Genomic DNA, 53,895 nt, shown 5'->3' with positions numbered 1-53,895 from the left:
ATGATGGGAGCATAGGCTAGACCTGTATGCAGGAAACTTAAAAACAAACAAAAAATTATCCCTGCTGAAAAAAACAAAAAACAGCCTGGCCACACTTGTCTCCCAGCATGACAAGCCCCTCTAAAACCAGCTAACAGACCAGCCTGATCAAGCTGAAAGATCAAGACCAGCAAACCAGCTTGTGCTGGTTTAAGCTGCCTTTTTTTTTTTTTTTTAAGCAGGAATGGGCGTTTAGTGTTGGCCCATGTCCATGAAACTTGCAAACGAATATTTGAGAAGATATTATACTTTATTTTGAACAATTCATTCCACTGGTGAGTTTTTTTACATTACCAATCAGTTTTAAATGTAATTGGTTGTTTCCTTGTAGTGTTGTGTTTTTTACCAGAAAAGGGAAATTTTCCAGTGACTAGACCCTTGCAGCACTCTATTCAAGTGTGTGTCTATAAATCTGCCTCTCATTAAAGCGATAGTTCATTCAAAAATGACTCACCCTCATGCCGTCACAGATGTGTATGACTTTCTTGTTTCTGCTGAACACAAACAAAGCTCTGTAGGTTCATACAATGCAAGTGCATGGTGGCCAGAATTTTGAAGGTCCAAAAAGCACATAAAGGCAGCATAAAAGTAATCCATATGACTCCAGTTGTTAAATCCATATCTTTAGAAGCTATATGATAGGTGATGATGAGAAACAGATCAATATTTAAGTTCCTTTTTACTATAAATCTCTACTTTCCCTTTCACCTCCACATTCTTCTTTTGTTTTTGTCAATTCAAATTCTTTGTGCATATCGCCACCTACTGGGCAGGGAGGAGAATTTATGGTAAAAAAAAATGACTTAAATAGTTTCTCACCCACACCTATCATATTGCTTCTGAAGATACGAATTCCCTGCTGAAAAGACCAGCATTGCTGGTCACCAGGGGGCCGGTTGCACCAGCTATACGTATGTTACAACTTAGCCTAGTTGTGGCATAAATGGGCACTAAGTCACAATTTACACACTATTAAATATTTGAGCATTGCACCATTAAATTTAGGTAGGATGTAACCCTATAAACTAACTCCTCCGGCCAGGAGTAATGGATGGAATAAAAAAGCAGACTCATTTAATGACATCAATGAGTTCATGTTTTGTGTGACAGGCTTCAATCCTTTCGACATCTATGATGGTGTTGGCATTTACACTCGTTTACATTTACGAGAGAGAAAAAAACGTAGTTGTAAGCGGCTCTTCAACATGGAGCCATGTTTTTAGGATGCGTCGCCCGGTGTCAAGTTTCAACACATTCAAAATATATATATATAGGATATTAAAATGAATAAATGTCTATTTTTCCAGCCTGTTGTAATAGTATTTATTTATCACCCCTTATTTATTTTAGATACAGTTCCTATTTATTGTTATTTACATAATATACTATTTATCAAATGTACTTTTATTATTTTTAATTGGGGATATAATGTATGACAGCTGACAGTTACATGAGCAAACAAGGTTTGAACATCAACCGTAACAAGATCAAACTGAAATCCACAGCATTTTAACACTTCTGTGTACACATTTGAAGGCTGTTTATTGGATCAGTACAGGTAAACGTCATATTATGCGACTACACATTACTTTATGGAGAGCTTACGGCCTACTAGTTAAGTCTTGCCTTAAGAACAGGTGGTGCAGCCAAATTAAGCACTGACTTCGATACAAACTAACTAGTAGTTACTAAGCCCTTAGTGTGAACTTTGCATCCCAACTTAAGTGAGAACTTACGCACAGCTAGTAAAAAGCTACTCAGGTGTTTCACAGCTGTGGGTGCCTTCGTCTCATAGAGGTCCTTATAAACTCCATGGCCTTAAGTAGAGGAGGATCAGGAGGATAATGTTTTTCTCATTCCAATCTCTCTTTTTTTTTTTTTTTTTTTTTTTTATATCTAGGTAGACAGAGTGAATAAAGATTAAGGACACTGTGACTCAAGAGGTGCTAACCTGGATGTCGAGAAGGAGGACCAGTTATCTTCTGTTGCACATGCATGATATATCTGTATGATAATGAAGAACAGAGACATTTTCTGGAAGATTTTAACATTTAGCATTTATCATAACATAATCACTTTTTGAGCTGAACTGAGATGACAAACGATTTTTGCATATGCCTATAAATGTTAGAATTTGTTCTAAGTTGGTTCGCTCCTCAAACTCGCTGGAATAACAGCATGATTTGTTGTATTTTTATACTGAACTTGTGAAAAATACAAGTTCTTTAGTTAACTCTTTAGATTGGGTGCAACTCTCACTACGAGTAGTCTTCATATTATATTGGTATCTGACTTGGATATACCACAAGTATCCAACAGATTTATGTTTGCAAATGCAGGCATTGATATTTCTGACCAACTAACTGCGGTAGGTTGATTTAAACATTTTAAACATTAAAATATATTTAGCATGGAGCTAATTTGATTTGAAATTTGATTCACTTTTTGACTAATAAAATAATCATTATGTCTCATGAAACAAAAAGCAAAAGCTCCGCTACATGTCAAGATAGTGGAAAATCTAAAGATATTTGTGTTGAAGCTTAGCTGAGTTCTAAGAAAATAAAAGAGATAACTAGGAAAATGTTCAGTAATGGATTTAATTGTGATTGTCCAATTTCAAAACAGACAGAGTGGCTGTATGTACAGAATGAACCAGAAAAGTATAAGTATTTGTCCGTATGCAACTACTCTTAGATCTGTAAGATGAGGTGCCTGTAACTCCAGATGGAAAACATTTAGAAGTACTGTAGTTGAAGGTTGCAAACAAGTTATGGCATTGCAGGAGAACATTTAATTTGGACTACAGTCTACTAGATATTAAGGATGGCTTGAATATGTTTTTTTAGCCGCCTTGATAGTGAGAGTAGGGTTGATGTGAATGCAGTAGTGCCAGTCCCCAGAGGCCTAGAGCACTCTCTCCCTCCCTCTGGAACTGTCCTCTCTCAACCTGTGTATCAAGTTACAGAAACAGAAAGCCCTAATTGTGAAACTGGAGCCATGTTGGCTCAGATAGATGCAACTCCCCCTAATGTCCATCCATTTGAAAATTCAAATATGGTGAGAGTTCCCCCAGTGGTTAATTCTAAAAGTACACCAGGAACAAGACTGCCTACAATCCTCATTCAGCCATGTGAGGAAATGGCTGGAGGGAAACGGGAAAGGTTCTCAAGAGCAGACAAAATCTGTTTACTCACTGGTATTTTGCCCATGAGACTCCACAATCCAAATGTGGCTAATTGGACCTGTATTCAAGTACTAGCAAACATTCACAACTGAGTATGTGTAATGTCCAACACGTGATTGAGCAGTTGGTGCCTTTCTCCAAACTGCCAGAGGTTCAAAAAATTGTAGTTCAGTCCACTGCTCTGGCCAATTCAATGGAATTCCATGCACCCTTTTCAGATTACAGAGACAGAGTGCAGGAGGTTCTAGGAAAGGATTGCAGTCGTTGGAGCATTGTATGTTTAATCAGACAACTTAGCGGTCTGCAAAGCTTATGAGACTTATTGTAGTGCCAACAATATTGTAGAAAACTACGATTCATGTGCACTGATAGACTATGTCTTCACTGGACTGAATGAGGATTACCAAGAACTCTTGGGGTCAAGTGCTGTCTATATTGATAACTGGGGTAAACTGCTCCGGTGGTGTGCTCATGTTTGGAGCCTCAAACAGCTTGAGGCTCTACAGACACATAAAGCAGAAAAGCCATCTTCTTCTGATAACACCTTCTGTCGTTTGTGTGGAAAATCTGGACATAGTGCTATGAACTGCTATTAGGACCTGCCAAATGTACTTGTTGTGAAATAGGCCAATGATAACATGACTCCCTAAATTACAAAGTTATCAGTGAACATGAATAATCATCCCTTCCATTTTAATACACTACACAATCACTTTATTTTGGTGTTTTCCCACCACACCAAAGACTTTGTACATAAAAAGTGAAGTAATTTATCAATTAGTTTTTGTTATTTATAATATACAGTATATAATGTATAATGTTACCTATAGTATAATAGATTTTGCTTTCTCAAATAAGCTTGCTCTTTGCTGCAATGAAATAATTTTCTTGTCCCATGTTGGCCTCCACCTTAATGTAGGGTCTCAACTTGCATCTGGTTCTTAAGAAGCAGATATGTACCCTCTATTTGGCTCATAAATTTGGTTAAATTATACCCCTTAATATCCTAGGGTCCATGCATGAAGCCAGACTACAACACTCCCATAAGAAATTGGCTTGTTAGAAAGCAGAGTTAATTGTAAAAAAATCCAAACTCTGGATAATTTTTCTGTGGATGTCATATGCTAAGTCTCCAATGTAGCCTCTCAGCAAGCTTGATGGGAGATGACATTTTATAATTGATTACACCCGTGCCCAATCCATCTACCATTTTGAAAGAGAAATTAAAAATTTGAACATTTCTAATTGATTTTGGACTGGTCCAATCGCTCCTGAGGCTGAACTTCAGTTTGCGGTCACCTGTGAAGGACAGCAATGGACATGGACTTTTCATTGGGCTCTGGCTAATGTTATTGACTGCATCTAATGAGAAAAATGGACCTGTTGTTTTACAAAATGTGGATGAATTTATGATTTCCAGCCGAAAAAAGAAGGAACAAACTGTTCAAACTTTTAAATTGGGAGAACTCTCCTAAATGGATTTAAAGTGCATTTGAAAAATCAGCAGTGAGAATTTTCTGAAGTTAGGAATTCTTTGGAGACAATTTCTTGGTCTCTGTCATTGATATCTTACACCTCAGTATATCAAAGCAATTGTTAAGTTAAGACTAAAAAGGTGTTTAGTCTGTAGAAATGTTAATTCACCTTCAAATTTAAAGATTTTTGTTTTGTTTTTGTTTTGTGCAGAAGGTATTTAGTCCAACCCAATCTCATGAAAAGTCATTCATAATTTATGAGTTGGCTATTTCATATGGTCTCACACGATGTTGTTCGAATAAACTCGTGCAACTTCATCACGTGCAAATTCCCAGATGTCTAATGCGGAAGTAAGCGTGAGTTCTGCACACGAGGCATTAAGGACATACTTATTAATATTATGCCCTTACCCAAACCCCTTATCTAAACTTAACTAATCAGTAGAGTGTGTAAACATGATAGGAAGCTGTTGTGTATGACAGAAGCAAGTAATTGTCATGTATTAGATGGAAACGATGTCCAGCGATGTCATTGGCTGTAGTGAAAGTCGTAGGAATTCAAATGAGTGCAGTCACACGATATCATACGAATTAGGCAAATTTAGAAAAGTCATACGAATCCTGACGATTTCGCCATGTTGGTTTAGACTGTATAAAAGTGAATTCACCTTCAAAGTTAAAGATTTTTGTTTTGAAGGTGTTTAGTCTGTAGAAATGTTAATTCACCTTCAAAGTTAAATATTTTTTGTTTTTTGTTTTGTTTTGTTTGTGCAGAAGGTGTTTAGTCTGTAGAAAAGTTAATTTGCCTTCAAAGTGAACGATCTTTTCTTTGTATTGTGCAGAAGGTGTTTAGTCTATAGAAAAGTTAATTCACCTTCAAAGTTAAAGATATTTCTTTACATTCTCCTTGGCTTTAGAGCCCTAATGTAAACTGATTGATTTGATGATGAGTTAAGGCTGCCCCCAAAAAAACTGCACTGCAGACACCACAGCCAAAACTTTAACTTAAGTAATTATAATAAATAACCTATTTACAATAGGTTTGCCATTGCTGCCGGACTAGGGAACACATTGAATGAAAAGTGCAATTAGATTTCTTGGTGTCAGGCAGCGTTTCCATGTTTCCTTAAGACTACAGTTCAGCTACTGAATGTACTAACTACTCATTAAGAGCTCATTTGAGAGAAAGAGTTCTTGGTTGTTGAAGGGATGGCACACTGCACTGATAATAATTATTTTAATTAAGTATGTGATCAAGCCCAAAATAAAACTTTTTTAGAACAGAAACGTCTGCCATTAGAGGCTCACATATAGAATTTAGGCCCAACTAACCCCTTAAACATTGTGGTCCAAATTTCTCTCTAGACTGGACAATTTTAATTACCATTAAAATATGGAATTGTGATATCCCATGATGTCAGTCATGGGTAAAATAACCATTCCTAAATTCTTTTGAGGGTCTAAATATAAATTCAGCTCATACCTCCAACTGTATATTTGTCCACAAAATGCTTATAACTAGACAACGATGCAACAATTACTTATTGGATCAGTCATTCCCAAATTTATCCACAGAGCCACTTTATATGTTTGATTGTGTAGGTGTCTATTTGTATTTTTTTTTTTTTCTAAAATGTCCTCAAGTCTGTTTGCAGGATATTAAATCCTGCAACAGATGAAGAGAGGCTGGTAACATGAACAGCATGCGAAGCTACCCTTGAAAGAAGAGCGCATTGGAGTCCAGAGTGAGTAAGAGATGAGACTGCCTTCGCCATAAAGAACCAGAATTTCTAGGTTCTGGCTTGTCCATGTGGGAGGTGAAGAAACATATGTCGCCGGTTAGGGAGGCGTGTGTCCCCACTCTCAGCCTCTTATAGATTTCACCCAGACCATGTTTGGACTCAACACCTGCCTTAAACACGAAGAGGTTGATTGAAGACCTGCACATCCTTTTATGATATGTTTAACTATTTTTTTATGTTTCTTAAGTTTCCAAGCTATCCAAGCTAAGTAATCAGAAACAGATTTAGCCTGAATTGTATTTAATTTTATATGTGATTTCATTAGATGTTAGATTTCATTAACCCATATAACAGTTTGTAAAAGCAACTGGATTGTGTGTATTATTGTAAGAAAGACTGGGGGTCAGGCAGTGCCTCACTGACTTTCACTGATCATTCTGTCCAGACTACAGATATCACCCACGTCTGTGTTATTATTTAGTAGTATACATCATATTACAAGTGAATCTGATATCCTTTGTTAACTATGACTCTAAGGCTGGACTATAATCTGTCCTTGTTCACTTTCTCTTTCTGTATCTATACTCAAGGCCCATCTCTGAACTGTGTCGAGGTGTTTTACAGTCTGTCTCCATCCCAAAGAAGTTTTTTTTTTTATGACATCAGAGATATATGGGTTGTTTTCTCTTTCCATTCTTCAGTTGCATATTGCTAACTAGGTGGACAGTGTGACCAAGAGGTGCCAATCTGGACGCCATGATGGATGACTGGGCCTATGAGCTACTGCTGCACCTGCATTATATATCTGTCTAAAAATAAAGTAGTGAAGTAGAGAAACAAAATAATTATAGGTGTTGTAATAATTAGTGTTGATTTTTGGAAGGTTTCTAGAATTTTTCTAACCTTTTGTTTATCTTTGTTCAATTAAATCCGTTATGACATGTAGCCTATGCTTTTTTCATATGCCTTTCATTATTAGAGTGTCTTTGTAAGTAGTCAGTAAACTAATTTAATTGATTTCAAGTTTGTCTCTGAGTGTTCATTTTGGACTTTACTATGCCGTTTTTATTGTAAAGTGAAAACACTTTGCAATAAGGTTCTACTTATTCTATTATATCATTTATTTACTACATTCTATTATTATTATTATTATTTTATTACATTAGTAATTGCATTGGGTATCATGAACTAACAATTAACTATATTTCTATTAATCTTGGTTATTGTTCATTTATAAAAATACATAAAGCATTAAGTTAACATTTACAACATTTGATTTAAAAAATGTAATAGTAGCTGTATGTTGCATGTATGTTAACATTAACTAATAATAAGTGCTGTTGTTCATTGTTAGTTCATCTTACATAGGTAACTAATTTTACTGAATTCAACCTTATTGTAAAGTGTTGGCATGTTTTCATTAAAACTATACTTTATGTAATCACAAACATCATGACAGTAAATAAAACATCACTGTATAGTTACAAATAGCTCTTAAAGTGGCAGTGCCCAATTGATAGTCAATTAATATAAACAGCAGAAACACATCTGAGCAGGGTTACATTATATAAACACACAGTATTCTGCATGAGAACTATACACTGTAATTATACAGTAAGAATAGATTCAAGAGATTTGAATTTAGACTTGGCTAAATTCCTATTGATTCTTATTTTCTTGAAAAAAGTTCAAAAGTTAATTTTTATATCAGTTTTCTTGCCATGTACCTGTAATTTCCCCAACCTGATTTAACATACTAACTCTATTACAACTAGTTCTTTCATTGTCTAACAAGTCTGACAATTCTCAAGCCAAGAGAACCTTACATTTCATGCTGCTTTGAAACCCTTGAAAACAAATGAATTATTCTAAAGCCTCCGGAACTCACCGCAAATGAAGGTAAAGGGGAAACATCTTGCTGTCTGCCTTTGGTCAACATAAGGAGTGATGGAAATATGAGAAATGGGACAGTAAGGAAAGTGGTCACGTTATGAAGCATCTGATCCAAGGGGCCTAGCATGTGCTGCCTGTTATCATAATTAGGTTAATACAGCAAGGATAAAGGCTGGGGTTTCACGCTTTTCTGGTAGAATCCAAAAACAAAATGGACATTGACAACAGTCTTGGCCTCCTAATACACAGACAGACTTAAAGGTCTATGAAATTTTTTTCAGTTCACAGAGTCAAGCCAAATGTCAGTAGGACAGTTACATGATGGCTACAGATAAAGAGCTGATAGAAAATATGATCTTACTTTACATAGCAGACATCTATTTGATATAGTCAAATGAAAACAATGTAAAGGCTTTCTTTGGTTGCTTTGAAAATGCTCTATAACTAATCTATTTAAAATGTTAGGCATTCACCAAGCGGGCCATTCTGTTATAACAGTCTTGTTGAGTTATATTAGGTGAAACAGGAAAATGTATATACCTTTCACAGAACTTTTGATTTATATAAATATATTAAATGTATTTTTATATAATTAAATGTATAAAAATTATATATATATATATATATATATATATATATATATATATATATATATATATATATATATATATATATATATATATATATATATATTGCCAGGCTCCCACATCTATGGTTTCACTGTATGCCAAATATAAGAATATAAAATATCAAGGTAACTATCAATTCCCAGAATAGAGAATATGTTTTTTTTTTTTTTTTTTTTTTGGAATTAACTAATTCAGACTTTTCTGAGAATGCTGTGGAAAAGAAATACATTATTATGTAGAGATGGAATGTGAAGAAATTCAGTTTTAGATGGAGTACAAGACTACATGTATGGATATTTTCATTTTTTTCCTGAAAAAAATTAAATGAATAATAACAATGTCATTGTAAATCAAATCATATCATCATTGTATGGACCTACAGAGCTGAAATATTATTCAGAAAATCTTCATTTGTATTTTGCAGAAGAAAGAAATTCAAACATCTGGGATGAGAGAATTTTCATTTTTGGGCAAACTATCCCTTTTTCTAATTGTTAATTTGAAATAATATTATTTTTAATAAAGAAAAAAAACTAATTGCAGAATTAATTAATGATAATAACTTAAAGAAGTGACAAATTATGACATATCGTATATTGAGCTGTATGGAATATACTGTATAGTAAATGGGTCTATCAGTTGTAAAGGTCAGAAAAGAGTAAAAACACACACGTTCATACACTGGAAGCTGCGGTATTACATCGCCCCCATTATAATATTAACCAACAAAGCAGTAAACAGCTGATTTAAATGCATGTGATAGTTTTGTCTTGTCTCTTGTTAATCGCACTGAAAATTTAACTTAGTGGCTGTTTGTTTTTCTGCAACTTATCCACAATATTCCTGAGTCCCATGACCCTTTGCGGGCGATGTTTGCAGAACTTCCGGTTAAACGTAAACAATTGTTCTGTTATGTACTAATGCAGCATTAAAATTTACAGAAACTTGAGAACAAATGATCACAGAATTATGGCGATATTGTTCTTCCCCACCTATCTGTTAATGATTATGGGTTTCAGGATGATGGCCAAATATAGAAGCATTTTAGTTATTTTGTTGAGTCTGTCCATCGATGGAAGAACGTGAGCAGACTAACCTGAAAATGTAGCCTATTAGCGCCTTCACAGCTGTAAAGTTGGACATTTTTTGAGAACTGTAGATAATTATGGTTATTTTAAAGCTTATATTGAGTCTAATCAGCACCTGAAGAGTTTGTTGTATTGAGATTACGTATTTACTGCAGATACAGGGGAGGTCCAGACAGCAGGATGCTTGTGTATTACAGGGCTCATGCTGCCGTTTTTCGGATAAAATACAATTATTTTGTGTAGTAAGCTCAATCTAGCTTTATAATTGTTAGTTTACATACATAATATCCATATCTAAATGCTATAACCTACATTAAATGTTTAAGTGTTGACTAAACAACTGATCCTGTTTGATCCTGATTGAATTTATTGTTCTTGTGTAGGAAATAACGATGTATTAGCAGTCACACAATAAACTGTACTGTACAAAAAGAACTACATGCAATACAAATAAACATATTTATTTGGACATACATTATAAACACTGAACACAAAAGTTCAATGTTCTCTGTAAAGCAACTATAAAACAGTATGTATTATTAAAAGCACTGTACAAATAAATGTAATTCATACTGAATTAATGTCCACACTGTTTTCCAAATCACATTTTCCCCTTAAGGGAAGACATGCACATTCTGCAAAGACACTAGAGGTCGACTGATAGTGGATTTTACCGATAACAATAGCTAAGTTGGGCAGTACCTGCCGATAACCAATTAATCAACCGATAGTTTTTTAAAATTGATACTGAATGAAAAAATAACACTCAAAGTAAAATAGTGCTGAACTTTATTAAAAAAATAAACAGTACTGACTGAACCATGAAAATGTATTGTACTTTTTTCAAATGAAATATGTAAATATCAATATATATGAACTAATATTCAAGTTTTAAAGTCAGCTGATTTTTAAATTGACGTTGTTTCCTTAGTCCACAAGACGGCGCAATAAATAAATAAACCATTCAGCACCGTTATATTACTGCAAATATCATTTCTGGCTGTTAAAAAAGAGCATTTCATTTTCAACTAATGTGCATAAAATAAATAAATAAAAAGTTTTAGTCACCCCATATTCTCAAATGTTCAGTCAAAAGTAAAATGAGAGGGGAAAATGCTTTAATAGACAGTTCACATGGTGTTACACTTGCACTGATTCCTACTACTCCAGACTCAAGCTTCATAATATCAGCGAAACACCACATTGATTTTTATTCAGTACAGTTGTATGTAGGGTAGCAATATTCACAGATAGCAGTGGTATTCGGCTGAACTCGGTGGTGAAGCAGCTGAGACTATGAGCCCAGGCCAGGGGCTGTTCAAACAGACGAAACACAACAGACTGGATCCGAACACGAGAATCTCGAGACAGACACACATTTCCAAGTTGAACATCTTTCCTGACAAAGCATTTAAACAACTCATAGCTCAATCTGAGAAACGCTTATAAGAGAGTAAGATGCATCAGCCAAAGACCTCCACCAACTGTAAGGGGCTGTTCACACCAAACTTTTTTGCAACCATCCATTGGTTTTCTAGATGAACATCTTTGTTTCCCTTTGTTTTTGTTTATTCAATGTCTTGCGCAGGAGCTCTGTTTTTTAGATGCTGTGTCTAATTATAAAGAACTTTAAAAGCATAATGAGACACAGCACAACAAATACAGTTTAACAGAAAGCAGGTGTCTCATTATGCTTTTAAAGTTTTAAAGAATGTGATCAATCTGAAGTCATCGTATTACAGTGAGGATAAAAAATAGAATTGAAATCAGATGCGTTTCTGATTTGTTTATACGTTTCTCTCGGCTGCATGAAGATATTCATTTGCTTTCTCACGTCACTAGCTTTAAATATGCAACTTAGCTGGCTAATGAATGCATAAATGTGACCAGCTGGATATAAACTAATGCAAATAGATGGTAACAGATGTCTGATAACAATCATGACATTTAAACGTTTGGGTAGAACTTGTGTGTGTTTTTTGTCACATTGTTCTAACCGCTTGAGGTTAGCTTTAATGTTAACCTCCTCTCAGCCTTGTCGGCAAGCATATTGCTGTTCTCTACTAATGCAGCATCTAGTCCACAAATTAATTACTTTATAATGATATGACAATGTGTACTGTGGTGTACTGTATACATACCTTTTCGTTGTTGTTTTAAATATTAAGTGTTCCGCTCCATGCAGAATGAGGTCTCACGTGTCAAAACAAACACCACAAGGCATCAATGAAGTGATAGATATTATTTCGCCTCTAGAGGACGCTCTCATACTGTATAACAACAGTGGTCCCTTCCCAGCCGCTCCAGCACCAGATGCAACAGGGAAAAACTATTGGTGTGGATTTTTGCCTTTAACCGATAGTTCTAGAAATCTGCTAACAGTGCTGATTAATCTGCAAAATCGATATATCGGTCGACCTCTAAAAGACACTAAAAAGAAAGTGAATTGCAGGCATGAAAATGCAGGAAAGAAGAAAATCATAATACAATTACAAATGTGGTAAAACATCTCACTACTGTACATGTCTCATCTAATAATTATGGCCTTCCACTGTAGAATTTATCCAACACATCACAGCATGAAAACAGTTGAAAACGTTTTCACTACTCACAGACATTTCAGAAAAAACACCATCCCTTTATATAGGCTACTCAGTAATAATGCCATTTCAAAACACGTGAATCATTCACAAAAGCCAACCCAAATGAACAAACTCTCAAAATGTCTAAAGAACGTTCTGCAAATGTACACACACCTGTTAGCACAATAATGCTATCGTTTATATGGAATTCACTGTGCTTTGTTTCTGGACATCTACTGTAGCCGGACCGTAATGGTGGATAATATAAGTAATCCCTGCTGTTGACTTTTTGCCAGTAAAGTGAAAAGAGCACACAAACAAATTATTCCAAGCTTTTTCAAACAGATGTTCCTAAGTCAATCCTTCTGTAGACAGCTGATGGAAGATGCAGCGTCCGGGACTGGAGCGCTTTGCTTTGCGAATGGTTTCTGATCATAACATTGCTGTTTTAGACTAAACTTTAGTTTCGTTTGATTATTAGGATAACCATTAACAGCACACATTGTCCAGGGAATTTTAAAGACATCTTACAACATTTAAAACGCAAGCAGAGATTACACACAAAACGCCAAACAATCGCACTTCCGCTAGCCAACCGGAAATTCCACACACCTAGCAAAATACAGTTGACTCGCTGAGAATATTGTGCATAGGCTAGTTACTAAGGCTATACACCTTATTTGCCATATTTGATTTTAAATGGGAATGGAAACGAGGCTGTGAGGGATACAGAGACTGTAAGAGTATCCCTCACAGCCTCGTATAACAGTATAAAGCTGTATAAAGCTCCTAGATCACATCTGATTTTCCACAACTTATGTTGTCTAGAGTTCTTTGTATACTGAATGTTCTTGGACACATATTTTATCAATGTTTTGTCAGTGGAATGATCCAAAAACACTTTAAACAGTACAGCCCACTGAAGAGACTATAAGTCTATCCCTCACAGCCTCGTTGTCATTCTCTGTGACCAATGTCTTTATGAACGACTTCTCAACTGCCCAATCGCAGACCGCTTGTAAGTAGCTCTTAGTAGCCAATCCGAATGCAGGAGGCGGGACCTGCCAGACAACAGGTGGGGAAAAAATAACGCCTCGCAACCGGTATTTTAGAGCTGCTTGGTTTCGGTTTCAACCATTCGGTTTAGCCGTTTATTTCTGTTGACGCATGCGTGTGTAGAGCGTCCTCTAGTGTCCGCTCTCTTAACTCTCTCTCCGGTGTGGTTAGTAACGCTTTGACGCTGTTCCGTTTCCAAGAGCAACCACAAGCACCACAGGGCTCTCTTCTCGCTAGCTCCTGAACATCATTTACCACAGTATTTTACATTATAGTGCCTTCTTATAAGCAAGCCTTATGTTAACGCATAATATTTTATTCTAGAGTCGTATATTTTCTCTTCTTGTCACGTTACAACTCCTCCGCATCCTCCTCCTGCTGTAATGGTAAGTAGCTTAGCCAGCTAACATTAGCTGATCTGGTGGAAAACTAGTGCATAAATCTTGTGTGTACTTGTTATTAGAGCAAGTTTTACACAGATGCTTCATTTCTGAGCTATAAAAACTCTGTCTCATCACTAAAGTAAGAAGTTTAAGGAAGGGAAGAGAGTAAATGCTGACCAGTTTTTACTAATGTAATTCAGTCCTGCCTGCGATTTCAATATAACACAACTGATCTGTTTTATTGCTATGCTTAGGTTGCAAGCAATATAGCAATATATTCAGAAACCGTGTTTCAGTGTTACAGGTAGTTATAACCATCTCATATCTAGATGATTTTTCACAACACATATCTCCACTTTAATAGCATTATTAATGTATTAACATGACTAAATAACGTGTATTAATGAGAGGTACATTAATCTACATTATTAAAGCATGCATTGGAAAAATCAACAATTGATATAAATAAATATATATATATATATATATATATATATATATATATATATATATAGGGTTGGGGAGTAACAGAATACATGTAATGGGATTATGTATTTAAGATACAAAATATAAGTAACTGTATTCCACTACAGTTACAGTTTAAATCATTGGTAATTAAAATACAGTTACATTCAAAAAGTATTTTGATTACTGAAGAGATTACTTTGCATTTTATTGTCATTTGTTTCATTTAATATTTAGTCCTTTCAGATGGAAAACATTTATACATATAAATGATGCGATCCAAAGAGCGTTTGAACAGCGGTGAAACACTTTCTTATGATGTGTTACATTCATACGAGCAGACAGAGAAGTAAGTTTGGAGCAGAAGAAATAGAAATAAACCTTGTTTAAATTGTCACCTTTACGCTAAGCTAAAATGCTATTTCTAGCCATTTTACATGCACGTTACCAGGCACAATCATATTTTTTTATCAAGAAAATTCACATTGGATCATAATTTCTTTTTTTCTAGTGAAACCTTAGATATTAGGGCAAAAATCATATTCTTGATAATAATTTTTTTATTGTTTTCCTGTAAAAATATCTAAAAATCCTTAAAACAAGATCAATTTGATTTATCTTGTTTTAGAAACAACACTGCATAAGATATTTAGGTTTTCCAGAGAATGTATTTTTAACATGTGTATTTTGTCTTTCTGTACTGGAAGAGTTTTTATAGTCAAAACAAGTGAAAAAAATCTACCAGTGCTGAAGAAGTAATCCAAAGTATTTAGAATACGTTACTGACCTTGAGTAATCTAACGGAATGCGTTACAAATTACATTTTACAGCATGTATTCTGTAATCTGTAGTGGAATACATTTCAAAAGTAACACTCCCAACCCTGTGTGTGTGTATATATATATATATATATATATATATATATATACACAGTGCATCTGGAAAGTATTCACAGCACTTCACTTTTTCCACATTTTGTTATGTTACAGCCTTATTCCAAAAATGGATTAAATTCATTATTTTCCTCAATTCTACAAACAATACCCCATAATGACAACGTGAAAGTTTGTTAAAATCTTTGCAAATGTATTAAAAATAAAAAACGAAAAAAAATAAAAATAAATCAAATGTACATAAGTATTCACAGCCTTTGCTCAGTACTTTGTTGAAGCACCTTTGGCACCAATTACAGCCTCAAGTCTTTTTGAGTATGATGCTACAAGTTTGGCACACCTATTTTTGGGCAGTTTCTCCCATTCTTCTTTGCAGGACCTCTCAAGCTCCATCAGGTTGGATGGGGAGCGTCGGTGCACAGCCATTTTCAGATCTCTCCAGAAATGTCCAATCGGGTTCAAGTCTGGGCTCACAGAGTTGTCCCGGAGCCACTCCTTTGTTATCTTGGCTGTGTGCTTAGGTTCATCTTCCAACAGGACAACGACCCTTTGCCCCAGTCTGAGGTCCAGAGCGCTCTGGAGCAGGTTTTCATCAAGGATGTCTCTGTACATTGCTGCATTCATCTTTCCCTCGATCCTGACTAGTCTCCCAGTTCCTGCCGCTGAAAAACATCCCCACAGCATGATGCTGCCACCACCATGCTTCACTGTAGGGATGGTATTGGCCAGGTGATGAGCGGTGCCTGGTTTCCTCCAGACATGACGCTTGCCATTCAGGCCAAAGAGTTCAATCTTTGTTTCTCATGGTCTGAGAGTCCTTCAGGTGCCTTTTGGCAAACTCCAGGTGGGCTTTCATGTGCCTTTTACTGAGGAGTGGCTTCCGTCTGGCCACTCTACCATACAGGCCTGATTGGTGGAGTGCTGCAGAGATGGTTGTTCTTCTGGAAGGTTCTCCTCTCTCCACAGAGAAATCCTGGAGCTCTGTCAGACTGACCATCGGGTTCTTGGTCACCTCCCTGACTAAGGCCCTTCTCCCCCGATCGCTCAGTTTGGCCAGGTGGCCAGCTCTAGGAAGAGTCCTGGTGGTTCCAAACTTCTTCCATTTACAGATGATGGAGGCCACTGTGCTCATTGGGACCTTCAATGCTGCAGAAATTTTTCTGTACCCTTCCCCAGATCTGTGCCTCGATACAATCCTGTCTCGGAGGTCTACAGACAATTCCTTGGACTTCTTGGCTTGGTTTGTGCTCTGACATGCACTGTTAACTGTGGGACCTTATATAGACAGGTGTGTGCCTTTCCAAATCATGTCCAATCAACTGAATTTACCACAGGTGGACTCCAATCAAGTTGTAGAAACATCTCAAGGATGATCAGCGGAAACAGGATGCACCTGAGCTCAATTTTGAGTGTCACGGCAAAGGCTGTGAATACTTATATACATGTGATTTTTTTCGTTTTTTATTTTTAATAAATTTGCAAAGATTTCAATCAAACTTATTTCATGTTGTCATTATGGGGTATTGTTTGTAGGATTTTGAGGAAAATAATGAATTTAATCTATTTTGGAATAAGGCTGTAACATAACAAAATGTGGAAAAAGTGAAGCGCTGTGAATACTTCCCGGATGCACTGTATACACACACACACACACACACACACACACACACACACACACACACACACACACACTGGTGGCCAAAAGTTTGGAATAATGTACAGATTTTGCTGTAGTCTAATAGTCAGGACATTACTGATGTAAAAAACAGCACCATCGCTATTTGAAAAAAGTCATTTTTGATCAAATCTAGACAGGCCCCATTTCCAGCAGCCATCACTCCAACACCTTATCCTTGAGTAATCATGCTAAATTGCTAATTTGGTACTAGAAAATCACTTGACATTATATCAAACACAGCTGAGAGCTATTTGGTTCGTTAAATGAAGCTTAACATTGTCTTTGTGTTTGTTTTTGAGTTGCTACAGTATGCAATAGACTGGCATGTCTTAAGGTCAATATTAGGTCAAAAATGGCAAAAAAAAGAAACAGCTTTCTCTAGAAACTCATCAGTCAATCATTGTTTTGAGGAATGAAGGCTATACAATGCTTGAAATTGCCAAAAAAACGGAAGATTTCATACAAAGGTGTACACTACAGTCTTCAAAGACAAAGGTCAACTGGCTCTAACAAGGACAGAAAGAGATGTGGAAGACCAGATGTACAACTAAACAAGAGGATAAGTACATCAGAGTCCCTAGTGTGAGAAATAGACGCCTCACATGTCCTCAGCTGACAGCTTCATTGAATTCTACCCGCTCAACACCAGTTTCATGTACAACAGTAAAGAGAAGACTCAGGGGTGCAGGCCTTATGGGAAGAATTGCAAAGAAAAAGCCACTTTTGAAACAGAAAAACAAAACAAAAAGGTTAGAGTGGGCAAAGAAACACAGACATTGGACAACAGATAATTGGAAAAGAGTGTTATGGATCTTAACCTCATTGAGCTTTTGTGGGATCAGCTAGACTGTAAGGTGCGTGAGAAGTGCCTGACAAGACAGCCACATCTATGGCAAGTGCTACAGGAAGCGTGGGGTGAAATGTCACCTGAGTATCTGGATAAACTGACAGCTAGAATGCCAAGGATCTGCAAAGCTGTCATTGCTGCACGTGGAGGATTTTTTTATGAGAACTCTTTGAATTAGTTTAAGAAGTTCTGAAATTTTTTTTCAAATTGTAAGAGTAATTTTCACATTATTAATGTCATGACTATACATTGTGATCAGTTGAATGCCACTTTGGTGAATAAAAGTACCAATTTCTTTCTATAAGAGCAAAATCTGTACATTATTTCAAACTTTTGGCTGCCAGTGTGTGTGTGTATATATATATATATATATATATATATATATATATATATATATATATATATATATACCAGTTGCAAACAAAAATTATTCAACTCCTGACTGGTGATGTGAATTAAAACACATCAACTAAAACCTCAGTAACCAGTCAAAGTTTTTAATACACATTTGAGTGATTTTGAGAACAAAGAGTTCAGTTTACCCAAATTTAAAAATAAAAAATAACTAATTCTCTCCACAAATGTCATGTCAAAAATATTCAACCCCCAAAGTTAATCATTTGTGGAGCATCCTTTATTCTTAATAACAGCAAATAAATGTTTCAGGTAAGTGTTCTCAGGCTTCAGACACCTCTCTATTAGAATTTTTACACATTTCTCATGTTCAAAAGCTTCCAGCTCATTGACATTCTTTGGTTTCTGTGCTGCCACTGCTTCCATGAAATCCCAACAAAGGTTTGCAATGGGATTTTAATGATGGACTGAAAGGGCCATTTAAGGACATTCCACGACCTATCGCTGAACCAAATTTTGGACAACTTGGATGTATCCTTGGTGTTACTGTCTTGCTGGAAAGTCCAGTGATCACCAAGCTTCAATTTACACACTGAAGGCATCACATTTTTCATGCCAAAATGGCCTGATACCTGAAAGAATCCATGGTGTCAGTCACATAGTCAGGACAGCCGTTTCCTGCAGCCGCAAAACACCCCCATAACAGGACTGACCCACCTCCATGCTTGACTGTGGGGATGGTGTCGTTCTTGTCATCACCTTGTCATCTTACTCCAGATGTACTGCTGACCCATGGATCTAAAACTCATTTTCAGTTTAGTGTCATACATCTATAAAACCTTCTTCCAGGACTCCACAGATCTTTCCTAATTACTTCTTGAATATTCAAGTCAACATTTCCCTTGGTGAAGTTTTGCTTTCTTCCACACCCCAAGAAGGTTGCTGTTGTACCATATTTAAAAAATGCATGAATGGTGCTGCCAACTTTGTCTATTGGAAATTGAAGTGCCTTGGAAGTGTACTTTTAGCCATGACCTTTCTTGTGTAATGAAATAATCTCCTCTATTAGCTTTTGAGACAGATTATTTTTAATTGCATTTTTTGCATAGAAATACATTTTTGCTTACAACGCTAAACTTAAAGTTTAAAACTTAAATAAGTGCCATTGCAGGTTGATGACTTAATTTTGTTTTAAAACAATTACTTGTGTAGCCTTACATATTTAAGAAACAGCTACATGCAATAGGGGTTGAATAATTATGACATAGCTGTATTTTTAAAAAATCCTGCTATTTAGAAATATTAGGTTTTATATTCACACTATGACTCTGAATGTGTCACTCAGCTGATATAGATGTAAAGTTTAAAAATTCTGGGTCATCAGAAAAGCTTACCTTTGTAAATCCTTACTGTCTTGGGGGGGTTGAATTGCAACTGTATATATATATATATATATATATATATATATATATATATATATATATATATATATATATATATATATATATACACACACTGATCAGCCACAACATTAAAACCACCTGCCTAATATTGTGTAGGTCCCCCTCGTGCCGCTAAAACAGCGCCAACCCACATTTCAGAATAGCATTCTGAGATAGTATACTTCTCACCACAATTGTACAGAGCGGTTATCTGAGTTACCGTAGACTTTGTCAGTTCAAACCAGTCTGGCCATTCTCTGTTGACCTCTATCATCAATAAGGCATTTCCGTATGCAGAACTGCCACTCATGACGTTTTTTTGTTTTTGGCACCATTCCGAGTAAATTATATGGACTGTTGTGTGTGAAAATCCCAGTAGATCAGCAATTACAGAAATACTTAAACCAGCTCATCTGGCACCAACAATCATCCATGTGATTATCTAATCAGCCAATCGTGTGGCAGCAGTGCATAAAATCATACAGATACGGGTCAGGATCTTCAGTTAATGTTCACATCAACCATCAGAATGGGGGAACATTTTTTATTTCAGTGATTTGGACCGTGGCATGATTGTTGGTGCCAGATGTGCTGGTTTGAGTATTTCTGTAACTGCTGATCTCCTGGAATTTAATGCACAACAGTCTCTAGAATTTACTCTGAATGGTGCCAAAAACAAAAAACATCCAGTGAGCAGCAGTTCTGTGGACAGAAATGCCTTGTTGATGAGAGAGGTCAACAGAGAATGGCCAGATTGGATCAAACAGACAAAGTCTACTGTAACTCAGATAACCTCACTGTACAACTGTGGTGAGAAGAATATCATTTCAGAATGTTATTCTGAGATGTGGGTTGGCACTGTTTTGGAGGCATGAGGGGGACCTACACAATATTAAGCAGGTGGTTTTAATGTTGTGGCTGATTGGTGTGTATGTGTATATATATATATATATATATCTTGAGTAAGATATTTACATATAAAGGTATATACATAAATGTGTCTCAAATAACCATTCCACATTATCAGTTGTTGATTTTTCCAATACTTGCATTTTTTTTATGCTTCTGTTTGATTTCCGAATAGTCCGTTCCAAAAAAAATAAGGCTTGGCATAGAAATGCATATATTCTTCGACTTCAAACTCTTGAGACATGTTTATTAAGTTCTGTTCTCTGTTTTGTGTGCAGCTGTATTGTGTTCTGTTGTCGATATCACTGTGGCAGATCTGTTTTTAGATAAAATGAGTTTTCACATGAACACCCCAATGTCGCAAGGGGGCTGCGTGAAATGTTGCTCTCGTGCCCTATCATGAACGCACACAGGAGATCAACAGTCAGGGAACATTTTCGCTAAATAATACATTAGATTTCATGTTATCACCAACCCTAATCATATGCTTTCATAACAATCTTGAGTCTCATGAAATAATATATTAGACTTCTGAATTATACTTTTGCGTTCTTTTGAAGCTTGAGGATATGGTCACCATAAACTGCCATTGTATGACATCACTGAGCACAAAATGTTTGCCCAATTTCTCCCTTTGTATAAAAAAAGAAAGATAGTCATATATGGTTATAACAACACAGGGGTGAGTAAACAATGACTGAATTTTCATTTTTGGGTGAACTAATCCTTTAACTGCAAAGTGATTTGTCAATAGCACTAAGATCTAGGGTTGTCTTAATGTATCTTTCATCCAGAAGATTCCATGCAGTTTCTATGCTGTAGAGCTCAAACTTGCCTATGAAGCCCAGTTTACAATTTAATGTTCTCTCTGCTGTCTCCGTAGGCTGATTTGGGGTTTAATGAACACCATCAGAATGAGGCAATAAACTACATGCGCTTTGCCCGCTCTAAACGGGCTCTGAGACTGAAGACCATCGACTCCTGCTTCCAAGACTTGAAGGACAGCAGGTGAGAGGCTGCATAATTCATATATGACCCTGTGCTCTGACCCCAGCTTAGCTGGGATATGTGAAAAAAAGAATTTCACTGTATATGTGCAAATGTTTAATGTGTGACAAAAATAAAGGCTTCTTCTATAAAGGATCAATCATACCCTGATCCCATTATGTAGATATGTTTTCCCATCCCATTTGGGTAGTTTTTAGCTGTTACCCTCTGTTAGTTTCTATGTTGAAATGTTTTTCTTGGACATTATGGTTTTTATGTTTTCATCCATGTCAAAGGCTCATCGAGGAGACGTATACGGTGGACGAGGTGTCTGACATGCTGGATGGGCTGCAGGTGCTGGTGCATGGAGAGGTGGAGATGGAACTCATAAACACAGCTCACACTAACGTGCTGTTGCTGCGACAGCTCTTTTCCCAGGCGGAGAAATTCTACCTGAGACTGCAGACAGACATCTCTGAGCTGGAGAACAGGTGAAATGGAAGGGGTTAAGTGGGTGAGGGTTAAACGTTTGAGAAGTTCAAGTCTGTTTTCTCTCCTGAATTCCTGTTCCCATGAAGGGAATGCAAAGCTATTTCAGACAGATAATACACGTTCACAGGAGTATATCGCAGTTAGTGATGCACCGAAATGAAAATTCTTAGCTGAAACCAAAACTGAAAATTCTGGACAGACTGGGCTGAAAACTATAACTACACACTTCAATATAAAATAGAGTAGACAGAAGAATTACATAAAACAAAACAAAAATGTGTAGCCTATTAAGAAAACCTTTATTATAAACTACTCTACTGGATAATGCAGCAGAAAATTTAACTGTAATTCCAGTAAAAATATTCAGTGAATATGAAGCCAGTTCTATTGGCACATTGTTTTTCCACACATTGTATGTGGACGGGATTCCTTAGTGGATCTCTTTCTGGAATGCTGTTGGACATATGACCCCAAAGCTTATATCTTATTGGTTGGTGAGTTTTTTTTTAGCTGCAGGACAAAATAAATCCCACTTTGCATCGAACTAATTTTGTCCCCATTGTGAGTAGGTTCAATAGCAATGCATTTAAAGTCTTATTTGTGGAGAATGTACTCTGTCAGGTTGGGTTTATGGTTCAGCATACAGTATTTTAAAGGTGTGGGTTCAAATTAAACGCATATAGAAAGTTTCAGACAGCTACAACAAGGTGTTCCACCTGTGACTGCAGTCTGAAGAAGATGGAGAAGAGGTAAAGGAGAGCAAGAGACCTGATATGGAACAGTCAGGGAGTAGATGGGGAAGACTGAAAACATGAAAATTTAGGAAAAGTAATTCCAGTTGGAATTGCATACTGATGATGTGTGCGAAATACAGAAGCATGGGGAAAAGAAACGGGCAGAGGGAATTGACTGGATTTGATAAACAGGTGTGATGGATTGATTGTAGAAGTGAGTTTATTGGGTTGAAAATTTCCAGGTGCCACTGTGACTTTGCAGAGCTAGAGGAAGGGTTTGCTGAATTTCAAGATGTATCTTAAATTTAGAGGCATGGACCAAGTAAGGAAATTCAGCAGAGAAATTCAGCTCAGAACTGCACACTGATGAATAATATCTGTACAGAGAGAAGATGTTGTTTATGCACTTCAATATCCTGGTACTTTACAAAAACATCTGGTACTAGACTTATAACAGGGTAGATACTGGTTGGAAACTGATCAGTAAATGATTTCCACTGCTAACTGATCTTTGACAAAACTCATTTTGTAGTTAATTGATTGTTTTATTGAACAGCTCACATTTTTATCATTTTGGGGAACTTACAATGAAGAATTAGAGGCAGAGTGCTTTATTTCACTCATGATGTTATATTTGTGAGGCAGGATCTGTCACTAAATTTGACCCGGATACCCTGTCAGAGTTAAAGCCACATCCTTCCGCCTGTTCTGCTCTAGCCTCATGCAGAAAGGTCAACTAAAAGTCACACTTTCATTCTTAATGCAGTGAAATAGTCTTTGTTGATGTTGAAGGTACTGTATTTGAGACTGGAGCAGGTAATATCACCCTAGAACATCTGTAACTATAGCCATTGTAGACTTTTTGATTGAAGCATGACACAGGTTTGTTACATCAGATTTATAATGGTTTGATTACTCATACATACTCAAACTGGTACACATCCCTGGGGCAATAGATGATTATTTCAGTATTTTAAGATTGGCATCTTTTTAATAGATAACAATTATTGCCATTTAGAATACAGTTCACCGAAAAATGAAAATTCTCTCATTTACTCACTTTTATTTAGTTTCAAACCCATATGACTTTATTTCATTTGTGGAACACAAAAGGAGTTGCTAGGCAATAAGGCTGTCAAATTAAAATTTGAATATTCGTCGAATTTAAAATAAAAATTCACATTTAACTCTGCATTCGACTTTTAGATGTGTGCAATCTGTACCAAAATGGAGTTGCATTTTGGTCTGTTCACACCCAAAGTCGATTAGAACGCTTCAGAAGACATGGATTAAACCACTGGAGTCATTTGGATTACTTTTATGCAGCCTTTATGTGCTTTATTCGGAGCTTAAAAATGTTGGTACCCATTCACGTGGATTATATGGACCTACAGAGCTGGGATATTCTTCTGAAAATCTTTGTTGTGTTCTGCAGAAGAAAGAAAGTCATACACATCTGGGATGGCATGATGGTGATTATATGATGAGAGAATTTTCATTTTTGGGTGAACTATCCCTTTAAGAGAACATCGATTTAAAAACTGATGTACTGATTTTTTTCTTTTCTCAGCCCTTTTGACAGCCCTATTAGACAGAATGACAGCCTCAGTCACCATTCACTTTCATTGTATGGAAGAAAAAAAATATGCAAAGAAAATCAATGGTGACTGAGGCTAACACACTGCCTAACATCTCCTTTTGTGTTCCACTGAAGAAAGAAAGTCATACAGTTTTTGAATCTGAGAGGGGGTAGATGATAATGCAAAGTATAAAATGAATGTTCATTTTTGGGTGAACTATTCCTTTAAATGATCTATTGTAGGATATGCAGTGGTAGAATTTAAAGGGATAGTTCACCCAAAAATGAAAATTCTCTCATCATTTACTCACCCTCATGCCATCCCAGATGTGTATAGCTTTCTATACACATAATGGTGAACTATCCCTTTAATGAACTTCATTTGACCATTTATTTGACAAAAAGCACAACACTGAACATTACAAACACAGATCTGAGAGAGCTGAGCAGCAATCACACATGTAAACAACACAGTTTACTGTAACGTGTTGCTTTTGCAGAGTGTATGTGTAAGTGTGTTTCATCTTCATTACATACCCAGCCTCAAATAAAAAGCTGTGTGTTTGTATATGCTCCCCTCCTCCCAGTACGTCAGAGATGGGCCTTCAATGCAGTGGCTTACACACACACAGGGAAAACACCCATATCTGCACATCCTATATGTTAGCCGCAACCTTATCAGACCACACGTATAGCCAGCATGTGGAGAGATGTTTTGCCTACCACAAAGGAGAAGGAGGGGCTTTATTTTTCCTCTTAGAACCATGTAACTGACATGTTTATGTATTCTTGTTCTCTCATTCTCCTCTAACTCCACCTACAACTGAGAATCAGAGCAGGTGCACCTGGGTTTGTGCCAGATATGTTTCTTTTGTGTGGCTGTTAGATACGGTTACATAAACTATGACTTTCAAGGGTACATGCTCTTTGTGCGAGATGTGTGACTTTTAAATTCATGTATTTAAATTCAGGGCCATTTCATAATTTTTTTACAATTATTTTTTCCCCCAGAGTCCACTTATAAAGCCATAATTTAGTTCTTATGATCATTTTCCATCCTCTCTTTGAACTCTAGAATTAAACAGGACATTTTTGCTGCTGTGCCTGCTGTAACGTCTGTGTAAACACACTCTTCTCTTGCGAAATGATATACAGCTTTTTGCTGTGTCCAATATACAACCTGGTAACATTTTACAATAAGGTTTCATTCGTTAACATTAGTTAATTAATTAGGTATCATGAACAAACAATGAACAATATATATTTTTACAGCATTTATTAATCTTTGTTAATGTTAGTTAATAAAAAGACAATTGTTCATTGTTAGTTCATGTTAGTTCATAGTGCATTAACTAATGTTAACAAACACAACTTCTCATTTAAAAAAATGTATTACTATATTTTGAAATTAACATTAACTAGGGATGTCTTGATACTGGTATCGGAATCGGGTCCGATACCGCGCTCATGTTCTTGTACTCGTAAAAATGCTCAGATACCAAAAACCGAAACCATCTGACGTACAGTTGTCATTACGTAAACATTCTGCATACATATTAAATTCACGTCATGTCATCGTAAGATTATTAAACAGCAAAAACTGCGATTTAATGTGATAAATAGATAGTTTGCACATGCAGAGTTTTAAGTGTGAGTGCTTGTGAATGTGTTGAATCGGTGTTGTGTTGACATAAAGACACAAACTACTCATACCTTTTAGAGATCGTTGGTTCATACATGGAAAACACTATTATGAGCATCGCATGCTCTGTTTGTAGCAGATGATAGCAGGCAGAGCGCTAATTCACTTTTTAGCTCGAGTTATATACAGACTACGTATTTATTTCAATAGTAGCCTTTTATGGTTTAATAATCACTTTGAATCACATTTCCGGAATGGGAAGCTGCCATCATAATGTCAGAGCTCCTTTATCAAAACAACACAGAAACACTTAAAAATAAAAGCTCAATTTAAAGGCAAAAACGTACTACAGAAATAGATCACTACTGTATAGTTATTTAATATTCACTGTCATACTAATAATAATAATAATAATAATAAATCAATAGTTAACTGTATTATAGCAATATCTCACATCTGTGCTGTTATGCAGCAATTTATTTGACAAAAATAAGTCCAATGTTGTATTTTAGATAGTGCTGTGAGGTTCTGTATAAAAGCACTTCATTTGGTAAAAAAATACAATATCATGTTGACAATTAATTGTTATACTTTCATTTGATAAAAGTTGTAATGAGTTTATTTATTTAAACACCAATGCGATGATACAATTGAAATAAACTGTTAATATGGAGTAAAAAAAAAAAAAACAGGTATCGGGCTCGGTATTGGCGAGTACCAAAATAAAAAAGTATCGGTACTTGTACTTGTTCTCAAAAAATTGTACTGGGAGACCCCTAACATTAACTAAGATTAATAAATGCTTAATAATATTATTAATTGTTAGTTCATGTTATATAATGTTGTTAACTTACGTAAACAAATGGAACCTTATTGTAAAGTGTTACCACAAACCTTTTTGCAAGATCTGCATTACATTTTAACAGATTCATTAAATAAATCTGTGCTGAAATGCATTGCACAAAATATTAAAGTCAGACTAAAACGATTGTTTGGAAATCTTGTTAAAAACAGCTACTCTTTCCTAATGTGGGGATCCTTCAAAAGGATATGCAGAGTCGTAGGTGCTACACACAGCCAGGAACAGCACAAGAATTGATAGACTTTCTCATTTTTACTCTTATCATAAGTGCATCTGGTGTCATCACCCAACAGGTTTTGTCAATGTAGGCGGTTATGTTTGTTTATGTGTTCAAATGGATTCATCTGTCTGATGTCAGAAATTTGTATGAAAGTATGGAGCTGTTTTAACAGCTTAGTATCAATAAATGTAGTTTTCTTTTCTGAAGTATGATATTCTGAGATATGAAAGCTATTTTTTCATTGTAAAATGAAGTATAATCTTATATGTATGTCAGTAGATAAGATAACACTCATCTATCATGTTGGGTTTATAGTGAATCTCTGCATTTCTGTTCTCTCATTGCATGATTCAAATCCTGTTTTTATTTTTATCTTATTAGAGAGTTACTGGAACAAGTGGCTGAGTTTGAGAAGACTGATTTCAAACCCAACAGTAAGGTGAGATTATTTCATGTTTGGAAAGGACATATCGGTATGCTCGAGTTGTTTTTTAGCACAAGATATAAAAAATCATATAACACCTGCTGCCTGCACAAATTCACACATTTTGCAGGTTAAAGTGTGACAAACACCTTCTGTCATTGTAGCTTGTCGTGGCATGTGATGTTCTTTAGTACATGAAATGTGCAAATATGTTTTTATAGGTTCAGGTGCTGGCCAGTGGAAACAAAATCAGTTTTTTATTGTGGTTTGATTTTGATAGTAAATATAGACAGAATAAAAACAGAACTTCCCTTCATATTTTGTCTGGTGGTCTTGGTTTCTTTTTGGTGGTCTTCAAAAATGAAGCGAAGGATTGGATTCTACTTTTAAGAAATAAAGACAGAACTGTATTTTAAACTGAATGTCATGTTTCTGTATGCTAACTTTAGCATCTGTTTTATGTGCTTTAAGGTAAATCAGGAATCCAATAAGCCAAAATTAGCACCACTGAATGAAGGAGGTGTGTCTGAACTACTCCAGAAGGTAATCAAGACAATAAGTTTAAACAAAATTTTATACATATGGATAACTTAACCATCCATATATCTTTAAGCAGAATTCCCACGGTCATGGAAAACTTGGAAAATCTGGGAATATTAAAATTGTGATTTTCAGGCCTGTAAAAGGCAAGTTTTCCAATGTAAAAAAAAAATCTCATCAGCTAAATATTGCTCTTGTGAAGAGTAAGGGGCTATTCAGATCAAATGTGTTTTTGTGCTTACAAAAGCTTAGACGCAGCTCATGAATAGAACAGGACACAGGCATCTTGAGATGTATTTTAAAAGTTGATGTTCTTTTTAACCTGATATAGCATTTTACAAAAAAACAACAACAAAAACATCAAGATTCGGCGCAACATCCAAAGCATGTTTACATATTAATGGAAAAAATGCATTCAGTGTGAACAGCCCCTAAAACTTGAACGCAAGCGATGTCTGATTTGTGAGAGAATCGTTCTTTTGGGTCAATGATGGGTCAAAACGACTCACAAATCAGTCTGAATAGTTCATTAGTGAATTGGTGTGAATTAAAGTGATTTTTTAAAAATTCTCTATACAGTAATGCCTGGAAAGGTCATGGAAAAGTCATGAATTTTATTCGTCAAAAAGGGTGGGAACTCTGTATAACCGATCAGTTTCGTTCACCAACTCGCAAATCACATGTGCTTTTTCGGTACAACAGTGACGGTCATTTGGACTTTTCATTAAAATTTTTCAGGAGATTTCTAGACTTCAAGAGGAGAATGATAAATTGAAATCTAGACTCCGAACTTTGGAATCCCAGGTAATTTTTTATTTTATTTGTTCATTTAGCAGATGCTTATATCCAAGCAACTTGCAAACATACAAGAACATAAGCATAATAGAAAGGCAAATTAGAAAATATATTTGTAGACTTCATTCATGGTAGAGTTGGATTATATTTAATAATTTTATAATGGTTGTATTCTAGGCCATGAGTGCTCTAGACGACAAGTCCAAAGCTGAAAGGGCCTTGAAAGACCTTCAGAAGAACCAAGGAGATCACCAGGTACAAAATTTATCACATAGTGACTGGGAATTTGAAACTTGCCTGTTTACCATCATGAAGCTTGTTTTTGTTTGCATTGCTCTTTGTTTAGACTGGGTTTATCCATTTGTCAATCACCTTATTAAGATAGACGTCAAGACTCAGTTGGTATAGGGACTTTTCAGATTTTGTTTGAGGTTTAATTTCTGACCATTTGTTTTATTACTTTCTGTTTGGCTTCATGGAAACGATGTGGTATGTGCTGTTTTTTGTTTTCGTTTTTAGATATGGATTGTCAAATGTACAGTATTGCATGTCTCCTGTAAAGTTTACACACAGCCTATTTTTGTCTTTGTCAGTCTGCAATGCACGCTCAGGAGATTGCTAATCTGGAAGATACAGTAGCAGTGTTGCAGGCTGACTTTGAGAAAACTCTGAGTGCCAACGTTGCTTCTCAGAAAGACCTGCAAGACAACCTGGTATCTGCCAAACATGACCTGCTCCGCATCCAGGAGCAACTTTCCCTTGCTGAGAAGGTACTGGAGATGCTATAGCCCATTCCTTAACCTGTGTACAAACAGCTCAAGTGCAGCTAAAACTAACTGGACACGATATTTCCCAACTTTAAACTCCTGAGACCCGAGCGTGACTGCTGCTTGTAACTAATAGCAAATAGACATTGATGTCCACATACACTATATTGCCAAAAGTATTCGCTCACCCATCCAAATAATTGAATTCAGGTGTTCCAATCACTTCCATGGCCACAGGCGTATAAAATGAAGCACCTAGGCATGCAGACTGCTTCTACAAACGTTTGTGAAAGAATGGGCCGCTCTCAGGAGCTCAATGAATTGCAGCGTGGTACTGTGATAGGATGCCACCTGTGCAACAAGTCCAGTCGTGAAATTTCCTCGCTACTAAATATTCCACAGTCAACTGTCAGTGGTGTTATAACAAAGTGGAAGCGATTGGGAATGACAGCAACTCAGCCAGTAAGTGGTAGGCCACGTAAAATGACAGAGTGGGGTCAGCGGATGCTGAGGCGCATAGTGCGCAGAGGTCGCCAACTTTCTGCAGAGTCAATTGCTACAGACCTCCAAAGTTCATGTGGCCTTCAGATTAGCTCAAGAACAGTGCGTAGAGAGCTTCATGGAATGGGTTTCCATGGCCGAGCAGCTGCATCCAAGCCATACCTCACCAAGTGCAATGCAAAGCGTCGGATGCAGTGGTGTAAAGCACGCCGCCACTGGACTCTAGAGCAGTGGAGACGCGTTCTCTGGAGTGACGAATCATGCTTCTCCATCTGGCAATCTGATGGACGAGTCTGGGTTTGGCGGTTGCCAGGAGAACGGTACTTGTCTGACTGCATTGTGCCAACTGTGAAGTTTGGTGGAGGGGGGATTATGGTGTGGGGTTGTTTTTCAGGAGCTGGGCTTGGCCTCTTAGTTCCAGTGAAAGAACTCTGAATGCTTCAGCATACCAAGAGATTTTGGACAATTCCATGCTCCCAACTTTGTGGGAACAGTTTGGGAATGGCCCCTTCCTGTTCCAACATGACTGCGCACCAGTGCACAAAGCAAGGTCCATAAAGACATGGATGAGTGAGTTTGGTGTGGAAGAACTTGACTGGCCTGCACAGAGTCCTGACCTCAACCCGATAGAGCACCTTTGGGATGAATTAGAGCGAAGACTGCGAGCCAGGCCTTCTCATCCAACATCAGTGTCTGACCTCACAAATGCGCTTCTGGAAGAATGGTCAAAAATTCCCATAAACACACTCCTAAACCTTGTGGAAAGCCTTCCCAGAAGAGTTGAAGCTGTTATAGCTGCAAAGGGTGGGCCAACGTCATATTAAACCCTATGGATTAAGAATGGGATGTCACTTAAGTTCATATGTGTCTAAAGGCAGATGAGCGAATACTTTTGGCAATATAGTGTATGTGGAGAGTGGGACTAATTTCTGAAATTGTAAATAATACCAAGCTATAGAAAGTCATATTTTTTAAATCAAATTGTTTATTATGTTTCCAGGATTGTTGGTTATTCATGTTTTTGAGACGTTACAGACATTACATCAGAAATTAGCATAATTAATTCTGATTCAAAGTAATGGCCAGCATCATCCAATCACTGCCAACCATGTTAAAATTAAATTATACATCAAAAATTCTGAATCTGTGTACGGATTAGCATTGTGCCATGTCTGCCAAACAGGTTGAGTGGTCCAAACATCATCTGCAGCCTGAAACTGAACTCTTGGTCGGATTTTAGGTGTGAATGCACTTAGCTGCATAGAGAGCTATAGGATGCTGCCTTGCTCCCTTTTTAGTGAATGACTTAACCTCAAGTGTGCTGTCTGTCTGCACTGGTCTTAGAACAGTTAGAAGTGGACCGTATTTTCATCCTAACTCCATATAAAGCCTCTGAAAAAACATTCTCAATGTAAAAATGCACAGTGAGTATAGGATATTTTAAATGAAAATGAGCATACAGTCCACGTACGTAGTCATCGTGTTTATCAGTGTGGCATTTTGCGATAAATCGCTCAAATATTAAAAATGGCTTATCGGATGAAACTAGAGACTCTTTTGTCTCAAACAGGTTTTAATGTAAAATCTTTAATTAGATTTCTTACCAGATGTAGTTTTGTTGGCATTTCTCCCAAAGACAAACTCCGCTGTGATCAGTGTCATGTTGTTTTGTCACATGACTCCCTGCGTCGAAAGTTTAACCCTTTACTGACAGCCCAGAGTCTTCTGAACTGAGATCAGTTGATTTAAATTAATATAAATTATGTGTCTCATATATAGCGAATCCAAAATACAACATCCAAGCATGTGTACGCGGGAGTCGCACAAGATTAAATAAATGAACACCCATTAGTGAACTTACAAAATAAGTCTAACTTTTTGTCACAAAATCATTTATGGTATCTGTTTATACATGAGTGAAGCTCAATGTGTTGGTCAACCTTATCATGTTTCTTGCATGCTTTTGTTTGTCCTTTAAGGAACTGGAGAAGAAGTTTCAGCAGACCGCTGCTTATCGAAACATGAAGGAGATTCTCACTAAAAAGAATGATCAGATAAAGGAACTGAGAAAGAGGCTACAGAGGTACACTTTCAGTTGGAATGTTATGACAGTGAACTCATGTGAAATGTCATCATATAATTTTCATTGGCAAAGTTTATTTTTGTGAATTTGTTGTATTATGTTCTCTTCTCAGGTATGAATCGGATGAGTGATTGTTTAACCTACAGGACACACATGCAGAGGTCAACAAAGATACTTTTAATGAATACTAAAGGAAGTGAAGTATTTTTTTGCAGAGAAAGCTAAACATTTCGAAAAGGCAAGGGACCAAAGAATGAGTAACAAGAAGGGATTTTGTCATTTTTCATCAGTAAGACCAACATCTGACATATCAGCAACACCTTGCTGTACGATTTAGTAGTCTACAGTGCTTTAGAGATATTATTCAGACATGACACTACAATTGCTTATTTCTCATTTCTCTGTGTTCTTCAGTATCTTTGGCTGGTTGCCAGAGAAGCACTTCATACAAGTACCTTCATGTTTTTTGCACAGGGATATTGTATGTTCTCTTTTCTCAAAAAGAAATGTAATGCCCAAGGCCTTGTTCCCATTTCTCAGAGATGCATATATCCTTGACACTGCTGCATAAATACTTTCTGGGTATGACACACCTTTTCTCTTTGTTCCAGATCACAACACATCTGCACATCTTTTTCTCTTTCTTTTTTCTATTTTTTTATACATGCGTTAATCTACAAGAAAGTTTAGCTGCTACACCTAGAATAACCTGCAGAGTTTTAAAAAATGTGTAGATGATAATATCCCAAAGGAAATATCTTTGAAGCCTGCATATTATGCATTATAAAGGTATTGTTAATGCATTATAACTCATTTATAAGGCATTATCACACATCTTATAATCAGTTACATTTTCTCATAAATAATTGTAACCACAGGTATAAAACATAATAAATACCTATGCATGGTTATACCTGTACATAAAATACAGTATATGTGTAATATGCATTGTAATCTTTAAAGGCGGAGCCATGAATATGTAGATATGACAACTGTTGTTACAGTAATTTATAAAAATATATAATGGATTACATTGTGTGTTAGATGGCATTAAGAATAGTTTTATAATACATAATATACACAGAAGCCATGGCAAACACATACATTAGAAAGTGTTACTGAAATGTCTTAAAGAGTTTATGTAAATGTTTAATTTGTGTGACTATAGTTGGAAACTGATTGACTGTGCTGTGTTATTATTTATATCGGCCCTCTGAACAATCCTAAATTTGTGTTTATTCCCATTCTGGCGCACACCACAGTGGGGTACCAGTCCACATCCTTTGATGAATTTTTTGCTTTTTCATTTTGATTTGAATATTTTGTTTGGAGTTCAGTGTCACAGACTGCACTGAATTCTCTTTGAAAAGCTGAAAAGTATCTACATTTCAACGCTAACAGGCTAATTAGACTTAGAATGAAGTCTTCACAACAGTGGAACACCAGTGCTTTCAAATGTGTCCTGTATTTGCACATTCATTGTAAAGTTACAAGCTATCCACAGTATATTTTTGTATGACTTGTGTCCTTTTCCCTTCAATCAGAAAGGATTGCTTGAATAACTGTATGAGTGATGTGACTCTACCTGTGGTGGGGGTCTTTTATTGTGTGTAACCTTTTAGTGCTGTAACCTTAGTGAGCAAATACAATGGTTCACAATATGAAGACTCATAAACTCATAAAGTCTGCTTTTGCAGTACTCATGGTCTGATTTATGTTTTATTTCTTTGCCATTTGCTGCTAAAACGACTGTACTTGGTCATTTCACAACTATTAAACCTAATCAGTTTGCACTAATAATAATCACATGTTCAGATAAAGTGATTTGTTTCCATTCTGTAGGTTTTTCAGGCCAAGAACCGCCCACTTAGACTTTTAGAGGCTGTCTGACACATGTAAAAATGACCAACCACAAGTTGTTTTTTTTATGTGTTGTTTAAGGTAAATCTGAAATTGGTCAATAAATTGGGTAGCTTATTTCAATAATGTCACAGTAGCCTCCTTGCAAGGTTTAACAGATAACAATGAAGAAATTAGTCAAAAATGTGTGTAAACTGCTATTTCCGTGTGTCCACAAGTAACAATTATTTACAGACAGCTAACAGCAAAATTAATAGTTGTGCTCAAGGATATCATGTTTACTTGCCATTTTTTTTATGTAATATGCATCAGATGGTCAGTGGACTTGCTGTCAGAGGGTGAGGCTACTTGTATGTGGTGGTTTTTCTGAAGAGAACGTAGTTGTAAAGGTGCAAATGTTATGAATCTAAAAAAGAACAATTAAATCAACTTACTGAATTTGCTGATCTGGGTGCACTAGACAATCACTAAGCAATTACACAATCAAGTCGCAGTTCCTTCTGTCATTGAGCCTAAACATACTGTAAATGTGACAGTGCAGCATGGAACATAACAGTGTAATGTAATAAATAAAATAACAAAAGAAAGGCAGCATTTAAACGTCAGTATGTGTGTATATATGCATATAAAAAAAAAATTTAAAAACAGAAATATATAAAAAGAAGGATCCACTTGTGAAATGTTTTATTTCATTTTGCATCTAATGATTTAATGCAGTTTTTCCATTCTAAATTCAATGATCAGCACAACAATTTCAGTGTATTAAATGGAAAAAAGTTGAAATGGAAAATTACACTAATGTTCCCCTTGTGCTTTATTGACAGTATGCACTCCAGCTGGCGTGGTGTGTGCAAAACCTGATGCTTCATGCTATCCCAGCATGATTTGAGAATGTTTTAAAGAGCATCTTTTGCACTTCAGTGTACACTAAATCTGGCCTGCTGTATGAAAGAGTTAACATGGTCAATGTCACAAATGTCACCGATTTGCTTACATTGATTAGAAATTGCTAAATATTTCTTATTCATTTTAGATTGTATATTTTTTGCATCTTATTGTTTTCAAAAAGGTTTTAGTCCCGCTGTATGTGTATGGAAATAGTTGCTTATAAGGCTACTCTGAAAGAGGAACCTACTTCTTTGTGAGGCATTATTTATGATTGTTTAAAACATGCATAATTAAATCAGGATGCCACATAATTGACTGCTCCTTGATGTGTGACACTTTGAATTTGCCTGTTTGTGTAATTATTATTGAGTAAAAATGTTGTGAAAAAAAAAAGCTTTGTGAAAACATAATATTTTAGTGTTTTAGTTATTGCGATGGTTCATTCCAAATCATAAATTATTCAGCTGCACAGAGAAGTTTACGAATTAAAAAATTCCTTATTTTATACTGTAGTTTTTGTATAATCATTCAAATTATGTACAAAACCAACAGAAGATGAGATCGAATTCATCAAAGCTCCACAGGGTTAGCCAGTGGCTTGATTTTGCTATCACAGCACTCTTAATATAGCATGAAGAGTGTGGCATAAGACCGCACAGCATCACCCCTTTTTAAGTGTTTTTGGTATGGTAAACAGTTTACCAGCGGTAAGCCCCTTAGAATGTTTAAAGTGAAACTCTCAAACCCACTGTCTGCTTTCAAGTATATTTAGCGATGCTGGCAATGACAGGCAGACGATGATGATGATGAAGTGTAGAACCCAAGTGCAATGTTTATTTACAGCAACGTGAAATCCAGAAACCGTGAACAGAATGTCTTGACTTGACTTCATGATTGACTTCCAAACAACATTACATAAATAATACCTGACAAGAGACAATGGCAAACATGAGGGCTTAAGTACACAGACATGGGTAACAAGTAAACAAGAAAACCAATCACAAGACTGAACTAATAATAAGACAATGAACCAATGAAAACAAGACACATGAACATGGAGGGGAACAGGATATCACATGACCAGGAACACATGAGGAAACAGGAAATCACATGACATGAAACCACATGACCTGAACAGGAACAGTAACTAAACTTAAAAATAAAAGACATGAAAACAAGAACAAAACACATAAACATGATAGTAACTCAGGGGAGCAGTAACTTATGATGTTTGTATGTAAATGTGTGTGTGTGTGTGTGTGTGTGTGTGTGTGTGTGTGTGTGTGTGTGTAGTAATGTTATGTAACTTCAAATTGGAGAACATTTAAGAAATGTTGAAACATTTATTGCAATATTATTTATAACATTGATTTTTGTATTGCAAACTTTTCAAATGAAATAATAGTAAAATCCTGAATCTATTCTAACAGAATTCAATCAGAATTCTATAATTTTTTGTTTTTTTTGCCCTCACCAAAACATTGAAGGTATACTGTCACGATGCAATCGGAGTACTCATGTGAGCATAAAACCAATGTCTAACTAACTGTCTGTTCATAACAGACACTGAAACTTCAGTTTGTGATTTATGACACTGTTAAGACAATGTTTATGTTTTGCATGTTATGAGAATCCTAACTGTCATGTTGCTGGGGCACTTGTAAAATCAAAAACTTCTCAATGTGAGATCGTGATCTGGGAAACCATGAATGTTTTTTTTTTGTTTTGTTTTTTTTTTTACCTTGTTTTACGGTTAACATGCTAGAATTGCATTGGTAATTTTAATAAAATTTCCAAGCTTATGCCTTATCATAACAAACTGAAACAAATCTCAGCACACATTGCACAAACAACAAGCAGGAAGTGGTTAGTTTCTGCTGTGCTATTCAAACTGTCCCACTAAAATATTTTGTGTTTGTGTTTGTGTGTGTGTGTACCACTAGAATATTGGCAAAAAAGTGGAAACTTGTAGTTATTTCTAAAGTTTTCACAAGTACCGATCAATGTTACTGTGCTTGTGCTGTAGAGTTCCCAGTACTACACATAAAGGCCTCAAAAACTCTGAGGGGATTTTTTGCAGTCAACAACGTTGGCATCTCATTTTCAGTCATAGATACATTAGCTCTAAAGTTAGCTGCTGTTCATGAGGATGCTCTTATGACTAATGCGGTTCCTGAGTGTCTTGGTGCATAATACGGTGGAATGTTTGTTTATTTTGTTTAGTAGTGTGGCAAGCAGATTTATATACTATATTATCGATGGATAGTGATGAGTAAATAGGCTTTCCACATCTCTCCTTTAGAACCAGAATTTACTAAGTGCAGTCTTTAAATTGTAAGGCTAAATCCCTGGCGAATACAGAAGTTGTTTGGTATCCAGCTAAAATCGCTGAGTTTGATGCGGCTTAAATTAACTTGCAAAAGCGAAACAGAAATATCAGTTTCAAACCTCTTAAACTTATTAAGAGGTTATTTTTGGGGTGCTGCCACCTGCAATTTTTCACATTCAAATTTAAAAGCCCACCATTTACATATACTGTGGACTAATTGCCAAAAATTGGTCAAATTTTGTTTGGCTCCTTTTTAAATCATAATGACAACAGAAATCTCCCAAATGGCCCTGATCAAAAGTTTACATACCATTGAATGTTTGGCCTTGTTACAGACACACAAGGTGACACACACAGGTTTAAATGGCAATTAAAGGTTAATTTCCCACACCTGTGGCTTTTTTTAAATTGCAATTAGTGTCTGTGTATGAATAGTCAATGAGTTTGTTAGCTCTCAAGTGGATGCACTGAGCAGGCTAGATACTGAGCCACGGGGAGCAAAAAAGAACTGTCAAAAGACCTGCGTAACAAGGTAATGGAACTTTATAAAGATGGAAAAGGATATAAAAAGATATCCAAAGCCTTGAAAATGCCAGTCAGTTCTGTTCAATCACTTATTAAGAAGTGGAAAATTTGGGGATCTCTTGATACCAAGCCAAGGTCAGGTAGACCAAGAAAGATTTCAGCCACAACTGCCAGAAGAATTGTTCGGGATACAAAGAAAAACCCACAGGTAACCTCAGGAGAAATACAGGCTGCTCTGGAAAAAGACGGTGTGGTTGTTTCAAGGCGCACAATACGATGATACTTGAACAAAAATGAGCTACATGGTCGAGTTGCCAGAAAGAAGCCTTTACTGCGCCAATGCCACAAAAAAGCCCGGTTACAATATGCCCGACACCACCTTGACACGCCTCACAGCTTCTGGCATACTGTAATTTGAAGTGACGAGACCAAAATAGAGCTTTATGGTCACAACCATAAGCGCTATGTTTGGAGAGGGGTCAACAAGGCCTATAGTGTAAAGAATACCATCCCCACTGTGAAGCATGGTGGTGGCTCACAGATGTTTTGGGGGTCTGTGAGCTCTAAAGGCACGGGGAATCTTGTGAAAATGGATGGCAAGATGAATGCAGCATGTTATCAGAAAATACTGGCAGACAATTTGCATTCTTCTGCATGAAGGCTGCACATGGGATGCTCTTGGGCATTCTAGCTTGACAATGACCCTAAGCACAAGGCCAAGTTGACCCTCCAGTGGTTACAGCAGAAAAAGGTGAAGGTTCTGGAGTAGCCATCACAGTCTCCTGACCTTAATGTCATCGAGCCACTCTGGGGAGATCTCAAACGTGCGGTTCATGCAAGACGACAAAAGACCTGGAGGCATTTTGCCAAGACAAATAGGCAGCTATACCACTTGCAAGAATTTGGGGCCTCATAGACAACTATTACAAAAGACTGCACACTGTCATTGATGCTAAAGGGGGCAATACACAGTATTAAGAACTAAGGGTATGCAGACATCTGAACAGGGGTCATTTAATTTTTTTCTTTGTTGCTGTTTTGTTTTATGATTGTGTCATTCTGTTATAACCTACAGTTGAATATGAATCCCATAAGAAATAAAAGAAATGTGTTTTGCCTGTTCACTCATGTTTTCTTTAAAAATGGTACATATATTACCAATTCTCCAAGGGTATGCAAACTTTTGAGCACAACTGTATTTCCAATGATTTTTTTAGCATGCTTTTCCTGCTGGACCACATATTTTGTTCTGGACATCTAAGATATAACATATGAATTATTCACACAAGCAAACTCAGACAAGTATAAAATGACAAATGTTTTAGAAAACAAGGTATAAGCAGGTATACATTTGAGCTATTTTTAGCTACTTGGGGCTTACAGCAGCAGTGATCGGCACATACAAGAGACATTTGTATTTAATGTCTTACAGAAATCATATTTCATTTTGTGATTGTTTTGAAAATCTTTCGAAATAAACTGTACAGTTGCATTCTTGAGAATGAGAGCTTTTGTTTGATATATGATTTGTCTATTTACATGCTATTTGAAAGACTTTTTTATTCATACTAATGTTTCTGCCATATGTCGCAGTTAAAAGACCCAATAATCATTTTGATAGAGACATCTTCCGGCAGTATTCATCGAGAGATGCACAGTAACTGGACCAGTCTGAAAAATAGCATTTTTAACATGATCTGAACTAAAGAGGTACAATTTATGATACAATTGTTGTCAGATTTTATTGCTGATTTGAAATATGTTATTTGCTTGTTATCTTGACAAACCATTTTGAGATTTTGGTCTTTCCCCATTCAGATAAATAGAAGCTGAACTTAGCTTACCGGAGGATGCCGAGAGGCTTAACGAACATGGCTACCGAGTGACCTGACTTGCATTTAAGGGATTTTGCTAATATACCCAACATTGCTTGGTTACTTAGATCTCTATTAGGCAAACTTATGATCTGTCTTCCAGGTCATATCAGGTGACATCTTCTGCAGTCTTCTGCAGTCCTGCAAAGGAGACCAGTAGGACTAGCATATTTGTTGTTTTCTTAACTCAGCTTTTAAAACAGTTGTGAGAGACAGTTGCCGTTTTACCTCAGTCCGTTTGTGGTTATACACTGTGCCAGTCTGAACTCATTCTCATACCAGGTCTAGTAATTGAATGAGTCAGTAAAAAGCAAGCTATGCGACCGGGCTTTCAGTTTAACTACAGTGGATGAAATGTGGCATAATGACAACAGATCAATTTCACGAGATTTCCCACAGAATCACGTTGAAGGACAAGAGCCTAAATCTTCTAACCTTACTCTAAATCTACAGTAAGTAACTCAATTAGTTTATATTTGTTAGTTTATCTCAAGAGGTTTATCATATCTGGAAAAAGCTATCCATTAGCATCCGGCATGGGAGGTGGGTGCGCTAACAAGGAGGCTAAAGGCAACAGCCTCTAGCGACAGTCGCCAGTGCACCTCTTGAGGTCAGGAGAGTGAGGTTTATACACATTGCACATCTATCTATCAGCTGGCTACCATTACAAACGCAAGCTTGATTTCATGCATAATTGTATTTCAAAATGTGTAAGACCACAATTAATAACACAACGTAAGTACGCATTGCATTCTCAACAGTCGACATTAGTTTGAACTGCTTCTACAGTGATTTTTCTCTTTCACGCCAATTACTGTCATGCAACAATTTGAAGAGACTCTTGCAGCTTACCTGAATTATAACACATCCAGTTTACTGACTCAGATTTTTGAAGGTAACTCTATCGCCCCCTTGAGTTCTGAGATTTGTTACCACCGCAAGAATGCACATTAATGTTCAACAGGACCATGTGGTGGCCAAGCGCTCGGATCTGTGTACATATTCTTGCCTAAAATTTGTTTCTGGCCTATCCTGAGCTATGATGTGAAATGTGGCAAACACAGACAAATATAAGTCAATTTCATGGTTTTAAGAGTCCTCAAAAAATTGGTCTCTGGCAAAATGAAATTATTTTATTGATATGTTGCTTGCAAAGTTGTGTATTTCACTTTAACGAAATACACAAAAGTGAGATTGATGTGTGCATTTTCCATTTCCCTTTATGATTTGTAACTAGTAGCACCTGATAACCATGCAAACAATGCAATTTCTTAGAACAACAAATAGTTTGCCTGAAAACGTATGTCCTCATTTGAGGACAGCGGGTCTATGTTATGGAATTTTTTAATTCATACCAAGCTATAGAAAGTCAGCTTTGTGTATCACAATTTTTATTTCAATGTATTCTCTACCGTGGCCAAAAAATTTCAATATTATCTCTCTAGAATAGATTGTCAAACAAACAAGTGGTAGCCAGTGCTGTCGTCTTTGAAAAATCAGTAATTAGCTTCATCAGGGAGTCACGTGACGCCATGCGAGATTCGGATGTGTGAACGGCGAACTCTGCGCACTTTGCTAGTTTTAATACTTTTTATGTCATAAACCGGTGAGATTCGATACACCCTGATCCTTAACTGTTCTAGGAAGACAATATGTCAAAGAATTCAAAATCCTCGGGGTCTGGAGACATTAAAAGACAAAAACGTGCTCAAGCTGACGCCCCCGAGCAGGCCGCAAGCCCGGGAGCCAATTTGGCCGGAGAAGTGAGGGAAATTTGGTGAGAATTGTTGAACATGTCGGCAGCGCTGACGAAGGTCATTGCTGACTTGGAGGATCTTGCTGTAATATGTCGATCGATCACTGCCATGGAGACGAAATTCACTGAGGTGGTTACAAGAGTGAGGGATGTCAAAAAACGGATCGATTATCTGGAGTCTTCAGAGAGGGAATTAGCTGCTAATCCGCTAGTGACCGAGGTGGATTTGGAGCGCATCTGGGAGAAGTTGGAGGATATGGAAAACCGTAGTCGGCGGAATAATGTCCATATTGTTGGAATTCTTGAGGCCGAAGAAGGTTGGGATATGGTGAAATTCCTGGACGGGCTCTTTCCGAGTCTGCTCGACATAACAGGCCATAAGCTGGAAACAGAGCAATCTCACAGGGTTCCGGCTCGGTGATCCACTGAGGGAGACAGGCCCCGATCAATTCTGGCCACATTTCTGAGATCATCCAATAAAAATCTCGTGTTACGCGAGGTGATGAGCAAAGAAAGTCTTTCTTGGAAGAACCACAGCATTTTCTTGTTCCCAGTTTTTGCAAATTCGACAAGAGAGAAACGTGATCAATTCAAGGAATGCAAGAAACTCTTACATCAATGGAAGGTCACTTTTGCACTGATGTTCCTGGCCAAATTGAGAATAGATGCTAAGGATGGTCGTAAAATATTTACATGTCCCCAGCAAGCGATGTCCTTCATAAAGTCAATGGGCTGAGTAAGTTATTTTGTGGTACTCACATTGCAGCCAAGTGGACTGACTCACTGAACATTCACTTGACCGTCCGAGGAAACTGAGCGCCTTTTTTGTTTTTTTTGGTGCTGGTTCCGCTTAGCGCCTGGAGTTTGTTTTGTGTAGTAACACTCCTTCGGGACAGTGTTGTGGATGAATCTGCACGTTCTTTGTATTTATTCCACCTATTGGCTGGAGTTTGATTTATAGATTATCTTCTGTTGTGTAATTCTGTCTCACAGGTGGTCACGTGATGCCATGCGAGAAGCAGGCGTGTGAGCGGCTAGCTCTGCGCACTTTGCTGGTTTTTTGATTATTTTCATGTTATAACCGGTGAGATTCGATACACCCAGTTACATATTTGCTCTTTGAAGTAAACAAGGCAAAGAAGTCAAAATCCTCAGACTCTGGAGACATTAAAAAAACACTTACGTGTTCAAGCTGAGGCCTCTGACGGGACTGCGAGCCAGGGACTCGATTTGGACGGCACGTCGGGAGATGAAATCCAGCGTCAACTGTCCAACATCTTGGTGATGCTAACGAAGGTTGTTGCTGACTTGGAGGATCTCGCTGTAATACGTCGATCATTTACAGCGATGGAAACAAAATTCTCTGAGTTGGTCACAAGAGTGACAATTGTTGAGAAATGAATCAATTGTCTGGAATCATTGGAAAGGGAATTATCCACTAATCTGCCCGCATCCAAAACAGACTTGGAATTTATTTAGGAAAAACTGGAAGATCTCGAAAATAGGAATCGAAGGAACAATATTAGAATTGTTGGAATTCCTGAACATGAAGAGGGCAGAGATGTGGTTAAATTCCAAGACGAGCTCTTCCCAAGTCTGCTCGACATAACAGGTCAGGTGCTGTGAATACTTCCCGGATGCACTGTAAGCTGGAAATTGAGCGAGCTCACAGAGTCCCAGCTCGCAGATCTGCTGAGGGAGACAGGCCCGATCAATTCTGGCCAAATTTCTGAGATCATCCGATAAAGTTCTCGTGTTGCACCTGGCAAGGAGCAAAGGAAAGCTTTCTTGGAAGAATCACAATATTTTCTTGTTCCCGGATTTTGTGAATTCGATAAGAGAGAAACACGATTGGTTCAAGAAATGTAAGAAACTCTTACATCAACGGAAGATCGCTTTTGCACTGATGTTTCTGGCCAAACTGAGAATAGACACCAAGGATGGCAGCAAAGTATTTTTATGCCCCAAAAAGGCACTGGCTTTCATACAAACTATGGGTGAGTAAACCATTGGGCGTTTCTTATGTGAGTGGACTGACTCACTGTTCAGTGTCTCAACTGTCTAAGGAAGCTGGGCGCCATTTTTTGTTTCTTTCTGTGTTGGCTCCGCCTAGTGGCTGGAGTTTGTTTTGTGGCATGACACTCCACGAAACTTTTGCATTGACGGAAGATCGCTTTTACACTGAAGTTCCCGGCCAGATTGAGAATGGACACTATGGATGATTGCAAAATATCTACATGCTCACATAAAGGACGTCTTTTATAAAGTTGATGGACTGAGTAAGTCATGATGTATTTTTTTTTATGTGGCCTCTGAGTGAATTTGACTCTGGATCATCCGAGGAACCGGGATGCCTGTTTTGTTTCTTTATGTGCTGGCTCCACCTAGCGGCTAGAGTTTGTTTTGTGGAATAACACTCCTTCGGGTCAGCTGTGGATGAATCTGATCATTCTTTGTGCTTACACCTCCTGTTGGCTGAAGTTTGTTTTGTGGAGTAATTTTAAGGGACATTAGAATGATTACGTCATCTGCTGCACTCATTACAGCCGGCTCACTGAACAATTATCTGTCTGTCGAGGAAACTGACTGGCTTTATATCAGCTGGAATTTGTTTTGCGGAGGAACACACCTTCAAGACAGTTCTGTGAATGAATCTACATGTTCTTTGTGTTTATTCTGCCTGTTGGCTGGGGTCTGTTTTACAAAGTATTTTCTGTTATGTAATTTTGCCTCACAAAATTTATATAGAAGCACCAGACTTGAGCAATCCGATGGCAAAGTTGTTGCAGGGGTTCTCGCATACGTACATGGACTCTTTGAGTTTAGAGTGACACTGGTTGGTGCTGTCGTGCGCGGGGTTAATGCGCACGTTTTTCTTTTTTCTGTTTGTTTTGTTCGGGGGAAAGTTCGGGGTTTGATTGTTGCATTAATGGGGAATGTGGTCTGTATAATCTTGCTTTTGACACACAATTTTTTTTTATTACATCAATATGTTGATTGTTAATATGAGTGGATTATCGCTCTCCACATGGAATGTCAGTGGGTTGGGGCACCCCATAAAAAGAAGGAAGGTTATTTCTTTTCTTAAGCGTAAGAAATATGATATAGTCTTTCTTCAAGAAACGCATCTTTCCCCACAGGAAGCTGAAAAATTTGGGAAGATATGGTGGGCATGTTTTCTTTAGTGCTAGCTCAAGTAAGAGTAGGGGAGTCATTATACTGTTAAATAAACATCTACAATTCAAATTTCTCAAACATATTAAAGATAAAATAGGAAGAGTCATTATTGTTTTAGCAGACATTCAGGGGCAAAGGTTGATTTTGGCTAATATTTATGCACCTAACGCTGATGATCAGGGCTTTTTTATCGATCTTGAAGGGATGTTGCAAACCGCTGGCACCACTCATGATATAATTTTGGGAGGAAACTTTAATTTATTGATGGACTCAATCCTTGATCATAGTGAAGCAAAAGTGTGTAAGCCCCCTAGAGCAACAGTGACACTTCACAGGATGTGTAAAAATCTTGGTCTTGCAGATATTTGGAGACTTTTGAACCCATCTGGTAGTTACTATACATTTTTTTCATTAGTTCATAAGATTTCTTCTAGAATAGATTTTTTTTTATATCTAAATCCCTCATTTCATCTGTTGCTGACTGCTCAATTGGAAACATCTTAGTCTCAGATCACACCCAGGTGAGTTTAGAGGTGTTGCCACACACAGAGAAAAAGAAATCATATAGATGGCACTTTAATGTATCCCTTTTGCAAAATCCTGTATTTAAAAAATGTTAAAGGCTGAAATCAATGTTTATATGGAGACCAACTGGCACTTAAGGTGGTTCTTAGGGGTCGGATAATACAGTATACCTCATTCACCAAAAAATCCAAAGCACGAGAACTTGTGAAGTTGGAAGGGAATATTAAAAGTGCCGAGGCAGAGCTGAAGTGCCGAATGTCATCTGATGGCCATAGAAAACTGACCTGATTGAAATACAGATATAATACTATTTTGTCACAGAAGGTGGAGTTTTGGCTATTCAGGGTAAGACAGTCATACTTTGAGTCGGGGGACAAAGCAGGGAAGCTTTTGGCTAGATATATAAAGCAGAGAGAGTCTTTTTCTACCATTCCCTCAAAAAAATACTGATGTAATTATAGTCCCACATGAACTTACAAAATGTATATCAGGGTAAGTTTCTTGCTGGCAGAATGTACAGTACACTACTAAGAACCATGGTGTTCAATATGTATTTAAATTAATAGGTGTCATTCATTTTCCTTTCATTAGGCTACTATGAAAATAGTTAATACTTTATAAGTACTCTAATTAATAAACTAATACATACATAATACGCAATAAACTGTTAAGCATTGTATATACTGTAAGTGTAGTAATGTTCACGTTAACACATTGTCTTGTATTACCATACATTATATAGCCTACATAACAATGAATGGTTATATGCTTTATTTGTGTACTATTATGTGCATTTCTGTGTGTAGTGAAATTGTTTTCCTACTTATGAAATTGTGAAATTGTTTTCCGAAAATTATTGAAATGATTTGATAACACGAGAAAAAGGCACCACCGACAGCAGTAAAAGACAAAAAAAAAAAAATGTTTTACTGTATATAATTATGTCCAGCATCTGCGAAGAGCATCAAAAACTAGAAGGGGTGCAATAACATGCTGTACTGTCACAAAGTTGAATTGCATAAGTTAAATTTAAATGTATACAGTGTTGGGTAAGTTACTCTAAAATAATTAATTACTAACTACTAATTACATCTTCTACAGTGTAATTAGACTACTGTACTAATTACTCTGTCTGAAAAGTAATTGCATTACTTATTACTAATTACTTTCTAAAACCCTTATCAATCTTGACCAGATGAAAAATACAAAGAAAGACATGAAACTGTTATTTTTAATTCTTTCAAATAAATCATATAAAATCACATTTTCACTCTTTACATTTCACATTGACTATTCTTACTACAGATCTACAATCCTCATCAACCATTACATGTCATAGCAGTGACTCATTTGTGAATTCAGATTGCCCCAGTTAACCCAAAGGTGAGTTGCGTTCAGAGCAGTTTCATCTGGTTTCATCACTTGAAAGCTGATATTCACCATGACAGACATGAGCCAGCCATTTGTGACAGAGGCAAAACAAGGAACTTCCCTCAAACTTGTAGAAGGAACCAGATAAAGAGGAAGTAAACAATTCAGGGAGCCTGTCCACTTCTGTCTGAAATCAAAGTGGTATTTCCAAATGTGATGGAATCTAAGTTATGTTATAGTATAGTTCATATTCAACTTATATAGTTCTATTATATAGACTAATTCAATATAATTGTATTTTTAGGGCTGTCAATCGATTACAATTTTTAATCGAATGAATTACATGGCATGATGATTAATTAATCGCAATTAATCGCATAACATCACATAAGCCTACAGTCGACAGCAATCCATCTTGCAATTGAGTAATTCAATCTGTCCTGCTGTCCTGTTGCGTACTTGCTTTCAGTCAGTGCTATTTTTAGTTGTCGTCTATGTACATATGCATCACAAGTATGCTTTTGGAGCGTCTTACTGGTTTTGAGCATCATCATTTTTGAGTTTTTAGGACACTTTGTCAAGTTAAAAGTAGTTGAAAGTCGTGTCTCGAGATACTGCGTGCTTCTTCCAGCTGTCAGGTACGCATCCTGGCTCTCTTTCTGTAGCTGTGCTGCTTGTGAGGTTTGTTAAGGTGCACTGACTGCCTCCAACTGACGCGGCTCGTAAAAACACAAAGTTACATGTACTGTAAGTTTGAATTGCTGTAATGGTAGAGAAATACGTATTTTATTACGAAATGTACATACGGGTCAGGACGCATAATTAATTGCGTACATTTTTTAACGTGTTATTTTTAATAGAATTAATCGCACTAAATTAAAACATTAAATCGACAGCCCTAATATGTTTATGTCAGTTAGGTCAAGCTGTTGATTTCAGAAAATGAAAGTAACAAAATTAATACTTGCTCTGAATTAAGTATTGTTCTAGAGAAACAAAACATACACGATGTGGGAAATTTCAGTACATTACACAAATGTGAAAGCGTAGCCACACTGACCTCATCATCTAAAATGTTTTGTTTCATTTTCCTCTTTTTTTGCTATTTTTGATTCTATTTGTCATTCTCTTCCTCCTCTTATAACCCTGGTTGAACAATTTATTGTAATATTATTTTTTTAGATATAAAACAAAGGATATTTGATTCCTAAGCAGGATTTCTTTGGTGATGTGCATTTTGAAAGTTCCCACAGCAGTATCTCTAAACTAAAATGCTATAAACAGTCATGATTCCTGGTTGAAAAGGGAAAATCCTTGTAGTTTTATGACATACTGCTTGTGCTCTTAAAATCCCCATGCAATAATTTATATTCACAGTTCACGATGATGCATATAATTTTGTCCACTTATAAAAAGTTAAAGGGTTATTAGAGAGGCTCTCTGTTTACTGTATAAGAGATGCAGATCACCCTTATTTAGGTGCCAAAGTTGACTTTGCCTCTAAAGCCAGACCACATTACATCTGCAGTGCTTTAACCTTTTTCCCAGTAGTGCTGGCAGGCTTGACTATATTTGAATGCAATCAGGAGCAATGCTGTTCTTTTTTAAATGTCATACTTTATATGATCTTTGCTGTTTGACACTGAAGCTCAACATGATGTAAATGTATAGGAAATCTGTTGAATGTAACACTAAGCCAAAAGGTTTCATCTTTTGAGTCATCACGGTATACCATAACAACCCACACTTCTGTTTTCTGTGTCCCATCAAATAGCTTCATTTAAACGGCAGTGTTGTGCATGAAGAGTATGTATTCCTACAGTCTCCACCCAAGACTTTTTGTAAGTGGAATTGTCATGTGACAAATGCACAGCACCTCTGAAAGGTTTGACAACACTTTTCAGAAGCATGTGACTTTGTGGTCTGAGCGTAACCTCTTATAAACTGGTATAGACAATGGGGAAGCATTATTCATGTCTGAATGGTTTTAAGATGCTTGGTTATCTCTTTTGACTCTACCCAGTGACAAAACATGGAACTATTCACAACTGCTGAATGTAAGTACAGTATATCATAAAAAATTAATTTTATTTTTTTCAGTATGATCATATTTGTGACATATTATAAGTTTTACATAATGCACACCTCCAACCAAATGGTTGAAGATTGATTTGTATTTGAAGCCATTATGTGAGACAAATTGTTTTAAAATAAAAAAATGTTTTAGCTTCTTTGGTCAAATATTTAAACACTGCTTGCAATTTTTTACATTATTTTATCTGAATGATGTAATTTAGACATACTTCCGAAATGTCTGTTAACCTGTGATTTGTGGTTACCCACAACAACAATACAACAATACAATATTATAATATATTCAGTAATCAAAGATATTGTCTTTCTGTGTTCATTTTTAATTTTACATGTACATTCCATATTCCATATTTCTCTTTCACTGATTACACTTTTTGTCTCTTGTCAGATGAAACTGATGTCTATAATTTCACAGATGAATTGGTAAGTAATACATTTATTACACACTCTATCCATAATCTTGTTTTGCTCTCTGTGTTTAGCTTCTTGCGACTCATATTTATACTTTTATAACTACGAAAAGTAAATAAGTCAGTTACAGTATATAATCAAAAACATTATCGTTATAATTTTACAATTATCCACATATCTGGCCTTCTCAGGGGTAAAAATGTAGCAAAAAAAAAAAAAAAAGCACCTAAACTTGTTTCTTCTTTATGGATATTGGCAAATTCTAAGCTTCTGTCATAACAGAACTGCTCAAATAATATTAAAAAGCTGCACAAAGCACATCAGGTATCTTGTGAACGATGGTTAATATCTGCTCCTGTTGGTGATGCATGACTTTTGTACATCAAATGTGTTTTGTTTTTTTCTGAATAATTTGTTAAATATGTCAGACAAGTAAAACTCATACTAAAGCACATCTTTACCTCTTATTATCTGATGCTCTACTTGGATTCAGATAAAAATCACGCAAACAAATTTGACTGTTACCGCATCGGTGCAGTTTTTAAGTAAGATGATGAAAAGATTTTCCACTGTGTACGTCACATATCCTTTATCTGTCACCTGTATGTATGTCAGCATGGAAAAGCATCTAGCTTTAGATGTGCTCCAAAGGGGCTCTGTTTTTGTTGCCCCCCCCCGGGGTGGGTGATGCTCTATCTGTTTGCGTACGCTTTAAAAAGGCTTGAAAGAGGATGTGGATGCGGTGTACTAGTGTGGTTTCTCCACTAGAGACACCTGCACCAGAGCTTAGCTATGGAACGTGTTTCTTACATTTAGATTGCAACTCCTGATGTCACACTTTAGTCACAAAATTCACACTTTGCTGATTAACTGGATTACAGTTCCAAAATGGTGAGAGACAGTTATATTTCACAGTGATCAAACCATTGTAGAAAGGAAGTGGCTGTCATATGAGTGAAAAAAAAAAAAAAAACTTCAACCTGTTTTAATCAGCATTTTGACAGGAAAAAAGCTAATGTCATTGAAAATAAATGACTGAGATTATTAAACTGCAATGTTATATTGTCGAATTTAGATTAAATGCTATAAGACAGTCTAAAGGGAAAGTTCACCCAAAAATGAAAATCCTGCCATCATTTACTTACTATCATGTCGTTTTAAACCATATGACTTACTTTGTTCCGTGGAAAATAAAAAGAGAACTGTTGAATAGTGTATTTGTGACGAGGAGGAGAGCATGGCCGGGCACAGCCAGCGCTGAATCAGCTGATCAGTGGGAGAGCGAGATAAAGGGGAGCCGGAGGCACCGGTTCAAGAGAGAGTGAGATGCACATGGCCACGTACCATGTGTGTCTTTGTTTGTGTTTGTTTTATGTTGTTTTAAATTTGAGTTTTGACATTAAACTTTATGTTTACTGTTCAGCCAGTTCCCGCCTCCTCCTTGCCCATCCTTGAACCGTTACAGTGGTGCCGAAACCCCAGGGAGGGAGGAGGGATGCAGAGTCCTCGCTGCTGCCATCTACCAGGGGAGCAGCTGCAGCTGTCTGCCTGGGGTGGAGGGGTCGCTGCCAGCCGGCGAGAGCTGGAGGAACCACTGCCGTCTGCGGAAGAAGGGGAGGAGTGGTTCCTTCTGCCAGGGGAGGAGCGAGCTGGCATCTGCCAGAGGGTGGAGGAGCGGTTGGGGACCGGGCGACAGCACATTCAGGAGCCGGCGAGCAATTTCTTCTCTCTCTCTCTCTTTGTGTCTCTGCTCGCCCTTTCCCTCTCCCCACACCTCCCCTCATCTCTCCCCCAGGTTCACAGGAGGCGGGGTGGCCCACCGGCTGACAAAACTGCCGGTAGGGCAGCGTCTCCCCTCCAGATATGGGGGGGGGGGTTGATCAGACCAGTGGCACCCCGGCCTGAATCAGGCGGGGGAGGAGTGTGACGAGAGGAGGGCGTGGCCGGGCCGTGATGATGCTCGGTGATTGAATCAGCTGATCAGTGGGAGGGCAAGATAAAGGGGAGCCGGAGGCACCAGTTCGAGAGAGAGTGAGACGCACATGGCCGCGTAGCATGTGTGTCTTTGTCTGTGTTTGTTTTACGTTGTTTTAAGTTTGAGTTTTAACATTAATCTTTATGTTTACTGTTCAGCCTGTTCCCGCCTCCTCCTTGCCCATCCTTGAACCATTACAGTATTATAAAAACTTAATTGGGATCTAGTCCTTAAATCTCCAAAATGACAAAAGGCGCAATAAAAGTTTAATAAAAGTAGCCCATGTGCAGCCTAAGTTTCGCTGCAGTTTCCCATTAAAATTTCCAGCGAGGGCTGCCAAAACTGAGTGAAATGGTGTCATAATCAGAAAAGGTTTTTAGGGTGAATATTAAATAGAGTAAAACATACCTCCCCAACCTAAAACTTTAACCGAAACTTTTCCAATAGTGTCCTAAAAGCAAATGCAACATGAAAAGCACATTTTCTGAACACGTAATTTTGTAACACTTCTAAGACACTTTCGGCTCACATGTAAGCTTACGTGCTAGGCTGGGTTCAAGCCTAAGTCCAAAGTCCAAAGTCCAACACTCAATATCATAACATAGCAGTCTGTGAGTAATAGAGAGAAAAGTAAGTGTTTATAAAGTCCTAAACAGCCAATGTACTTGTGATTTGAGTGAACAGGAATGAAAAGCACAGTTGTTGTAGCGCCTCTAATGTTAATTTCACCATGAAAATGCACCGAAACGTAGAACGCGGCATGTAAAAATTATAGTAACATTAATTTTTGAGATTAGGTTGTCCATATGACCTGTGCGCTACATTCCAAGTCTTCTGAAGACATACGACAGCCTTGTGTGAGGAAATGATGGAAATTTAAGTAATTATTTACTGAAAATCTTGCCCTGCAGTCTCTACCTTTATATGCAACACGTCAGATTTGATGTCAGAAGAAAGAAAATCAAACGGGTTTCAAACAACAGGAGAATAAGTATTGTAAATGATGACAGTTTTCATTTTTCGCTGAACTATTCCTTTAATACAACAAATGGATAGTACCAAAGTGATCCTTCTTGGTGTTTAGAGAGTTCATTAATTAAAAGTGCCTGAAAATATAATTTTTTTCCCCCATTTCAGATACCTGATACAACTGACTATGGGTCTGAGTCCAGTGGATTATGCAACAAAGAATATGTGCGGCAGTTCAGCAAGTCCTACGAGCCACCGCTTTATTGGATCATCTTTGTCGTGGGGGCTTTGGGCAACCTACTTGTTGTCTGCATATTCACAACAGTGCGAAACCGCCTCAAAACCATGACTGATGTCTACCTGCTGAACCTGGCAGTGGCTGACCTTCTCTTCCTTTGTACATTGCCCTTCTGGTCAACAAATGCCGCCCAGGGTTGGGTGTTCAGCCAGATCATTTGCCAAGGAGTGTCTTCAGTCTACAAGATCAACTTCTTTGCCAGCATGCTCTTACTCACTTGCATTAGCGTGGACCGATACATCGCCATTGTCCACGTAACCGAAGCTCACAACTACAAAAACAAACGCATGTTGTATAGTAAAATAACTTGTGTGTTTGTGTGGGTTGCCTCTTGCCTCTTAGCTCTACCGGACTTCATCTTCGCCAAAGTAAAAACCTTTGAGTTTCAGCCCAATTCTTGTGTCCTGATGTACTCGATCTCAGACAAGAATCGAACCAAAATCCTGGTATTTGCTCTGCAAATCTGTGTTGGCTTCCTTCTCCCCCTTTTGGTCATTGTAATATGCTACTCAGTCATTATCCGTAAACTCATGCAGGCTCGAAGCTTTGAAAAACACAAAGCCCTGAGGGTCATCTTTGCAGTTGTGGCAGCTTTTGTTCTCTCCCAGTTGCCATTCAATGGGTATCTGATCATAGAGGCTGCCCAAGCTAATAATGCCACAATAACAGACTGCGATGTCATGCAGAGTTTAGATATGGCTGGGCAAATTGTGAAGTGTCTGGCCTACACACACTGCTGCTTGAATCCCATCCTGTATGCCTTTATTGGGGTTCGCTTCAGGAAGGATCTCTTGAGCCTAATTCACCGTCTGTCTTGTGGGCTGGGACTGGTCGACAACTGCAAATTGCAACCAGTTCCTAAGAGGCCTTCTATTATGTCTGACACAGACATCACCCCAGTTTTTTCATTATAGACCAGCCCACCATTTCAAAACCTACATATACATCTACAGAGTATGTCTTTAGCATGTTAACAGAGATATATTTTTCTGCTTGTCCCTATAACAATGGCCCTTATAACAACAAACATTATTGGGCAAGGCCTGGGTATGCTTCATTGTAGTATTACTCCTATATTTTCTCACAGTACATGATGGGAGATTGCAAAGATTTTGTATATAGTTTGTACCTGAGCATTCCACACTTATTGGATTTTGGGAAAGATGATTAGAGGGGTGTAATAGCTAGTGTAGCTGTATTACTATGTTTACTATACTTTTTTAAAAGTCTATCAAAATCATTGTATAAAACTGTAAATAGATGTTGAGAAAATGTAGTACTTGTTTAAGTGTTATGCATGTACAATTTGTATTTTTAAATAAACTGATAACAAAGACATCATGAGTTCTAATTTTGTTTTTGTAAAAACTTGATTCATTTGCATTTACTCAAAAATGATTGTGGTTAACACAATCAATGGTAAGGTAAAAAACAGACTTTGCACCAAATTAGAGGCACTTCAGAGTACTGGCACTGGTTAGTTTACACCTGTACAAACAGAGAGGGTGTACCACAAGTTGTGAACCACAAATAAATCTCAAAAAGTGAATGGCAT

At 37.1% G+C, this 53,895-nt stretch overlaps 2 protein-coding genes across 3 annotated transcripts; both read left to right on the top strand.

Annotated features, from left to right (window-relative positions):
* The first annotated feature begins 13,702 nt into the window (after positions 1-13,702).
* Positions 13,703-33,987, top strand: LOC127431784 (leucine zipper transcription factor-like protein 1). Of its 2 annotated transcripts, none has more exons than XM_051682329.1 (10): positions 13,703-14,077; positions 21,546-21,670; positions 21,946-22,140; positions 27,560-27,617; positions 28,074-28,145; positions 28,881-28,946; positions 29,115-29,192; positions 29,549-29,707; positions 32,185-32,288; positions 32,401-33,987. In XM_051682329.1, the coding sequence occupies exons 1-10, from the start codon at positions 14,075-14,077 to the stop codon at positions 32,417-32,419; spliced, it is 879 nt and encodes a 292-aa protein (XP_051538289.1). In that variant the 5' UTR covers positions 13,703-14,074; the 3' UTR covers positions 32,420-33,987. The 2 variants fall into 2 exon arrangements, with proteins under 2 accessions (XP_051538289.1, XP_051538288.1); XM_051682328.1 differs by having other exon boundaries at positions 29,531-29,707.
* A 14,550-nt stretch (positions 33,988-48,537) lies between these two features.
* Positions 48,538-53,670, top strand: LOC127431778 (C-C chemokine receptor type 9-like). Its single transcript, XM_051682320.1, has 3 exons — positions 48,538-48,650; positions 49,076-49,110; positions 52,211-53,670. Exons 1-3 carry the CDS (start codon positions 48,626-48,628, stop codon positions 53,252-53,254), a joined length of 1,104 nt encoding a protein of 367 aa, XP_051538280.1. The 5' UTR covers positions 48,538-48,625; the 3' UTR covers positions 53,255-53,670.
* The last annotated feature ends 225 nt before the right edge of the window (positions 53,671-53,895 follow it).

Source organism: Myxocyprinus asiaticus, chromosome 41 (assembly GCF_019703515.2).
Source record: "Myxocyprinus asiaticus isolate MX2 ecotype Aquarium Trade chromosome 41, UBuf_Myxa_2, whole genome shotgun sequence".
Lineage (NCBI taxonomy): Eukaryota > Metazoa > Chordata > Actinopteri > Cypriniformes > Catostomidae > Myxocyprinus > Myxocyprinus asiaticus.
The sequence above is the reverse complement of the archived record's forward strand: the minus strand, read 5'-3'. Positions and strand labels throughout refer to the sequence as shown.

Coding starts and splice junctions, on each gene's coding strand:
- LOC127431784 (XM_051682328.1), top strand. Junction 22,141..27,559: donor ATCTCTGAGCTGGAGAACAG/GTGAAATGGAAG, acceptor TTATCTTATTAG/AGAGTTACTGGAACAAGTGG. Junction 29,193..29,530: donor AGAACCAAGGAGATCACCAG/GTACAAAATTTA, acceptor TGTCTTTGTCAG/TCTGCAATGCACGCTCAGGA.
- LOC127431778 (XM_051682320.1), top strand. CDS start 48,626: ATGGAACTATTCACAACTGCTGAAT. Junction 48,651..49,075: donor ACTATTCACAACTGCTGAAT/GTAAGTACAGTA, acceptor GTCTCTTGTCAG/ATGAAACTGATGTCTATAAT. Junction 49,111..52,210: donor ATAATTTCACAGATGAATTG/GTAAGTAATACA, acceptor CCCCCATTTCAG/ATACCTGATACAACTGACTA.